At 42.8% G+C, this 72,089-nt stretch overlaps 1 long non-coding RNA gene across 1 annotated transcript; it reads left to right on the forward strand.

Annotated features, from left to right (window-relative positions):
• Positions 1-16,694: 16,694 nt before the first annotated feature.
• Positions 16,695-36,372, forward strand: LOC149865622 (uncharacterized). The gene is made up of 3 exons (XR_016441741.1): positions 16,695-16,833; positions 24,620-24,710; positions 30,088-36,372. It is a non-coding gene; the product is annotated as an uncharacterized LOC149865622 (long non-coding RNA).
• Positions 36,373-72,089: the final 35,717 nt, after the last annotated feature.

Genomic DNA, 72,089 nt, shown 5'->3' on the forward strand with positions numbered 1-72,089 from the left:
ATTTAAGTGCCTAAAGGAGGTCCTAGGCAAAATTGAAGCACTGAAATCCAAAACTGTGATCCAAAAATACTTCTTCAGCTGCTTTCAAGTACCTTAAAGATCTCTAGATGTCCAGTATTCTGCTTCTCCACATAGCCAAAGCTGCCTCAGTTTGAGCAATTCAGTTTCTATCTCTATCCTAAAACTGGTTAGAGTGTAAGAAATCAATTCCTTCTGGTAAATCCTGTGAGGAAACCAATCTTACAGTTGAGGGAGCTGCCACCTTCCAGTCCTGTCTCAACTGCAGAAGCCCTGAATGGTGGAGGGATCTTAGATACCCCTAAGTGCTCACCTTTTTCCTAGTGGCTAATTGAAGATGCCTTCCTCCCGGGCATGCAGGATATTTAGCTCTCCTTGCCAAATACCTAACTGTGCCTGTTTTCTGCATGTAGGGAGCCGCGGCACTTAACACAGAGCTCTGGATGCCAGTCCAAGTGTCAGAACATTTAGGTACCTAAGTCTTTTCTCAAAGATGGTTCTAAATCTCTAAAATTTTGACTAAAGCAATGTTATTACTAAAAAATCCATCTCCAATTTCAGTGGAAAGACTTTAGGATTTGACTCCAAATACCTATAGGAAGAGTTCTGCTATTTCATAATCTAACCAGACAACTTCTGCATGGCACTGGTGTTTTGGGAGAGCGTGTTGGATGTCAAATTTTACAGTAGCAAAATGGGTCATGGAGTTTTTGGTGGCCAAGGGGAGCAGAAGGCCTTGTTTTAAATCAGGGGTGCTTATCATCTGGCCTGCAAGCCAAATGCAGCCTGAAGAGCCTTGGAATCCAGCCCATGGGGCTCCCCATAGGTTGGTAAATTTGGTGACAAGACAGCAGCAGCAGTTAATACTGCCACCCCTCCCTGCTGCCACAGTTCCAAGCCTTGTGGTGTGGGTTAGAGCTGAGCCACAACCCTCCCCCAGTGTGGCCAGATCAGAGCCAGACCATGTCCTCTTCCCTCTGTGGAGCTGGGTGGTAGAAACTGTGCCCCCTTCTGCTTGCAAGGCCAGGCCATGCTCCCTTCAAGCAGACACCTTCCCTCATCCTACACAACTGGTTCAGGGCCAGCCCATGCCTCCTTCCCTCTGACCAGCGAGGTCAGGACCAGGCCATTCTCTTTCCCCCCATGGGGATGGATCATGGTCCCTCCCCACATGGGTCATGTTGGGGCCAGCTCAAGCCCCCTTGCACTGCATTGCTGGATTGATGCTGGGCTGTCCTCCTCACCCTTCTGTGCAGCAGATGCAGCCCTGCTGGATCCACAGAGGGATCAGGAACTACAAATCCATCCCTCCAGGCAAAAAGGTTGAGCACCACTAGTTTAAGGTTTCATCTAAAAGTCCTATCCAGGCCATGTACAGATGTTCTGTTTCTATCAGGAGAACCCCCACTTTCCCAATAGAAATCAAAAGTGTAGCAATGTTCAAACTCTTTTTCCTAGACTAAAATGGTGGTTCAGGGAGAAAAATATGATTATTTGAACCATATAAAAGTTGGCCCAGGAGAGTTTATCTGAGGGGGAATGTATATTTCTACATTTTGCCCTGACTTAACTCTTTCTGGGGACTCAAAAGGTGGAGCTGGGGGAAAGGCTCCATTCCATAATGCTTACCCCAATCCCCCAATCAAAAAACAGCATGATCGCTGCTACAGCCCCTCCTTTAGATGGGGAGAGGAGGAGAAGCTGCCTGTTCCTCATACCCTGTGGTTCCCAATGAAAGAAGAGGGGAAAGGGCTCTGTCCACCATTTCTTCTGTTTGGGCACTGGGAGCTGAACAGAGGCAGCAGCACTGCAACCCCTTGCTCATTTCTTATGCTGAGTCTTACACTACAGGACCAGCTGTTGTTGCACCCAGGCCCTTCCCCAAACTGAGCAGTTCCTAGCTTGGGGAAGGTGCTGGGGGCTTTGCCCCCATGCTCTCTCAGTTTCACTCCCAGACCCCTGGAGCAGAGCCCCAGGCTCCAGTCGGGTGAAGGTGCAAATAGTCTTCCCCCACTGCTCCCCATGCCTTCCCCATACCAAGATCACCCCAGTCTTAGGATGGCACAGAGAACAGAGGAAAAGGGGAAGCCTGTCTACTGGAAAGATTTCTACCAGGGGAAATTTCTCAGAAATGAATGTCTGTACAAATTCTTATTGTGCCAGTCACAAAAAGAAACATTATATTCCATAACTGATGTGTGTAGAAAACACACTGTAAATAAGCAGTAAGTATAGCTGAAGAGAAGGAACCACAGGATGAATCTGGCCTTACTGAAACCAACGGCAAACCCAACTGTCTTCATTGCAGTCATAATTTGACTTGTAATAATCAAGTGCCGTGGGTTGGAAGTTTTACATATGCATAAGTAAATGGAAAGCTTTTTACACTGAGAGCAACGGGAGAGCTCAACTAATGGCTGCACCATTTGAAATTGTTGTACAGACTCCTTATGTGCTTCTTGACAAGTGGTAATAGACATTAAGAGGAGATGCTGGACATGTTGCCAGTCCAATCTCCAGCCAGCCCCTGGGGCTGACAGCCAGCAGCTGGGCCCAGCACCCTCCCTCCTTCCTGAGCCAGCAGAGGCCTGCCCCACCAAGCCAGTAGCTTTCCACTGGCCTTACCCCCCGACCCCCATCCTCACCCCTCTGGCCCTGTGTTTGATAAGTCAGATCCTGAGCTGGTATTGTCAGCATAACTCCATCAACTTCACGGATTAGTTTCTGCTGAAAATCTGGCCAAAGTAGCACTCTGCTTGGCCTTGGCTCAATCATGTTAGCTGTGTGTACTTAGATAATGGAGACATTGTCTTTCTTTCTCCCTGTTCACGTGCAGTGGCAAAACCAATCCGATTTTGCATGTTTTGAAATTGTAGAACTGTTCAATTCATATCTGCTGAAACATCCCAAATAAACTGTAAGTGGCTTGTATGCTCTCTTTTCCTGTCACAGTTCAAGAAATGGGGCAAAAAAAGGACTAGCTTTTATTCACCCATATGATCACTCAGAGCAAAATGACATACAACTATAGCAGGTAAGTGACAAGGAGATCGTTACATCAAGGGAACAGATTTTTGATAAGTGCAATAGGAAGCATTGTTGTTGGATTTTACAATTGCACTTTCAATGGGATTGAGCATTAATCACAGACCTTTTACTGGATCTTGTCAGATTTCCTGTGAGATTTCACCTGAATTGTGTTGCATTTAAGCTTTTGCTTTCAGAATGATCCCTGCAATCTTTTTTTCACTTGCAGCTACACGGAGGGAATTAACAATATTACCTCTAAATATATGAAGGGTTCAAAGTCATTATGAAGATAGAAAAGAGGATACATCCCCTGTCATGAACGGAATAATCACCTCATACTTATTATTCAGAGTTCCTAGTTGAAATGTAAGTGCAAGTTTTATTAGGCCTGATCAAAGCAACAGGATTTCCCAAAGTTGGTTTATAAACTGGGGATATATACACAAGCAGGGATTTGTGAATGGAAGATTTATTTTATTTCTTTTTTTTTTTTAAAGTCAGATTGATTTGTAAAAGCACCTCTTGGCAATGGTATACTACAGTTTAAATCCAATTATGCCTTTACATGGTAAGTAGCATTTACATGGCTAAAGTTAGCTGCATAAAAGGAATTTCAGATCACTAACATATTTTAGAAGATACTGCCTCTGGAAAGGCATGTAACTCTAGGTCAGTTACATTAAAACAGAGGAAAGGAGTAGCATGCTCCTACTCACTAATCTGGAAGTCTGGGCCCTTTGGCAGTGGAAGATTCAGGTTCTATGCCTGCTACACCTAGCCAAGTGCCCTAACTACAGCCATGGCTGGCACTGAAAAGAGTACACCCCTTCCTTTCTGCTAAAGATGGTGCACTGGACAGCCATGAGAGAAAGGTATGAGGACACAGAAAGAGAACTGCCGACTATGCATGGCCCTGTACTTCCCATTGGACATAGTGGATAGACAGGAGTGGCATAGCTTATCATAGTATCATAGTACTTAGGGTTGGAAGGGACCTAAACAAATCATCAGGTCCGATCCCCTGCCATGGGCAGGAATGGGTGCCAGGATCATATCACCTCAGCCAAATATGTGTCCAGCCTCCTCGTGAAGACCCCCAAGGTAGGAGAGAGTACCACCTCACTTGGGAGCCCATTCCAGAGCCTGTGAGCCCTGACTGTGAAGTAATGTGTCCTGATGTCCAGCCTGAACCTTCTCTCTAACAATCTGTGGCCGATATTCCTAGTAACCCTGGGTGGTGCCCAGGGGAACAGAGCCTCCCCCAATTCCTGCCAGTCCCCCCGGGTGAGTTTGTAAATGGCCACCAGATATCGTCTCAGCTTTCTCTTGTGGAGGCTGAATAGGTTGAGGCCTTTTAGCTTCTCTTCGTAGGGCATGCCCTACTGCCCCTTGACCATGTGAGTGGCCATCCTCTGGACCCTTTCAAGGTTGTCCACAACCCTCTTGAAGTGAAGCACCCAGAACTGGACGCAGTACACCAACTGCAGCCTGACCAATGCTGCATAGAGGGATAGAAAGATCACCTCCATGGACCTGCTTGTGATGCATCTATAGATGCACGACATGATGTGGTTAGCCTTACTGACTGCTTCCTCACATTGGCAGACCATGTTCATCCTGCAGTCAACAATGACCCCAAGATCCCTTTCTGCCACTGTGTTGACAAGAAGGGAGTTCCCCAGCCTATAGGTGTGTTGCTGGTTCCTTCTCCCTAGATGCAGTACCTTGCACTTGTCTGTGTTGAATTCCATCCTATTCTCATCCGCTCACCTCTGTAACCTGTCTAGATCTAGCTGGATTCTGTTCCTCCCCTCCAATGTGCCCACCTCACCCCACAACTTGGTGTCATCAGTGAATTTGGACAGCGTGCATTCCACTCCCACATCCAGTTCACTGATAAAGATGTTGAACAGTACAGGCCCCAGAACTGAGCCCTGGAGGACTCCACTGCCCTTATATTTCATTAGGTGTAACTGGGTCCTTGAGTATGCCAGGAGGCAGTGTCACTGGCTATGCTGGTAGAATAAGGGTGGTATCTGGGTCTCTTTTTTTGCTCCCAACATCTGCAGGTCAGTGCCCAAGCTTGGTGCTCTGTTCTCCGCACCAACCTCCTTTGTTATGTTACTGGGCACAGGGACAGGAACTAGCATCCAATTCTTTCCGGTGCATTAGCCCAGTGAGAGGAAGACCAAAGGTCAAAGCCAAAATATCTGAGCTCTGTGATGTAGTTGTGATTAGAACCCCAGAATCCTGCCTCTACCATCACTTTTAGTACTATAAGAGCTTCAGCTGAAGAGATAGTAAGAAAAATACTTCTTCTGAATGACTACATTTAATTATATAGCTGTAAGTGGGACTCTTTCTATGATCAAAGTTACACATGTGTTTAGGTGATTGATCACTTCTTACTCAATTTTTCATTCTGTGTGTCAGTATAAAAGTAGGCAGACTGAGTGATGGACTCAGGCCCAGTCATGATATTCAAACAATGAAATGGGACTTAGTACAAAATAAACTTTTCTGTCTCTCTCAGGCTACAGATGCTACTTTTGTCCCAGGATAAACCATTTTCCCCTGGGACACAATGCAATTGTCCATATCTGTTCTGGGACAAGCCCTAAAAATATTCAGGGGATAGGAAATATTAACAGTTTGTCCCAGGACATTGCAATTAGTCTAAACAGTTGTCCTGACACTGACACTTTTGTGCCAGTCACTCACTAAAGCCCAGTTGGAAGCTAAGTGTGTGTATTCACCAATGAGACTTTTCTGTTCCAAACAAAGACATAATTGGTCCCAGGACAAATGCGATGTCTGTTTCTAACTCAAATGTGCTGATTTACTTTTGTCTGCAACTTTACCATGCATCTTCTGCCTGGCTTCCAGTTACAGGTTTAAAGAAAGAGTTCAATAGCACAGCCACCCTCTAAAATAGCAAGCAAGATTAGCAAACCATGGCATTAAGTGCTATACAGAAGATCTTATGAATATTTAGGATGCTTACAAAATATCTTACACAAACATGTACACACTCACGTTAATGCTGGTTGTAGTCATCACAGCAGGTCTAATTCTGATTATATTCTTAAATCGTGAGCAACACCATTGAAGCCAGTAGAGTCATCCCCATTTTAAATTTGTTTAAATGAAATCAGCATCAGGACCATTAAGTTAATTTTCATTTTAAGCTATCATAATAATTATAATTGAGTTATAATGAGATCGCTTTGCAAGAGAAATCTCTTTCCAACCCTTCCTTCGCTTGCAGACAGCACAAGAGTTATCTTTATTATTCTAAGTCAAAGAAGTATGGTTTTCCACTTTAATAAGCAGAAGTAAGTTTTAATAGGTTGCTTTATTGTCATTCTAAAAGAAATAATGAATATGTCTACTACAGGGACAGGTTTATAATAACTCTTGAGACAGACTGTCAGTATATAAACAGGTTTCCCACATAACGTACATTGTGTTGGAAAAAGCAGCAGTATAAATTACGGACATTTGACAGGTAAAAGCATGCAAGGCTCAGGTTTGGGTTGGGTTTTTTTGGGGGGGGGGCAGGGGGTTAACCTTAGATTGCATTAAGCATCTTTTACTTCAAGATTAAATGAGGTTTATATCATGGTTCTGTTAGAGTGAGGTTGTAGCCAGGAATTATGCAACAGGCAAGGCTTGTTGTGGGTGATCTCTTTTATTGGACCAACTATATGGTTGGGATAAAGTTAGAAAGCTTTTGAAGGTAAGAACTTTGGACCTAAAACTGTATGACATCTATCATCTGAATATCAATGATTTAATGTACAGCACATATTAATTAGAGTTTTTCTATGATTTGTAAAATAAATAAGTAAAGCACTAGACACAATTTGTTACTAGAATCTTCGAAGACGAAGGGGAAAAGAATTGACATAGTGGGGCCTCAGACTCAGAGCCTCTAGAGTCTAATGTTAGTACAAATGTTAGCATGAACAGATAACTGAACAGGTATAGAATTCACAATATGGCCAAAGGGCCCATGCTCCACAGATGGAATTACCATTTCTTTCAGTGGGGATTTTGCTATTGAGAGCTGCAAGATGACTTGAAACTGCAGAGGAATTTCTTCTTTAGGACTGAAGAGGGAGAAAAAGTCAGAATCATCATAACTTTAAGACATTTGGTCTTTGTGTGTGCACATCAAAACCTTCTTTTCTCTTCTGCAATTGAGAGTAAATCTGGGGTTGACCTAAGGCCTTTCTGAAAATTGAGCTGACCTAGAATCATAGATAGGTAAAGCACAATAATAATAGAAGTTGAAAATCAATACACTCTGCTTTACAGGGTTATGCCAAAGTCTTTTTGTTTTCAATGACAAAATGATATTTGGATTTCGTAGGATTTTTCTTTAATTAACAATTAACTTTGTGGCTTCTTTGTGCCATAGTGGAAAGTGAATTTGTTTTATTCAAGACTTTAATATATATAGCAACCTAATGTGTATCAAATAATGTTTTATACCAAGATGTAGTTTATATAATATATTAGTTCCTTAGTTTTCTTGTCATGGGAACTACAGCATGTGAATGAGGGTAAAGAATAAAGGTTTAGTAAAACATTCACAGTGTTATATAGTGCAATGTATATAGTAGTATATAGTGCAAAGTTTGCATGGATTTAGTTTCCTTGCTGTTTGTCAACTGGGGGAAAAAATAGCTTCCTGAAGGAGAAATTAAGAAAAAAATCATATGAATTTACATAATGTTTACAACTGTATTGCTTTAAAAATTCCACTATTTGAAAATGCCCCCTGAAATGAAGGGTAAAATTCTTATGGTTTATGGAAAGCTAGAGTAGGCTTTGCCCAATTATCTTTGAAGAATGAGGTGATAGCATTTTTCTCGCAAACCGGGCATTGTTACAGTCACTCTGTGGCCCCCACTTCTGTACCCTGATGTACCCTTTTTGTCTAGTATTCTTTGTCACTGGATCTGTTTAGTTTCTGCATACCACAGGCATTTTCCCTTTCTTACTGCCACAGAAAGGTACCACCCCATGGCCCATAAAAGTGTGGCCCTCAAGGACCCATGGTAGTCTTGCAGCATTTCAGGTACTACTGGGGAGCAAGAAGGAGATAGTGAGCTTCCACTACATTGCATAATTAGAGCTCTCTTTTTTATAATATGCAAAGTTCATTTACAGTGAGATGTTGAAAAGTCTTCAGTACTGAAGCAAATCCCCTCCCACTGACATGGAACAGAGTTTTACTAAAGATTTATGTGGGAACAGAATTAAGCATGTTTGGCACTAGTCTTTTTAGCAAGTACAGTGAGTAAGCTTATTCATCCTGAAGGTATCCCGTATTATATGACTAAAAGACTTCATATTCTTTTGTCAGCTTACAGCAAAGACTTGGCATTGTATTAAAAGCACCATTGTATTAAAAGCATCATTCTCTAACTGTAAACCATTTCACTTTTACACACAAATTAGAAGAGGTTTATTCTCCAGTCAGATTCATCATGCAGTTTCCTTATTTTCCCTTCCCTACACTATAAGGTGAGAGGTATTGTGAAACTTTTTGGTATACACAGTGCTGCAGTTTTGAGAGAGAGCAACAGCATGAAACAATTAAAAGTATAAAGAGGTTGTAGCAAAAAGGCATGAACCTGGATTTTATACTGGGATCTACTGCTCATACACTGTGGGCCCGTGCATCTCAAAAAAGCTCTAAAAGGCTCAAAACATGAATAGTAAGTCAGATTGGAAAGTCCAGATCCAAAAAAACAATTTTGCATTTCCATACAACATAGATGCAGTTCAGATCCGTGATTTCAAATGAACAATCCACAGAAACCCTTCCTAACTGCTAAGGTACCTGGCAATCTGCCTGCATCTGAGTTTTAATAAAGTCAAATATTTTTATTTATTGATTGATTTTTACTTAGCTGTAACTGAGTGTCTTGTCACCTATCTCATATCTGGGTCCATCTGGGATTCACAGCCTTGTTGTCCATGCAACTAAGTCCCCTGAGGAGTCCAATCCAGTAGCTGTGCTAAGAGCATGCCTAATGTACATAGACATCACCACTGAATTCAGCACAAAACTTAGTCACCATGTCTCCTATTATTCAAAACCAAATTGGAGAAGGGATGGGTAACAATATCCAGCTTTTATTTAATAGCCTAGTGGTTAGAGTATTTGCACAGAAATTGAGAGCTCCTGGCTCAATGTCCTCTTAAACCCGGTGTAGTTCAAACATATATCTCTGACCTCTCAATAAAGTGCTCTAACTGCCATATTATGGAATAAGCTACCCCACTCTTGCTGAAGTTGCATTATTATGCAATAGGTATACAAGACTGATGTGCTCAGAAGGTGAAAACATGACTGTAACCCATGCTTCTCAACAGTTTAAGCCAAACAGCACCCTCCATAATGTTTTGGAATTTAGCGGCACTCCATTAAGAAATACTGAGCTAATATCAAGCTTGTGCCTGGACAGGATACTGCGGGTAGGACTTTACTCCAAAGTGTGCTGCTTTTTTCACAGCCTGTCCTTGGTGTATACCCAAAGGGGCAAGTGTGGCCCTTGCCAGTGCAGCTGTTCTTCTGGTGAGTTATATGCTAGCAACCAGAATGACATTCATCAGTGACCCATCCCACTGTCCCCAGGAGCCTGAGAGTAATAAGAAGGGCCAGAGAGCGAGGCTGAAAAGTAAAACCCCATGTCTGCCAGTCCATGCATTCATGCACAGCAAAGCACACTGCTGGAAGTGTAGGGGTGGCCAGGGAAGGGGCTGCTGGGGGATGAGAAGCAGCCATGGGCTGTGCTTGACAGCAATATCCTATGACAGCCAGAACTAGACAGGAGGAGTAATCACCGTCCTCCTGGCAGAAGGGATGGGTACTACAGCACCCTTGACATGGTGTTATGGCACTGTTCTAACATAATGATGAGGAGTCCATGCTTAGGAGGGGGAGCTCCTGCTTCCAGTTATGTTTATATAGTTTATCAAATGCATCTTCAACCCAGAACCTGGGTTTCCGCATCCCAGGGGAATGCTGTCATTACAGGGTTACAGAGTCATGGCATTTCTCTCTCTCTCTGCGCTGCTCTTCATTCATGTCTGCAACATACTGTAAGTTTAATAGCAGGTGTGGAGAATGCCCCTAAGGCTCAGTCCAGCTTGGTTTGTAGTGATCAGAATACTCTCTTGCAAGGTAAGAGATGTGGTTTGGAACCCCTTTGTCCTGTGCAAGTCTTCTAACCACTAGGTATTATATCAAAGGTGGGCTCCTCTTCCAACTGTTCTTCCAAAAAGAAGAATAAGCCAGTTATTTTTATTCAAAGAGGCAATGTAGGGACTTAAATCCAGTAGAGATTATGGTCTACAAGTCCTAAAATCACATAGACATTTAACTCAGAGCATCCAGGAAGTACCTGACCCCAGGAGAAAGGTAGCATTTTTAGATACATTCTTCTCTTCAGCATTTTCTATTCACTGGCATAGTCATTCCTCCTCCCCCACCCAACACACACTTATTTTGCTGGAGTATGTGAATCCTACTTTTAGGCACCTACGTGGAAAAAGCCCCATTAGATTAGGAATTTAGGAGCCTAACTCCTCATGTTCCTTAATTCCAACCTGGAATCAATATGTCCTTTTGTGTAACTGAGCCTAAGTGATCTCAGGTAAGTCACTTAGAGTTAAAATGTTCTCATTTTAGTGTCCAAAGTCAGCACATAAATCCATATTCAGACAATGTTCACCATCTAAAATGTGGTTTTAAATTCCTAAACATAGCTACCTTTGCTTCAAAAGATTGGCCTTTATTTCTTTGTACTTTACTCTTCTCTGTTGTAAAATATGAATAACATCTCAGATGTCTGATATCAATACTGAGACCTGTGACTGAAAAGTGTAATATGCCAAAGGTGTGTCATCGTTATTATCTTCAGCAAAGTAGTAGATTGCTTTCTGGAACATTTAGCTCCAAAATCTGCCCTTCCATCTATCATTTCAATCCTATTGTAATAGGTTTGCACATGTATAACTGGTAGCAGAAGTTGGCCTTGCCATAAAAGAAGAAATCCCAGAATTTTCTGTACTTTTCACATCTTATTACCTGATAATGTGTCCCAGGACAAAAGTCAACTTTCTTTTAGCTCCTTTTTAGAAGGAAGACATTACTATTTTCATATTTATTTTACATAAGACATAAATAATAGCTTTTAGCAGTGTACTCTGGCTCATGGGCAAAATACAACTCCCAAAACCTGTTTTTAATTTTAACGGCATATTCCACACTAGTAGGGGAAGAGGTTTTAAATGAGTTAAAAAACATTTATAATCTAAGGCTAGAATTGAGTAGAAACTGGAATGTCCTCTAAATGGACTCCATCCCATAGGAGCTCAATAGGTCTAGGGGGGAGTGCTTTTTGTAGGAATGGCAGCAGCTGGTTTCTGCCTCATGCTCTCCTCTGGACCTAGCTTATTGCTAAGAAGTCCCTGCTGGTTGAGACAGCAGTAACAATCTTCCACACAATCCTCTCCTTTCAATACCACCAACGAAAGACAGGGATCAGGTACACAGGGCAACAATGGAACCAAGCAGAAAACAGGAAAGAAAGTGCAGAAAGTAGCATTAAAAAAAAACCCTTCAAAAGTGTGTTCTGTGTAGAATGCTAAATACATTTCCATGATTTGCTGGTTTGCAGGCCAGAGGCTTCCTTTGTTTTTGATTGCCCAAGCAAAAAAACCATCCTCCTTGAGGATGGTTGCAATCATGGCATACATTCTACAAAGCCAAATCTTAGCTACTTGCTTGCCCTGTCCCAGATAACTTAGCAAAAGTGCATGTGGCCATTGCAACTTATGCTTGTGAAGCAGAAAGAAATCAAATTTAATAGTATGCCGTATAACAGTATTTAAGCCGCTTTTGAAAGATTCAACATGTTTTAAGTGGGCTTCTCTTATTACAGGCATAAACAATCATACCTGTAAAAATATTCATTATTAATACATAGTAATAAATAACCATAACTGTAAAATACCTGTAATCATGCCTGTAAAAATCATAAATAATTATGTCTGTAAAATAATAAATGAAAAATAATGAAAAAATAAGTAATAAATAGTAATATTTAGACTTATACATTGTGGGTGCAGAAACGGAGTCTATGCTATTTGAAAAATGTGTTTCAATATTCCCTTTGTTTATTTTGTTTCCAGGGACTCCATTTATTGAGTTGCACATTCATAAGACATTTTAATAAGTATCATATGATATAAAGACAAAATACAGATTTCCATAACTATCAATTATACATTCAGATATTATACAAATATTGAGCTACTGCTGAATTCTAGACAGTTATAAGTTGCAAATCCTTTGTTCTCAGACTGTAGCCCTTTAACTAGAAAATACCTGCAAAATGTCTCTCACTCTTGAATTATATGCAATCCACGAGTCTGATCAACACAGAGTCCTTATTTTCTTCCCTGCCTCCAGAACATTTTATAGTGCACTTTTTAAAGTGTGGTTTGGGTCTGAAAAGTAATTTTTATTAATAATATTGTTTTTTACTTTATAGATCTGCCCCTTTCGAGCACTCAGTGTCATATCCATTCACTTTAATGAAATAAATGTGTCCAAAATATTTATAACCTGTGTGTCAAATGTGGCACCCCAATCCATATTTCATAAAATATGAGTGGCTTCATTTTTATAAGTGCTTAGTAGCTACATCATTCCTGACATTTATACTCCTGTTAATGCTTTACAGCCAACAACAAAGAGAGTGAAACAGATTCTATTTCTTCATCTGTGTCAACAGTAGATCTGTTGCTAAGTACAGGTGGCAAGGTATTGCAAAAATGTTTCTGAGGCTATAATATGGGTCATCAAGGCCTAATTCAGCCATTGTTGCCATTGTTTCAGACAGAGGCAAAATTTCATTGCAACTAACAGACTCCAGGCCAAATTTACAGGGATATTAGAGAAAAAATATCCTTTTGTTTGTAAATTGACGACTTTTGGTACGGCCATCCTTAAGATATAGTAAATATAGAGTAATTGTTTCCATTTTCACAGAGTAACTGTTCAAAGTAAACTCACAATTTTTAGGTCACACGATCATTTTTGCTGAGTCTTTTATAGGAGACGAGGCAGGAGCTGAAAAAAGTATTTCAGGAGCTAAACTCAAAACAGTGCTGTTGGCAAAAAAGGGGAGCCTGAATGTTCTGGCATTGGTAAACAATTCTAAATAATTACGTGGATGCCTATGAATCCAATACAGTGGAAGCTGAAAGTCAAAAGCAGATTCATTGTTCATCTGACTCTTCCATGTACATTATTTTTAAACTGTTCTAAGTACTAGTAGTTACAATATCCATTCAATTGCAAAAGAGAATATAAAAACAAACCACATGGAAACAATATAATTTATTTTTCACCTCTGCTATTTTCACTTTATTGGTTCCAGCTGATCCAGATGCTTTTGAGGAATAGTAGGGAAGCAGTTGAATAATATATAGTTCATCAAAACATAACAGCAATTCAGCTGCAATGTTAGCTCTACTATTGGCATAGACTGACCACTTTATCTAATCCCTGAGGACTACAAGCCATTACACTAACTGCATAACACTGTCTCTTGCTGCCCTTGCCACATGAAAAAAGAAAAATCAATAACCTGTGCCAACTGTAGCTATAGATTTATCTATGAAAATACAAGGTTTCTCCGGGCAAAGTTTAACCCAACACATCCAACAAGTGAAATTATGACAAGCTGCCATCAGTAATGAATTGTTCTTTATATTTTCTAGCAGGACCAGCCCACAATTTTTTGGGCCCCCTGCAAAATACAGTTTTAGGCCCACCTGATCCATCAAAAAATCAAATTTGTGGTTAATTAAGATATAAACTCACTGAAATAAAAGTCAGGGCCAGGCTGCATGCATGTAGGCTGTGCTGCAAGAGGCACAGTGTGGGGGCAGCACATGCTGGGGACACCTGGGTTCCCTCCCTGGGCCCAGGGCTAGAGCCGGGGTGGGAGCGGAGCTGGGAACTCCTCCCCTGCTGGGCCAGGAAGGGGCTCCCTGCCTGCATTGAGACCTTTAAACATGGTGCAGGGGGCAAGCGGGGCATGACCCCTTGGCTGCAGGGCCCTCTGTGGCTGCAGGCTCCACAGCATAAGACAGGCTGGCCCAGTTCTCTAGAAGATAAAAAAAAAGTCATGGACATCTGGTCTGTAGGGGCAAAACCATGACCAATTTTCACTGTTACTGATAGCCTATTACCGCATACCTAAAACATACTAAAATAATAAAAATAACCCTGTTCCTTCTGTTTTGCTTCACTTGGACCATAAATATGTGTCCAATTTCATATAACATGTTAACCCAGAAATTGTTATACCATATTTACTTGCATGATATCTATTCCTTTATTTCTCAACTTTTGTCACCAATAACTAGGGTGCAGCCATTACACTTATCCTAGGCCAAGACTGAGGTAGTATCAGTGCTCATTACACTTAATTTCAGGGCTAAAACATCTGTCCATATTTCTCTATCTTGCAAGATGTTACAGATGAAACTAAATGGTGAGCGGAGCTAAAGTACCCTATGCAAGGGTTTCCCACATAGGTGTGTTCTAGTCTTCAACACATCACCTTTTTTAAGAGAAATATATTTCAAAACTTTTTGTTTTGAGAAATTTGGATACAGCCATCACCATCCAAAAATGAATGTCATCTTTCAAGATATAGTCAAAATATGAGCAAACTTATTATCCAAGTACAGCATTTGCACTAAAATAATTTGCAAAAACAAAGACCATTTTAATGTTTTTATTTATTTATTTATTATTTTTGTGGCAATTTTGCAGGGCTTGCCTATTGTGAATTAATTTTAATTTAAAGATGGGAAATATCCTCTGTGGTTTTGTTGAAGGAATTGGCAGTAGTCTAAGGATGTAAATATATTGTTACCATCTGTCACCATAATTCTCAGTGTCTCATTGTAGAGAATATTGAATCCTTAACTAGGGAAAAACAGAATGACTTGAAACAATTTCTCCTCTTTGTGTGTTTGAATTGGAAAATATAAATAAATTAACTTTGGGTCAGTCAGAAACATTTATTTGACCTAAAAATATATTGATTTAGTTTCGGTATTATTTATCCTTCTCTTCTCTTCATAGTTTCATAATTAGTAGGGTCGGAAGGTACCTAAGCAGATCATCTAGTCCGACCCCCTACCATGGGCAGGAAAGAGTACTGGGGTCAAATGACCCCAGCTAGGTGATTATCTAGCCTCCTTTTGGAGACCCCCAGGGAAGGAGAGAGCAGCACTTCCCTTGGAAATTGGTTCCAGATCCTAGCTGCCCTGACTGTGAAGTAGTGCCTCCTGATGTCTAGCCTGAGTCTACTCTCAGTCAACTTATGGCTGTTATTCCTTGTTACTGCCGGTAGTGCTTGGGGGAACAGGGAATCTCCCATAGCCTGCTGGCCCCCTTGGCCAGTTTGTAGACAGCCACCAGATCCCCTCTCAGCCTTCTCTTGTGGAGGCTGAACAGGTTCAGGTCCTGTAGCCTCTCCTCATAGGGCCTGCCCTGCTGCCCCCTGATCATATGAGTGGCTGTCCTCTGGACCCTCTCCATGTTGTCCACATCCCTCCTGAAGCGCGATGCCCAGAACTGGATGCAGTACTCCAGCTGCGGCCTGACCAGTGCCACATAGAGGGGGAGGATCACCTCCTTGGACCTGCTCGTGATGAATCTGTGGATGCATGACAAGGTGTGATTAGCCTTCCTGACCGTGTCCCCACATTGGTGGCCCATGTTCATCTTGGAATCTCTTCTCTTCTTGCAACTGGAAAACAAAATGCCATTTTGAAAGGGTGAAAGGATGTATGAAAAATATGATGCTGTCCACGGGTCCACCTGTAAGGGTGCAAATCAAGCACCCATGGGTAATCGTGAGGTCCTGCCCCCCCACCCTTACATACTCTGGAGTGACTTCTGCTCCCAGTCTGCTCCCGCCAAGTCCACCTGCCACGACTTTGATGATATTGGTTCAGTGATTTTCCTTGGCAGGTGCATGTCCAAAAACGGGTCTCCTGTCCAGTCCGGTCTGGGGTCTTCGAGGGCTCCTGCCTCCCCTACACCCTCGCCTGAGCCTCCGCACGGTGAGTCCCAATGGTGCTCCCCTTTACCTCGGCAGGGGTCAGGGTCTCTTTTCTCCCAAAAAGAAAGTCCTTGTAGCAACCCCCGGGTCATTTGGTAAGTCCCAGCAGGGTCCCCTATGGATAGCCGGGGCCCGCCGTTCCTGCCAGGAGTCCATCTCCCAACAGTCCTCCCTGGGTCAGCCTGCCACCGCCGCCTCTGGCCACGGGCCGCTCCGGCCGGGGCTGTGGTGGGGGAGCTTCCCCACTCCCAGCCCCCACCACCCGATCAGTGGCCCTGAGGGCCCTCCGTCCCTCGTAGCTCGCCCCGCAGGGCCCTACCCGGCTCCAGAAGGTCCTTGCCGGGTTTTCTCCTGCTGTCCACCATGCTGCTGCTCCCCCACCGGGAAGCTCCTCCTCCTCTGACTCCTTCCGGCCCCCACTGCTCCGCACCGGCGCCACTTTTGAGTCCGCGGGCTCCTCGCGGCACCTGGGAGAGTTAATTAAAGCGCGTGCCACCGGTCTCCATGCGGAGATTCCCTCCCAGGCTTTCGCGCCGGCTCCGACAGTGCCGCGCCTCTCACGTCCTGCGTTCCCGCGCTGCTGGCTCCGGCCGGGCGTGCTCCGCCCTGCCCGGTGAGTCCCGGGGCTGCCTGGGGTTGGGGCTCTTCCACAGATGCTTTCAGAGAGAAGTGCCATGGGAAAGGAAATGTATAACAAAGGGAAGTGAACTTCTCTTCTGTGCTGAATGAAGCATTTCTCAGAAGGTGACGGAGGTAGGCATCTCCCCAGCCAGAAGATAGGCTTCTTCTGAGAAGAAGAGTTTATTTTTTCCCATCAGGGAGTTAGATTATTTTGAGTGAAAATGAGCAGGGGGAGAGAACTCCCTTTTTCTCCCTTTCCCTTTGCTTGAGGAAGTACCTTGTCAGGGGTCATCTTTTATCCTCTTTCATTTCCCAAACTGGACTTAATGTAACATGGTAGTATAGAGCCCTCAGTATGGTGAAACATGGTTGTAGTGGATGTCTGTCTATAACTTGTTTCTGGCATCACTGAAAATATATATCATATACCTGTAGAAGACTTGTCACTATATTTGAAAACTGATCCTAACATGATTGGCTGGCCAGTTAGACTCAGGACAACAGCAGGCAAATGTGGCAGAGCAAATGCCACTTCAGTAACCTATAATAGAGGATGCAAAGCTGAAATACTGACGTGAAAGGGAACATTGCAGATTGTTCTTGAACACATAGTTCATGCACTTTCAGAAGTGTAGGGAGCACCCTTGGAAGCAGAATGCACAACAGGAAACCCATGACATTTGAAAAAAAGACATATTTCCTCCAGGTTCATGGCTTGATTTTTGTAACCTGAAAGTTAGATGGACAAATTACTTACAATCAAATATTGACAGTAGCTGGAAAAACAAGGAAGTTACAGGATAACCAGACAGTGTATACTTGAGACTAGGAGTTGTCAAAGGAGCATAGATACGTTTCATTCCAAAGCAAGTCTCCAGCATCCAAGAGAAAAAATAAACTGGTCTGTTAAAACACTCTTATTAGTGACCTTTTTACTGTCCTCTCCTTTTTCACTGTCATAAAAATGAGACTACATATGCATGCTTGAAATTATATATGTCAAATAAAGTATACCTCATCTGCATGTTTCCTTAATGGCACATGTACAGTAATGTAACTATATGTGCTTTCTAAGTATGAGTTAGTATGCACTGTGACAAAATAATGGATATTTAATTTTCTTCAAACAGCTATCTATAGAAGCTCAGTGAATGCTTATTTGAGATCCTTAAAGTTATTAGCTACCTTTGTGAATTAATATTTGAAGTTAGGGCAATAGGTCCCTACGTGTAATTGTGTATTATCTACTTTTCTATTAAAATAGAAACGTTATAAGAAGGCCCAGAAGAAAGACTGGTTAATTGCACTGTACTTGAGCATTATTCTTCTGATAAAAGGACACACAAATGAGGGTATAATCAGTACTTATTCAGCTCTAACAAAATATATCAAGTCCTATCCCTTGCCCTTCCCCAATGACTTTAAAATTACTCTTTCAAAATATTAATGAAACGAGGGGGGTATATAGTAAAGGCTGAAAAGGAGCAATGCCAATAGTTAGCCTCATGAATTCACATTTAGACATTTATGTATGGGGCCTAGGGTGAGGTCTACAAAAGAAATTTAAGCGCAGCCTGGTGCCACCTCATGGAGTCTACACCCTGATTTAACCTTACCTCAAATATCGTTTTGCCTTCTATTGACGCCCTAGGGAAATTTGTGCTGGGCTAGCCTATGATGTCCCAGGCCCATCAGTGGCATATACAGAGAACAGAGACACTGTACCACAACCATGCTGATATCTCCCCAGGGCTCACTCCTTGCAACCTAAGGATGATAACTTTCCAACAGTCCACAGGACTCACCTGACTCAAAGGAATCTCTCCTCTTGTTTCCAGAATCAGAGTCAGACTGATAATCCTCAGATCTCTCCAGTGGTTTTGTCAGAAAGGCAGCAGTATGAAGCCAGTCTCAACTACCTCTTAGCGTGTGGCTGAGCCAGATTCATCAGAGCTTTCCTGGTGCTGTATGTGAAAAGTGCCTTCATATTGTCATTTTATAGGGAGACTTCTACAGATTTTGCACCAGGATTCCTTCATTTCCACATCTGAATTTGGACTTCTAACAAAAACACAGGGACTAATGTGACAAATACCTTCATATGGTTGGAAAGAACCCCAAGGGCCACCTGTTCCCACCCCCAGTGTGAATACAGGAATGGTAGCCCTAAAATCATCCCAGTCCAGTGCTTATCTAACCTGCTTTTGAGAACCTCTAATGAAAGAGATTCTGCAGGTTCCTTGGGCAGCGTTGCTCTCTTGGCCTGTGCTGGCACCTGCATCTCTGAGGTATCCAGTTCTGAAATCCTCATCATCTCTGTCTCAGTAGCAGTACTGGAAGCCACTCTCAGATGTGTGATCATCCACTCCCAGAATTCTTAGTGGTCAAACTGGTCATAACTCACTTCAGTAGCTGCTAAAGACAGTTTTGGGGGGGACCTTGAAGGTGACGTTCCTCATTTTTAAGGTATTCATGTGCCGTTTCTTCTCCTACAGAATTTACAGACCCTTATAGGGTCTGTAATTACTAATCTCAATGATTTTTATCCTACATGTGATCCCTCATAAAATGATTTATGGCTTGAATATCATGGCCTGAAATTCAGCTGCTGATATTTCCCTCCCTCACTCTATACCCCTACATGGCACTAGATATGGTGATGTGGCTGTTGGTTGACCTGTGCCATTTTTATAGTACCTTAGGTAACTGTTTTGGACTTTTAATAATGTGGCATATGAATAGACTACTTCTTAAGCATTCCTTGAATTAATCATTCCTTGATTAAACCGAGATGACATCACTGGATTAGATGGCTACAGTGCATGGTCATCAGGGCTTGTGCATGAACTAGATCCCTAACAGATGCATAGTTTGATGGAGCCAGAGTGGCATAGGATGTACCTTGGTACAGGCACAAAGTACAAATTGATGGTATCAAAGGGCTCTGGTTTGTGGGTGAGGGGTACCCAACAAGCCATACTTGGCTTGATGCCTGGGATAGATTGCAGGACACTATTTCTTTAGGCTGGACTTGTGAGAGCACTGCAAGGTGTGCTGCTGATCAGCTAGTGTTTTCCATGTCTCAGTTTAAAAAGCTCCCTCTGCTAGTCTCCTCTGTCTGTCTGTCCTCCCCAACTCCATAAAAAGTTCTGGAAAAGTGCTAGAATGCCTAATCATGGCTCTGCCATCCCAAAGGTACAAGTCTTCTCCACTGCATACCCACTTGTAGAAGATAATGTCCCCCACAATCTGTGGTTGAGAGTGCTAATATTATCTGTGGCAAGGAGTTTCCTAGTAAGTGCCAGCTGAGGTGGTATTTGTGCCAGGATGTTGGTCTGCTTGCTGAGAGTCCCAGGGAGCCCAGCATTGGGTTTCAGCTCCCAGGAGCCATGGAGGATAATACACAGGGGACACATCTACACATGGCCCTATGGCACCTTTGTTACTTTGCCATCATGTAGTATTTCCAAAAGGAAGTACTACATAACAGTGCAGTAACAGCTTGTACTGCACATGGTGCACAGTTATTTTTAGTTGCTATGTCACCGTAGCAATGCATTATTATGAGGGAGCACATTGCTACAGCAATATAGCTGTGGTATCACAGTTTATGACCACTGATGCTACATTGCAATGGCACTGTAGCATCACATGTATATGCACCCAGGATGAAAGAGGCAAGAAGGATGTGGGCTTCAAGAGCCTTGATCTCAGAATCATTATGTTTGGCAGTAATTGTCGGTCACCCGCCATGAAATACGGAGCATCTTTGATGTGATCTAGGAAGTGATTGAGGGGCACCTTTTGGAAAATATATCCTAGCTGAAATCTAAATTTGTGGTGAGTCTGAGAGAGAAAGAAAGCCATGTTTGACTGCAGCTACTGAAGCCCCAGCCCTTTATTTAACAGGGGATATCTTCTCCTTAAGAGAGGTGCTCTTCCCTAGCTGCTATTGTCAGAGAAGTCATACCTGCCTTCTCTGAGTGTGGAGGAGATGTTCAACTTGCCATCCTTGTTATGTCATTGCTGAGTGGTGAGATATGAGTTGCCTTACTCATCATTTTAATAACTTGATCAGATGGCTTTGTACCTTCTACAAAGGAACTCCCTTTGTGTTCACAAAGATCCTTGTGAAGCTTCCTAAGCTAGCCAGTAAAAAATACAAACTTTGGAGAGGAAGAGGAACTAAGCCCTAACCCTTGTCCATGCAATAATCCTGGGCTGAAAAGAGGCAACTCCCTTTATGCAGGATTCACCTCTAGAAATGCTCTTCTGGAGCTATGTTTAAGGCAACATAGTCCTCTTTTATAAAAATAAATAAATAGATGAGGAGATGGTAAGAGCATTCATCTTGGAGGCCAGAAGTCAGGATTCAAATTTATTTTCTGCCTATTTTAAAGCAGGGGTCTCCCACCTGCTAGGTAAGTGCTGTAGCCACTAACCTCATGATGCTATTCCAAGTCAGTTCTCTTTAATCTCTTCTTTGAAACTGTGTACTTTGTAGTGAATCTATTGGTTGAGAATAAGAATTATTCTGTCACCTGATGGTCAGGGAACTGAACTGATCCAAAGATAATCTTTTTTTGGATTTATCCCCTCTGAATATAGTCCTGATAGCCTGACTTTAAATATTAAGCTAGCTGTTTTCCAAATGTCTTTCAATGGGAGTTTACAGGCATAGAAAGAGACTGAAAATGTATCTGCAAAGCACCAGAAATTCAGAACCCAGTATAATGGCTTGAGTTATCTGTGATCAGATGCCAATGTATAACTAATCTCTGCCAGCATTTGGAAGGTCGTCCCGCATTAAATTTCATAATGCCAAATAAAAACCATGATCAATCTAGCTCTTAAAAGACTTTGCACATGGTCATTGAAACCTTTCATAGGATGTCCCATCTCAAGTCTCTTTACAGTAGGATATTCTCTGATTCTTCAGATTCCTTCCACCACTCCTATGTCTAAATTAAATATAACAAGTCAAAAAGTGGTCATTAAAACACTTAGGATATTGGTGGCTGATACATCTGAATATAATATTTTCAATTAGTTCTAGACTTTAGAAAGCCTTTTTTAACAAAGGTCTTTTTAAAAGGCTTCAGAAAGATTATGTTCTTTTAAATAACTATAGAGAATTTTTAGAGGAGAAACTGATTATACCATAATGTGTTAAACACAAGTACAACTCAATGTATAATGGAACTAATTATCCCTTTATAGCATAGGAAAGTAATTACCCAATAGTTGCTTCAAGATTCATATTCACTCCTGCAGGAAGGCAGTCTTTTCAAACTTCAAAGATAGTTACAGTTTTTGAACCTGCTAAGTTTTCTTTTTTAAGCAGTAAATTGTATAACCTATGTCAGTGACCTAGTGGTTGCTAAAGCCCTGGATCCATTTTCACCTTCCTCATTGGGAATAGCATGCAATCCCCAGGCCTTGCAAAAATTGTCCTCATGTATGGCAAAAATTGAGACTTGGGAACTGGCCTTATCAGACTTGTAATTTAGATCCCCCATTATAGATGGTGCTAGGATTCAAAGTGAAAATCCTTTGATACAGAAGGTAAATACTCTAGTGTCAGCATGTCAGCTCCAAAGTCATTTTTCATTATAGAAATGACCTTAAAATCCCAACAAAATGTTTCACAGAAACCATTGTTGCTCCATTTTTCATCTATACTGATTTTGTCTTCAGTGCCTGTAGTCATTTTAATACAGAAATGATCTTAAGATCACAGCATAGGTTGTCCTCTGTTCAGTCTTTCCTTCTTTGTCTTTACTGTAAAATAATCCATTAATTCTTAAAACATACTGCAATACATTATTTGAAGCTGAGAATGTGAAAGGCTTATGAAGCTGTCATATATAGTTTAACTTCATTTTGCTGTGTGTTAATAACTTTTGAAATCAGAACTCAAACAACATTACAATGTTCATCAGATTAAAGGACTTAGTTTCAGAAGATCAAGCATTCGTGGACTGAGTTACATAACTGAAATATATTTGAACTTGAAGAAATAAAGATTCTGTGTTTCAGAGCCAAAAAACACAGGTGCTTTGAAATTTGTGATAGAATGTAAAAGATATATATATTAAAAATAAAACCTGCTAATATGATGCTGCAAAGTCTATTTAACTACAAGTGGATGTACCAGGGAAATACAGATAAGCAGCCTCCACGGATATAAAGAATAAAAAATGTATTGTTTTTGGAGAAGACAGCTGAAACTTTGATAAAAAATAAAGTTTAGAGAAGCTAGATTTTTTTTATTATTATTAGAGTAGTAGACCAGTTTTTTGAGTTGGTGACTTTAGTTATGTTGATTCAGGCACAGGAATGTGGAAACAAGCACTTCCAGTCATTGTTTAAAATGCTGCATGAACTAGTTAGTAATCTAGCTTCAGATCTGGAGTCATCCAGCTTCAGAACTGGAGTGGAAATGCCTACAGCATTCTGGAAAAAATTTCCTAATCCAGGAAGGTGCTCAATAATTTGCTTCACTTTAAGCACATCTACATAATCCAATGCAAGCCAACTGAACAACTTGTAGTGAGGATATCAGAACTATATTGAAGTGGCCATTTTTAGCTCTGTAGTTCAAACCCCTGTCAATACTAAGCACTCCCCATTTGCATATCCTAATCTACTAAGGTCTTCTGCTTTATATTGGAGAGAAAACAACAGTAGATCCAGGTACCCCCATGTAGTTCTGGTGGATTTAGGTTTCCTTTTCAATGATGGTCACTTTCCCACTGTTTACTGCTCACTTTGCTCGCTGCTGGTTTACAATGCTTTATTCTATCATCAGTAAACACATGGGATTTCTAGGAAATTATTAGCTGGAAATTATTAGCTTGGTTATCTTTATTATAAGAAACAGCATTCTCTGAAACCATCTTATGTTTTTACATAAAAATTAAAATCTGCAATGGCATTCCACAATGAATTATCCTTGAGAGGATCTTGCCAAAATATCACCTTTTCAAAACATTAGAAATTAGAAAGGCTGTCCAATGAATAGCAGAAATGTATTGTAGATAAAGGTCTAGGTTCAAGAAAATGCTTGAATTTAACGAGACTTAAATAACACTTAAGTCTCACGGACCCAGGTAGTTTACAGATTTTTGCCCAATTCATGTGACAATTCCATGGATAGACCCTTGTGCATAATTCATAGAAGTTAGCAGAGCCATTGATGGCTGCAGACCAATTTTCAAACTTTTAGGACTCAAGGCACCCCCTCAATGGACTTGAGCAAACCCTCCACAACTTTTGTTAATTGAGTAGCACATAATTTCAAAAATTAAATTTAATGTGGTAAAAATGCTGGGCACTAGGGGGTAGTCCAGGCAGGGACAAGCCTCAGTCTGGATTATTTATTTAGCTTATCTATTTATTTCTTCACATCTCATCTGTCTCCTCATACCTTGCAGCAACTTTCAAAAGGATCTGATGACACTCCAAAGTGCCCTGGAACCCTGGTCAAGATCTGGTTGTGTGTAGTTGCTTGTATATAAATCCTGAGAGATGAGTCCCAATAGCCTAATTTAGCAAACTTTTGTTACTGAATGTCAAGTTTATACCATGGATTTCCTTTTGCTAGATGATGGTTTGAATCAGTTGCATTGTTAAAATAGGCAAACAAGAGGCAGGAAGAAAGACAGATATGAATAATGGGAAAAAGTTAACTCTGAATCTCGAAAATGCTGTGATTTAAATTTGGATTTATTTTTTCTTAAGGCCTCATTTATAATTTACTCACTAACAACTTTCAGTGGTCGACTGATGATCAAGATGATCGTAGGAAATTCAGACGAGACCTTTAGGAAGGAGGTATATTCCTCTTCTCCAGAAGAATGTATGGAGGTAAGCCAACTAACGCATGGGTTCTGTTCCAGGCATAACCCTCCCCCCCCCAAGAAAACACCACCACACAAACCCTGAATGCTACAAGCCAAGACTGGGATGGATGAAAATACATTTGGGGGAGATAGCCATGCAAATAGCTTAACACAAATAGGGAAGAAAGCATCTGGAAACAGGCATGAAAGATCCAGCAAAGTGGCAGTGCAGAATCTGGAAGGCAAGGATAAAAGACCAAACAGAAAGGTAAAGTCAACATCATAAGTGTTCAAGCTACAAGTACCGACTACTGTGAAGAGCTGCTTTCCCCCCATTGTCTAATATAAAAAGATAAGATAATGACACAGTAATATAGGGGAGGGAGGGCAGAAATTAGGGTTACTCAATTTCAAAATTTTAAAAATCTATCTACTAGTCTTATGATTAAGGTCTCAGAATATTTTGACCACAAATTTGACTATTATCATGAAATGGGAACAAACACTTACTCAGAGTAGATAAGATCAAAGAGGCATATGTTGAATAGAGTTTTGTTTGTGCTTAATAAATACTGCTGCGCTTGTAAAATGTTCATCTTCAAAACAGATTACAAGGAAGTACTGTCACTTGTTATAAGCTACTCTCTCTCAAATACTACTAGCTTTTAGACATTGAACATGCACTCTTGTTCTTGGCTCTATGTGTACCTGTCATCTCTTTTTAAGCATTTCAGGTTACATTTTTATCAAACAGCAGCAGTCACCGTCCATTACTGTGAGTCACACCATATCAGTGCAGCTAGAATGAAGTCAATTCAGGATGAGCTAGAATGGAGTGGTATGGAAATTGTTGGATTTAAAACAGACTCACAAATGCTACTTGAATATAGCTTTAGTTTCCTAAATTCTCACCTCCATCATTTATCATTAACAAGTTTGTTTCCTTTTGGTACAATCTAAAGAGTGAAGTAATGTAAATGTAAGGAGGTACAACTAAAGTGTGTGGGTATAAGCAAGTATTATACCCCAGTGATATATAGCCTGTGGTGACATAAATAGTTCTTTTAATTTGAGGTATTTGTGTGAGGTCTCCTCTATACATTAGATTACTTGTATTATGCAATCACCTAGTTAACTGCAATTAATATAGACTAGTTACATGTTCAAATTAACTATGGAGCCTTAAAAAAGTCCAACCACCCATTAAGTTATTGATGGAAAGTAGGCAATAACTTTACAGCTGGTTTCTATCCAGCTTTAATTTGCATGTGTAGCCTATAACCCTATCGCTGGTAGCCCTTTCAACTGACTGGAGCCCCAGCTGTGGGGGCCAATGTCCACCACCAAGCCTAGGAGCTCCCAGCTGAAGCTAGCTCCCAGCCATGGGAGCACAGGCCCCCACAGCTGGGAGCCCCATCCGCTCCCAGCTGTAGGAACTTGCTTCTTGCTGGGGCAAACAGAGCCCAGTATTGGGCTCTCTTTATACCAGCCATAAGGCAATGGTGAGATCTTATTTGCAATTCTACAATAATGCCTTCTGCCACACACATGTGGCGTGGTAGGAGGTGCAACTGTGTGGATTATGCATTTGATCCCATTACGCCTTTTCCTGCCCATGCAGAGAGGCCCCGAGAGTTAGGCAGAATGAGTAAAACTAGCATCATTGCCTTTCCTCCTGCACATCCTCACATACAAGGCTGCATGGAAAGCCAGGAATAATGTACCAAGAGGAAGTGAGCTGAAGAGTAGGCAGAGATGAGGACAAGGTGGAAGAAGATTTAAAACTGGAATCTCTTTCTCTAGACAGTAAGAAGACATATGCTATTGCATGCAGAAGCCATGAGGGGATAGAAAGAGAAACATGAAAAGAGCTAGTTGCTAAAGGGTGGTATTACTGAGGCGGTCTTTGGCTGTGGCCCTCCTCAGCCATTAACCCCTCTTCCTGGGGCCTGGGCAAGTTGAGACCTCCAGGGTCCATAGCCCTGCTTGTTCTTCTGGCCCCTGTCCAGTTCTCTCCTTGCCCCTGCTGGGATACAGGCTCCCTGGTTCTGCTTGTTCTTCCTGGCCCAATCTGGTTTATGTGGGTCCTTGACCCTGGTTCTCACTCCTTACAGGCTGTGGGTTCCTGACTCTGCTTGCATGCATCATCCTTTAGTTGTGGCCCTGCTTCTCAGCCCTGGCCCCTAATCTTTGGGCCCTAGCTCCACTCCCAGGCCAGCTGAGACCTCCACTGCCCCTATAATCTCAATCTCTAAACCACCAGTCTTGCTTACCCTGGCTCAGGTGTTAGTCAAGAGCCTTGCTGCAGCCCTTCTGCTCATGACCTCCTCCCTTCATGGCCCCCAGGCCAAACTGCCAGCTCAGCTGAGGCCCTGGGTTTAAGTCCTGCAAGCCCAGCCCCCTTCTGGGTTTTGTGGCTCATGATTGGCTGCTTCACCTTCAGCCTGCCTACTCTTAATGTAGGAGAAGCACCAAGCTTCCTGCTACAGAAGGGTAGAGGGAATGATGTTGTTACCCTGTCATGGATTTTGAATCAAGGAGTTGAAATGTTCAAGTCCAAAAATGACAACGATATTATGCAAATATGCAATAGCTGAATGTACTAAATGCTCCTTTTTAAGTTGTGTGAAGCTGAGACTTGATTGTGGGTCCCCAACATACCCTAATCATGGAGATGCGCAAGTGGCTTTTTCCAGATTACTAGAAATTTCATCCCAGACCTGAATACTCTTTCTGACTAATTTCACTGAAACGGGAACATTACATCAAAAAGATTTGGTTCCAAAAAACATATTTTCCAAAATAAGGTGCTTCACTGAAAAAATCCCAAGCAGATCTATCAAGCAGACTTAATTTGTTCAGTAGAATATCCACAATCATACATTTTTAAGTTAGCAATTTATATAAATATGCCATTCATGTAAATGGTTAATATGGTATTAGCGCACATTCATTCATCTTAAATAGAAATTAATTGGAGTGGCTTGGAAGACTTGGAGAGGGGAGAGAGACAAAATGCTCTGCTCAGTTTTAAAAGGTTTCATATACTTATATTGTTTAGCACTTTTACACTTAGTAATTCCACCTCACCACCCTTGTCCTGTCATCTCTTAGCTACTTGATAATGTTTTCCTTTGTTGGTATATAGGCTATCACATGTTTAAAGATTTTTTTCATTTAAAAAAAATCCCCTAAATATATAGAAAATAGAGAAATGTCTCCTAATATTAAACTTACCACTGCACCAATCAGTTTGACATCAAAGTTGTGAGCGTAGCATGAGGTGTATTGATAGGGCTTTCATGGGTTGAAAATCTTTTAAAGCATTCATATTTTAAAAGAAGGATATGTGTCCTCTTTTCTTTGCTTTTTCTTTCCTTTTTTCCCCAGTAATCTTGATCCACCACCTACTCAAGCAAAAACCTTCCCATTGCCTCCAGTGGACTTTGGGGTCAAGTCCTGTGTTCTAATTCATACTGAAGCCAGCATACAGTTGCACCTTACAGATGCAAATATATCTTGGCTTCCATTTGATTTCAGGCTAAAATAGCTAACTAGGTTCTCTCTTCTTTTCCATATTTCAACAGGAATTCTGTTATAATCTGATAGGATAAAACTGAATTGAAGAAAAGGTAACCAAATCCAGGCCAGTCTCTGAACACCCTCCTTTTAGAGCTAATAGTGTCCATCAAAATAAGTTTGGCATCACTTTACTTATGATCTCATATGCATGACTTACAAACCAAAAATAAATGACCATTAGCTTATAATATCATAGAATACAGCTGTTGTAAATTGATAAGGATGAGCCAGGCTAAAGTATGGTTTCAGTAGGCACCAGATAAGTTAATTACTACCATGAATGTAAATTGTACAGGTAACTGCTTTGGCACCGTCCTTATACATCTAGACATATTTGCAAAGAGAAATATAGGTGACAGAGAACAAAGGAAAACATTTGGGAATGGTATCTCTGTCATCCATGAAGACAAACAGAATGATACCTAACTGGATTATTTAAATATATCTAGTTCCATAGTTTATATTGTCTGCGCTAATGGATTTTAGAGTAAGAAATAAAAACCTTACAAGTGAGCCATACTTGAATACACATATCAAATAACTGACTGTACCAGAATATAGCATCTTTCCCAGGTGCATCTACTGCCTTTGGCAATGAAGCTCAGCCTCTAGATGCACTGTCAAAAGTATTATTTCAGTGAATAACTCCAAATCATCCATATTCTGAGTCACATGACCTTTCAGGATAGCACTCTTGACAGATTTATCCATTTGTTCCTACAGCTTATAAAACTGAAATCATGTCTCTTTTGACTTTTATAGTACAATTGCTATGTTAAATGTTTTCATCCACAAGTCTGACATCTGTGTGTTAGCACTGCAACTGATTTTTTAAGTACAGTCATAGGGCGTGTATAGATGAGACAGGGGTCCTAAATTGAAGTGGTTGGTTTTTAAAAACACCACTTAAATTCAGGGTGAAGTAGACCCCTGTGTCATGTACACCTGTGTCTTACCTGCCTCTCTGGTGGCAGCGAAGGGAGAGTGAGCTGGCGTTTCCCTCTGCAGCAGTGGTGGCACTCCCTGGCTGCACCAGCCTGCACCAACCCACCAAAATGTTACTATGGAGCAGCCTGAATTTTGCCTAAAACTTAGGAAAGTTAATCAGCTTGATGTCCTCAGAGTACATCTACCTCATACTCATACAGTTTTTCTGAAAGGCGCAATTGGTGATATACTATCCACCTGTCTCATAATAACTTAATAGTTAAAACACTGCACCTGGGTTGTAGGTCCTCCCTAGTTTAATTGGTTAAATCACTTACTGTTTATGCATTTTCCATTAAAGAGTTATTAGATATGAAAAAAGTCAGAAATAATGTCAGGAGCAGGGAGCATGTTTTATATGTGGATTTACTTTGTATTAAATTTATTGCACAGTGACTGACTGCGCAGTACACGGGCTTAGAGCCAGCATCTACATGTGCAGGTGTTAAAGCATAGCAATCTGTGTGTGGACTGATTGGGGACTAAAGTTAATCTCAAGTCAGTCCACACACAGAGTGTTACTGCAGAGTAAGGTGTCTGCATACTCTGTGCCTTACTGTGCATACCTAATCAGGCGTCAATTTAATATCTGCATCATGCACAAGTTGACATAAGTCGCCATAGTTACTAGGTAGTACTGGTGTGCACATGTACACACTGCCCATATTGTGCAGTAAAGTTTTAGGTGTAAATGTACACATGTAGATGCACCCAGGAATCATTTGCCAAGGTGCCCCCTGCCACCAGAGTGGCCTAGCCACAAGGATAAGATTTATGGTCCCTCTATCTTGCTTTTCTTCTGTTCCCATGATTTTTTGCATTCTTTTCTGCAGAGTGGTCCAGCTTCAACAGGAAGATGGGAAAATTCTCTCACCCTGACTAGCTGGTGTTTAGGATACATCCATGAAAATTATTCGCTGAAAAAAGCCTGGTCTCACACTTCCGAGGAGGGTGCTCTAACCAGCAGGATATCATGTAAAAAGGACCCACTATATTTTTCATTCATGTTATTCCTATAGGAGTGTTTGAGGCATGCTCAAAGCATTCCTACTGGGTTCGGCCTTTCAAGAGATGTGGTCTCCTCCTAGTTCAGAATTCCATTGATATTTAGGGTGCTTGTACACATGACAGGGTTTTAGTTCTCAGGGCTTTATTCTATGCCCCCTAAATTGAAATAGTAGGTTTTTCATTAAAACCCACCATCTTGATTTTTCCAACACATTACAGCAAGGGGTCAGGTCTTTTTTCTTGTGTCAGAGCCAGAGCCTGCTGACAGCTGGGAGGTGAGCTGCCGGTGGGCCAAGAGGCCCCTGGGCTGTGGGTGGCCCTACTCATTCCCCCTGTGGCAACAGAACACCCTGTGGCTGCCCAGGCAGGTTGCTAGTGTACTGGCTGCTGCCCCAGCTCAGAGGCAGCACCCACCCAAATCCAGCTGTTCCAGGTGCAAGCAGCACCTGGCAGGCTTCCAGTGGGCAGACTTGGGGAAAGGTTGGATTGGACCAGGTGCTGCCTCCAAGTTGGGGCGCAACCCAGTCCACTAGCAGCCTGCACAGGTGGCCCCAGGGGGTGCTGCACACACAAGGAAAGGACTGGGATGCCCGTGTAGTGCAGGAGTTGCTTGGACCACCAGCTGCTTGCCCCTTGGCTGTGGAAGAAGTGGCCAGGCTCAGCTGAAAAAAAATAAAGGATTGAGCCCCTTACCGCTTCTGCCTTCAGTAGGCTCCTGCAGCCAGCTGGACAGCTGGGGCTGCCCAGGAATGGGTTGGCTTGCCCCTGGGGCAGCACAAGAGGGTGGCAGGAGGGTGGCTAGTTCTGCTGGCAGCCAGAGAAGGTGGCAGGGATGGTGCACAAGGTGCTGGAAGCCCAGGCGGGATTGTGGAAGCACTGGATCAGGTGCCTCTGAGCTGAGGCAGTACCTGGCAAGCTAGCAACCCACCTGAGCTTCCAGCAACCTATATGCTATCCCCACCACCTTCTCTGGCTACCAGCATCCTCCTGCCATGTGCCTGTGCTGCCCCAGGGGCAAGCCAGCCTGTTCCCGGGCCACCCCAGGCATCCTGCTGGACATGGGAGCCTGCTGAAGGCAGAAGCAGTGAGGGGCCAGATTCTTTTTTTCTACAGAGCTTGCCCACCTCTCCTGTGGCCTAGGGGCAAGCTGACAGTTGCATTATTGTAATTTGCAACTCATTTAAACCCCACCCCCCCAAAAAGAAGTACAGGTTGGATGAATGGATTGTAAGATAGAAAGAAAACTGTCTGGGCATCAGACTCAGAGAGTAGTAATCAATGACTTGATGTCAAGTTGTCAGCTGGTATCAAACGGAGTGCTGGAGGTGTTGGTCCTGGACCTGGTTTTGCTCAGTGTCTTCATCAACAACCTGGAAGATGGCATAGAGTACGCCCTCAGCAAGTTTGCAGATGACACCAAGCTGGGGGGAGTAGTAGATGTGGTGGAAGGTAGGGCTAGGATTCAGAGTGACCTAGACAACTTGGAGGATTGGGCCAATAGGAATCTCATGAGGTTCAACAAGGATAAGTAGAAAGTCCTGCACTTAGGACAGAACAATCCCATGCAATAGTACAGGCTGGGGGCTGACTGACTGTGCAGCAGCTCTACAGAAAAAAGACATGGGGGTTACAGTAGACAATATGCTAAATATGAGCCAGCAGGGTGCCCTTGTTGCCAAGAAGGTTAAATGCAACAGGATTAGGTTGCCAGGAAGGTTAAAGGCATACTGGGCTGCACTGATAGGTATGTTGTGAGTAGGTCTAAGGAAGTGCTTATTCCCCTCTATTCAGCACTGCTGAAGCCACAGCTGGAGTACTGTGTTCAGCTGTGTGGCCCCACTACAGAAAGGATGTGAACAAATAGAAGAGAGTCCAGTGAAGGGCAACAAAAATGGTAAGGACGCTGGGGCACATGACTTATGAGAAGAGGCGGAGGGAACTGGGCTTATTTAGTCTAGAGAAGAGGAGACTGAGAGGGGATTTAATAGCATCCTACAACTACTGTCAAAACACTATGGAACTAAACCATTCTCAGTGGTGGTAGATGACAGAACAAGTAGCAATGGCCTTAGGTTGAAGCAAGGGAAGTTTAGGTTAGATATTAGGAAGAATTTTATCACTAGGTGGGTAGTAAAATACTGGAACAGGTTATTCTACCACCTTGCTGGGTCTCTGTCCTTGGACATTTTTAAGACCCAGCTAGACAAAGCTTTGGATGGGGTGATCTAGGTGGGGTTGGTCCTGTTTTGAGCAGGGGGTTGGCCTAGATGACCTTCTGAGGACCCCTCCAACCCTAATTTTCTAAGATTCTACGAAAACTCTTGCACATGTAAGTGTGATGCCATTAAGCCACACAAAGTGACATTTTTGTCATGTGTACATGGTAATGGCATTACATGTACAAGCACCCTCAGGCAGGAACTAAGTGCCAAGCTGCTCATACCATCACTACTGTGTAGTTGTACAGCAGGCCTGGTGAATTTTAAGGTAAGAAGGGGCTTTTTTTCAGTCAGTTGTAGACTTAAGTACCAAAAGTCATTCGAAGTCTCATCTTTGGAGTCCAACTTCTGTTTTTGCATCTGATCCATCTCATAGCTGACAAAATAATGTAATTCTGCAAAAGACTGATATATATTAAAGCTACAGAAAAATATGACATCAGTTCAAATGTATTAAAACATTTCCACGGTATATTTTTTAAAGGTTGGTAATATCATAATAAATAGCACCAAAAGGTAAGATGCTTCTGTAGAGTTTTACTTAGTACTAATAAAAAAATCAGTGCAGACCCCATAGGCAGTTGCCAACTATAATTAGTTTAAAAGAACATTGCATCAGGTAACATGGGATTATGTGATCTACCATGTTGTGTTTTTCAAATATGTAAGAAAATGTATGGCACTTACATGACACAAACAGATTGCTTATTTTGCCATCCTAACCTAAAAGTTTGTTAGCACAGTGAAAAATAACAAATCCTGAGATTAGTGGATAGATCTGTTTTTGAATTTTTTTTCCTGTTTCATTTATCATTTTTGTTATTTTCTGACTCTAAGCAGGAGAGATACTGTACCTGCAATAAACTCCTGAGGCAATGTATCGCTGAGGTATCTTTTGCTCGCAAGTGTTCACATCTTAACGCTTCAGATTTCATTTATAATAAAAGTATCATTGTCTAGGTATCCTGTAGAAAAAAGTCCCCATACAATTTGTGTGTATGTTTTTAATAGATCTGACTATCACCAAGTAGTTATTTGATTTTTTTTTCCATTATGGAATCTTTCTTAACATAATAAACTCCCCAACATTTAGCTTCCCTGGGAATAAGGTTGGTAAGATCAGATGCCACAATTTTGTGAGCTGTCAAAAAAAATGTTGCTTGGCAAAAAGTGTCTTGTAAACAGACCTTCAAGATAAAGCTATTCTTGGGTTGTTATTTCTTTGTGCCTTTCATTATTAAACAGCAATGTAGAAAAGCAGAAAATGGAAAGAAGTCTAGCTAAAGAAATCTTAATGTGACGGAGCACTGGGAAATTTTTACTGAAGAGCTGTAAAATGCTCCAACAGTAGATGTAACTGGTACTTCCCCGTGTACTGAGTCCAAAAGCTATCTGTAAGAAGACCTCAAATGCAAGGAGTTAAGTGGAAGATATAAACTACTTGGGGAAATCTGACAAAGAGAGTTTCCTGTTAAATTAGCTTTGAAAAGCAACATTAAAAATAAGTTTCTTAGACTACTTTGCTGTCTAAAGGACTTAAAAAGACAGTAAACTATAAATCCAAAGCTATTTGGGATATACGGTGAATGTACTGAATCTTACAAGCATGCAACAGTGAGTCCTATTAAAAATTATACACAATACAGAATCCAGTTTCAATTTTCAGGTAGTAATAAGCATGTAATGGATCTCATTCCCATAAAATGTTGCATACAAATAAGTCCTGCATAATAGTCCAGACTTGTGATGGTATAATTCCAATTTTATGAGGGTGTCACTCAGCTGAAATTAATGAACCCAATCCAACATAAAACTGGAATAACATAATGTTAAATCAACTGGTTGTATTCCTAATCCCCAATCTGAAAGTATCTTCTACATAGGTTTCCCATTGAATTTAATCAAAGTCATCACTTTAGAGACAGAAAGAACTAATCTGTGGAAAAGTAAATGTAAAGTTTTAATAGAATTCCTACTAATCATTGTGAACACATTTAAAACCTGATCTTCACAGGAGATGGAAAACTGCAGCTCCTCTAGAGCTATGGGTGCTTAGCACTACCAAATTTAAGACTATTAAAATGCTAGATTTATGAGGTCATTAGCTAATCTACCCTTCATTATTCCAGATCCCTTTCCCTGCCTGCAAGCTGTCTAATGAATCTGCTAATATTCTGTAAGCAAATAATGCCTAGAGCTGTAGAAAATAAAAGAAAAAAAAAGATTATCTCAGATAATTCTATGTTTTGGAGTACTTGCCTCAAATAGCTTTTAATAAACATCACTTACTAATTTTGAGATTTTGTCTTGTATTACATCTGGACTCGGCCAATATTCTTATTGAATTTGATGAAAATTTTGACTAAGAAGAAATTGGATAAGGTCCACACATGGGAAATTACAAGTTAGCAAGTCCAGTAGCATCATATTTATTATGGAAATATATACTATAGTACAAACTTCAATATAACATTAACTATGGAGTTACCTCTGAAGCCATCCTTTATGTATATTAAATATAATTTGTGTTTTATGTGTTTGAGGTTTTCTCATTTTTCTTTCCAGTGTTTGGATTTGCTTATCAACCTGCCACATTGTTAGCACTAGCTTCAGAGCCCATTATTTTCCATGAGGAAAAGGAGGATGTAAGTCTGACTATCAGCACAAGGTTCTCCATGTGTACTGCATTCACTATCACCATTAAAAAGCAAATGAATCACCTCTCTAATCAGCTCAACTTCTTCCACCTGAGCTCTGAAATACTGAGCTTACTCCCAGGCTCATCCCTTTTTGAGAGAGTTAAAATGTGTTGCATGCAATACACTACTCAGGCAACAAAGAACCCCTGCAGGTTTAAGATATACAACTTTAAAAAGGCCTTTCTCCAGGATGGTAAACTTGGATCAAACTTGGAGCCTGGTGACAGTAAAAATCAGTCTTGCCACAGTTCTTATTTAGTAGGCTGCAGGTGAAATAGAGAAACTTTTCTGGCTTCTTTTTCAATTCATTTATTTTATCCAGTTACATGTTTGTATCCTGTAGTTAGTAAAATGCTTCTGCTTATGATGGAGAATGTTTCTGAAAGCAAATGTTTATAATTTGAAAATGAATCCATCAATGTCTTCTCCGTGTTTAGCAGCTGTGTAGACACAGATTTCATGTCTTCTTTTAAACCCCCAAATTTACTCTGACCCAAGAGAATAAATGTATACAGGAATGTAATATGACCAGGCAGCATATAATTTGAAATATGTTACTGATTTTAAGCAAGCTGACAATTTTGTAAATCTCTTGAAGAAAATTCTTTTACTTTGAAATGTTTACTGGAGCTGTAGCCCTCCACTTCTGTTTGAAATAAAACTCCTGTTTATCTTAATGGGAGGCTTACATGAGGAAAGACTGCAGATCTGGCCCCTAAATGTATTCCATATTTTCTGAATGGGATGTGAATGTCAATTTTAGAAGCTATAACCATTAAATGTAATTGAGTAAATGAAGGCACAAATGGTCAATCAAAATACAAATCTTACTTTGCCACTAAAATGTCTAAGTGACACTAGCACAGTTCTGAGTTCTCTGAGTTGCTAAAGGCAATTCTGAATTCTAGTAAGATGTCGATCCTCTTAACACGTATCCAGATTTGCCTTACAAAGCTAGCAGGCTTCCCTGAGTGAGGACCACCCTGGCCGTCCCTGCCTCAGTTACTGCCACAGGGTGCTTAAGGTAGCTTTTGGCATTGCCCTTTGGCAGTAACTGAGGCAGGGATGGAGGGTCTGTCTTTTACTTTTTTCTTAGGGTTGTTGTGAATTTAGTGTTGTGCTTGCTGGGGAGTTGTGTGGTAATATTTGGTGGAGGTGAGGTGGTGAAGGCAGCCACAGAGAGGGAGTGCAGGCTTATAGGGGACATTGGAGAAGGCTGAGGGGATCTCCCCTGCGGCTGGGGAAGAGCAGAGGGGAGGTGGAGTGGGGAAGGGAGTGGGTAGAGAGTGGGAAGAAATTTCCCATATTTGGATGTGAATGGTGGTTGGGATTGGCTAGAGGGTTTGCTTGTGTAAGGGATTGGGCAGGGAGGCAGCGGTTGCAGAGAGGAGGGTAGTTGGATTTCTTGGATTTTGGGGTACTGCTTGAAGAATCCTGTCTATGGGCTGTTTATTGTAAGCTGCTCTGAGCTCTTTGGCTAGGGCAGGATATAAATCTAAAAATAAATAAATAAATACATGTCTAAACTTGGCCTATTTGTCATCCTCAGAAGTGATCCAAGACAATCATCAAGGTTTGCAACTACATTCATGCTCAGTTTGGTCCAGTTTAATCTGTAAAGGGCATAAATTCTATAAAGACCCCTGGAAACTTACTCTATGAAAAATCAGGACAGATAACTGTTGAATGTTGAATTCAGTATGGGGATACTGGCCACCATTTGCTCAGAATATGGGACGGCTGCTACTAAGCCCACCCCTCCATGAAAGGATCAGAATATAGGTTTTCTGCTTTCTCCCTCAGAGGAAAATCCCTCACAGCTCCCTCAGAGGCTATAAAAAGCCAAAGGCACTTGCCCATTTAAGGTAGATTCCTGGGTAGCTAGGAAGGAAGGATCCTTGGATCCAAAAGGAGGAAAACAAAAAGGAAGCCCACTTGTGGTACATGGGGGTACATGTTGCTGAGGGACCTGGAAAGCCATCTGTTGCTTCTGATGTTGTTTGTTCATTTTACATTCAATTTTGGAAAAAAAATATATAAACGGCACTAGGAATAGAAAGCAGGCTTCTCAACATAGCATTCCATTGGCATGAAACTCCCTCCCCGTGGGACTTCAATATATGGCCATATTTGAAAGCCTTCTCTTGGTATTCTGATTACAGAATTATTTCATGCACAAAAGACTTATTTGAAGGAATTACATAGAATTTATAACAGGAAAGAAAGTATGGCTGTGTTTGAAGAGAGAATAATAAAGCTTGATAGATTAATTGAAGCAATCTGTCGAGAAGGGTCCGGGCAGCTGGCTGAGCCAAGCTCACGGTCTCCTCGGTCACAATGGCCGGGTGGGGACAAATTGGATGCGAATGGGTTGGGATTAGCGGCGGTTGAGTCGGGGTGGCACAAAAGCTTGATGGTTGTAAACGAGATGAATTTATTTGACTTACACTTTAGGCGTAGGCAGCGATGTCTTCAGTTACAGTATTACAACAGAGAACAACGAAGGGGTCTGTTGGCCCACGAGGTTCAGTCCAAAGACCTAGTCCCAGGGCTGGTCAACAGCTCATTAATGGGGAACACAAACAACGAAACGAAACTGTAACACGATGTATACGGTAAGTCGCGTGACGCCAGTCCCGTAGGACAACGATGAAAAGCGGTGATGTCGGAAGCCGAAGTCAAAACCAGGTGAGTCAAGCCGAGGTTGCAAACAAAGTCCAATGGATGATCCAGAATCACAGTCGGTAGTCAGTGCCAAGGTAAGTCAGAAGCCAGGTGAGTGGAGTCAAAGCTGTAACAGAGCAAGTAATACGAAATACCAAACGATGGAGGCAAAGGAGGAGATCGATAGGCCCTAAAGCCTGACTGAGAGACAGTCCCTGCAGCAGCAGCCTGTGTCCTCAGCTAACGTGATCTCCCCCCGAGAGAGGGGCTCACTGAACTTTTAAAGCAGTCCTGTGGCCAATCAGCCTGCTTGACTGAGTGAATTTTCCAGAAAGGTGACCTCATTCCAGTTAGTTTCTGAGCATGCCCAGCTGCAAGCTCTGTGAGGCAACTGAGTCTGCGCCAGAGAAAAACTATGTCAGGCCTGAGTGACAGGCCGACAGGTCATGAAAAGGGCACCTGCAAGGCCAGTCGTCATGGTGCATGCCTGGTAGCTTCTGTCTTGGCAGCACACACAGAGCAAATTTCTCTGACACAATCCTCAAGACTTCTGAACTTATTTTCAGAAATGAATGTGTACAATATTCTGAAACCATCAACTTTCCATTGCTAGTCTACCAAGACTCTTGGCTCTTCCTTGAAAACATACTTCCCCCATGACTTCTCTCACCAGTTGCTTCCAATTCCATTGGACAAGGTCCTACCTTCTGTTACTAGTATGCAATCCAATGTCACACCTTGCAGTGGCATTTCTCCAGATTTACATCAGCTTCAGTGATACATTTGACACTGAAAAATCTTTGAATTAAATACTTGAACAACTGTTGGAATAGGGACCAGAATCTAGGGATCCTTCCCTCCAAATCAATGGAGTTAGGCTTCTTTTTGCTGGTGCTATTTCTTGACCCATAACTTTTTCAGCTGTCCAATGGGCCATATTCAAAAGCTGATGATAGCACATGTTTTTAGCTCTTCCTAGTCTAGAGATTGGTGGTTAGGGAGACAGAAGACATAGACATAAAAGACTGAGGAAGACCAATTGTAGGAAAAAAAACCCAGAATATGACAATTCATTTAAAACCAACTGCTCCTCTCCTGAGGATTCTCTTCCCTGAAAAGGATTAATTTCCTTTGGACGTTGATCTTCCACCCAATTCCACCCAAAGGTGCAATAAACCCAGATTGCTGGGTTTTTGGTTGTAGCCATGTTGGTCTAAGGACATAGGTAGACAAGTTTCTTTGAGTACATGTGATATTTTTATTAGACCAACTGAGCAGTTGAAAAAAAAGTTCTTGGTTCTTGGCAAGCTTTCAGGCCCAGCCACCCTTCTAAACCAAGATTAACTCAATCATTAGTTAGGTTAAACAACTAGTATCAAGACAGATATTAAAGAACAGCTTGTAACAGAGAACTATTAAGAACAGTGTTAAACAAACAGAAACAGTAAAGAAGAAACATGCACAAAGGTGGCAACCTCTTCTGTCACAGCTCCCTCCCCCTCGGGAATGATACGGAACTGGTAAGGATTTCTAAGCCTTTCCCCTTGCCTTTGGGTAATCAGCACCTCACTTGTTCAGGGTAAAGTGATATGTTATCAAATCCTTGATAGTGGAATGAGTGGATAGTCATTCAGGATCACCTCCACTAAGGTAAGTCTTCTTGATGGCCACATTCACACACCACTTAATCCACAGTAACAACAGTTCACGTACTCCCTCAGACCCATGACAAACTCCAGTCAATATAGGACAGACAACTCCGCGTGACACAACCAAAAAATTCAACCCACACGACGCACACACACTGCACTACACCTGTCTCTCAGGTACCTTTTTAGCACACTCTTGTCAATCACTGCCACTCAGCTCTTACACCAATCACAATGTTGTGCACTCACTTCATAAACCTCTGCACACAGCACTATCACTCTGCACACAACACTTAATCCATCAGGTAACACTTTACCTCATGTAATTTTCTGCTATGAATTATGTCCACTGCACATGATCTGTAGGTATAAATAGGTCATTGGCATCATCAAGGTGGAAAGTTCAGATGTTCTGGAGCCCTCACACCTCTAGTTGAAGTGCACATGCTCAGGAGGAAGTTAAGGCCAGAACCCATCTCCAACTTGGCACATGGTTTACCACTAAACATCTGGCAAAGAGGAATGTTACTTTACACTGAAGTTAATGCTACTGCTGGGTAGAGATAATGTCCATGTTGACCTCTGTCTTACACTATCAATCAGTAGAAAGCATCTTAGTTTGGGTTTAAACTCCCCTTTGAGAAAATGGAGAGCTATATGTAACAGGCAGTTTGAGGGGCACTCACATTCTGAGTGCCCTACATCGGGCTCTGCCTGCACGGCAGATTGGGGAATTACATTAAGCTCCTCACTGAAAGAGTGAAAGTTATAAGAGACCACAGGTGAAGCAGGATTCCACCACCCACTAGTCCATGCCTAGTTATATGGTCTTGGCACATACAGAAGCAAAATTGAAAACATCTTAGCAGCACGGTAGGATTTGAGCCTAAATGTGAGATTGGTCTTATGGTTATGCATTTCTTCTGATCATAGTGGGCTCCTATACATGTGTGCAGAGCCTGCTCTGATGCACTGGATAGTCTCACATAGGAACAGACTAGATTAATTGAGTCTGCTGAAGCATAGAAATTGAATGGATGCACTCTGGCGGCCTAATGTGTCACATATATCAGCACTGCTGCATGTTTCTGCACTGAAAAAATGGTGGTGGTGCACATACATGTGATGCACAGTCACTTTCAATTAGCATGGCTCACTAATTTAAGCACCCAGCGCCACATCTCTCAGCACGTGTAAAAATTTCCTTTTAAATGAGTCCATAAATTATGTATATACAAAACTCCTAATATCTGACCCTAAATCTGGAAATTAAATCTGAAATCTGTTTATTTCTTTGTCAAGTATGCACAGGGAGGAGAACTAGTATTTTCCTTCAACTATTGCACAGCCCTTTTAAGGAGCAGGATATCTTTTCCTTCATTTCTTCCTAAAGCGTTATTATGGCATTATAAATGGGTCGGGAAGAAATATGAGAAAGTTCAAAAGCAAGCGACTGGAAGGGATGGAACATTTGCCAGGTTGCACACACGTGGACAAGTGATGTGTAGAACAATAACCTGGAGCTTAATAGTAGTTCCTCATAGCATGTGTCTATACAGCACAATCTAACTCCTAAGCTAAATACAGAATTTGGGGGCATTTGAGGGAGGTTAGATCAATTCAAAATGGCTGCCCAAAAGCAGGTAAGTCAAGATGGGGGGTTTGAGGGTCCAGCTGTCTGGAGGGGAGCAGGGGTCTGCCATGGGATGGGGGGCAGGCACAACCTGTGGGTAGGGTAGGGTCCCCACTCCAGCAAACCTACACCCCCATTTCTTTCACTCCTCCCCCCACCGAGACTTATTTGCTTTACTCTGGTAGTGTGAATACTGATAAAAGTGGCTGCAACCAGAGTGGCTTGTGGGATGGGAGTTGAGAGGGCTGGCTGGTAGGTGGCCAGGGTGGAGGGGGAAAAAAAATCCAGTGGGGGATGGGGGGACAGTGCCTGAACAGAGAAAGTGGACAGAGATTCCGTGCATTGGTTTGAACTAATCAAATAAGTTTTTAATGCTGCATAGACCCAAGTTTATCTTAAACTATGTTCTGCGATTTTTATACCAATTTGTATACATGGAACTTCTGTACAGTTATTGGTTTAGACTGGATGCCAGTCATTGAGACTGGGTCCATAAGTATAAGGTCGGCACTGGGACAAGCTAAGTATAAATCAGGAGGCCATTTGGAACCCAATTTAAACTCCCCAAATGTTCATACTTAGCCTTAGTTAACTAGCTAAATCTCTCATTGCAATGCAGTTTGCTTCTACGATGGCTTCCAGACATTTAATTCTAGCTTTACTAAATGACAAATTGGTTGATATTTGCACCTACCTTTATTAGTATGGTTTTATTCATACCTTAGGAAAGGAACAATAGTCTTTGAATTTCCTGCAATAAAATGTCTAATGCAGATAGGGTATAAAATGCTGAAAGTCAACTCCTCATTTTGCAAAATAAAATAAATTCAAAACTCCTCTTCCACAGTCAGTCTTTTAGCAACCAATTAGGTTTCAAAAGGGATTCAAGCACTAGTGAACTATTTCCGCTTCAAAACTCAGAGGTGCTTAAAAGCTCAGGGCAGTGTGTGCTGTTTCCAGTACTGTCCTATTTGCCTCAGGTATTGCTGTGCTTTTCTCATTCCTGCCTCCAGAAAATAAGGCTTCGGAGTATAATGTTGCACAAGCAAAAGCTTCCACTAAAAAACTGAAGCATACAACCAAAAAGCAATAACTCAATGAGGAGCAGATGTCCATTGCCCACTACAGACTTAAACCTGCAGTTATCCTCTAATGTCTAAAAATGCCAATTGGCTGAGGTTCTGATATTCTTTGAAGTGCTACTTTTGGGTGACAGTTTTCACAGGTAAGAGGTGCAGACTGCTGGTTAGAATTTAGATTAAGCTAGCTATTTTGGGAGTGTTCACAGGTAACTAGCCTTTATTCATTGTCTTTTTTCCAGTTACATTTGTTTTATACATGAAATAAATAGCACATTTTGTTCTCATAAAGAAGGTAATGCTGGAAGTTAACGGAAGTTAATGGATAAGAGAATTTCTTCTGGCAAAGATATCTGTGAGTTTCCCTGCCCCCATGATTCATTATAAACAAGTCGTTCAGAGACCAGTTCTGCCAACATTTAGAAGCATGTGTGATTTTATACAGAAAAATAGTCCTACTGAAATCCTATCAGAACTTTGTGTAGTTAGACATGGGTTTTTGCTGGATAAAGCCCTTTAAATTATTTTAAAAGGCTTAGACAAAATACACCAATGCCAATGTTTTGGCAATAAAAAAATGGTGGAACTCCTAATAGTGGCCTAGCTATTTTATACTGAATAAAAGCACTTCAAAAACATTAAAGTGTCACACGAGGACTGGAGTATTGTAAAAAAATCTTTCCAGTACAAGAAGTGTGGAAAATGGCTCTCCTCCCCAAACCCCACACCCTGCCCCTTAAGTTCCAGTGCAGAACCAAGCAGAAGGTGGGTCTGGAGATGGAAGGGGCATACACAAGGCAGATACAGTAGTACACATTAGGGCCAAAGCACTTGGATATGCCGCCACCCTCAAAGCAGTCCAGAAAGGATCATGTGCCATAAAGAATGAGTAATGAACGTCCGAGAAACATAATGGAAATAAACCTTTCGTTAATCATAACTGGCAAGCAGAATAAATGTCTACATTTGTTGAATCAACTATTCACTATTAATTTTTCATTTTGCTGTGAACCCAGGTGCTAGATGCCAGATACGTAGATATTGTTCTTGACGTATCTAATCTCATGCCATATATCTTTACAATTTTTTTTCTCTCTTCATCCTTTTCAGATTTTTTTTTTCCCCTGAAAGAGAGGTTCTAGGAGCAGTGGAATTTAGAGGAAATAAAATACAAAGTAATAGACAAAGTTGCATAAAATGTGTTTGTCATTACAACGGAAGTTTTTTCTGCATACTGAAGGATCATTCTTTTTCGTAATTAAGAGAAGGTTCCTCCAGAATAGAATCATCACCCATTGTTTTCACTACTTAGAATTCTGTTACAAGAGAATTGGCTTTCCATTCATCACAGATATTCTGCTTATTTTCCCATAATGTGAACCCAAACTATTTTTTTACTTGGTTTCTAATTACCCTTTTTCCTCATGTAAATTACATTTTTTAAGTGAGGTTTCTCCAATTACTACTGAGAATTACCCACACAAGATCTGTTGTTTCCATGGGGGTTTGCACCACTTAATGAAAATCTGTTTTTAATCTAACTTTTCATTCTCACGCCACAGGATACCAACACTTATCATGCATGTTTCTTTTAGTTCAGAAGGAAAACTACTTCTTAGGCCTAACACCTTTCTTACTTTTGTTATAACTTTGTTTCATATAAAGAGAGCACATCTACATAAGATATTTTACTCAAGATTAGAGCTAATTACTGTGCAGTAACTGTCATTGTCTACACATGCAGATGCTTACTGTGCAGTAATTTGCTCTAATCAAGAGTAAATTTGGTACCTGTAAATACAAGTGACAAATTTACTCTCAATTACTTACTGTGCAGTAAGGCACATGTAAATGACCAACAGGGAGCAAATATACTCATGGTCAGCTGGGCAGCAGGGGGTAGGAGATTGCTCCCTGCTCCCAGGAGCCTCCTGCTGCTGGAGTAGGCTCTACCACCAGAGCTTGGGTGAGGACAATGTCCCCCTTCCCTAGCAGCAGGAAGTTCCCAGGCCATGCTCCCTATTGTGATTGGTGTGGGGAGGAAAGTGGCAGTTAGGAGATTCTTATCTTATGGGAGATTAGAATTTCCTAGCCCAGGTGCCATGACCACAGAGCTCAAGCTGTGAGATAAGTGAGGGCTGGGAAGTGAGGGCTGGGAGTTCCCTGCTGCTGGGACAGGGGAACATTGTCCCTGACTGGGCTCCAGTGGTGGAGCCCATACCAGCAGCAGGCAACTCCCAGAGGCAGGGAGCAATGTCCCAGTCCCTGCCAGGAGACAGCTGTCTTCTGGCCTCATGCTCCCTGCCAGACCCTGGGCTAGTATGCAGTGCAACCATAGAGCTCCCCCTGGCTGTTGCAGAGGTCCAGTACATGGCTGCAGGGACTGAGACCAGTCTGCTTCTTGGAGCAGCAAATCTGTTCCCATATCCATAGATGTCTTAGACATTAGGTCTGGAAGGGACCTTGGAAGATCTTCAAATCCAGCCCCCTACCCCAGGGGCAGGAAGTCAGCAGGAGTCATAGGATCCCAGCAAGGTAAACATCCAAATGTCTCTTGAAAGTGTTCAAAGTAGGTGCTTGAACCACCTCCGGTGGCAGGATATTCCAGACCTTGGGGGCTCGGACAGTAAAAAAGTTCTTCTTTATGTCTAGCCTGAAACGGTCATGGAGGAGTTTGTGACCGTTCGACCTTGTCATCCCCTGGGACACTCTGGTGAACAGACATTCCCCCAGGTCCTGGAGAGCAGCCCTTATAAACTTATAGGCAGCCACCAGATCACCCCTGAGCCTGCGCTTTTCCAGGCTGAAGGGTCCCATAGCTCTCAGCCTCTCATCATAAGGTCTGTTTTCCTGACCTCTGAACATGCATGTGGCTCTTCTCTGGACTCTCTCAAGCTTCTTCACATCTTTTTTGAATTGTAGAGCCCAAAACTGAATGCAGTACTCCAGCTGAAGCCTCACTAGGGCTGAGTACAATTGGAGAAAAATGTCCTGGGATTTGCTTGAAAAGCATCTATGGATGCAAGCCAACATTTTTCTCACTTTACTGGATGCGATATCACATTGATAGCTCATGTTCATCTTGTGGTCAGTCATGACCCCCAAGTCCCTTTTGTCAGTAGCGCTAGCCAGCATAGCACTGCCAAGCCAATAAGCATGCTGCAGGTTTTTCCTCCCATTGTTTGACACTCTGTTGACTCTGCTGGATCCCAGCCCAGTGAACTATATGGTAAGTCATGAGCCTCTCAGCTTTGGATTAATATCATGCATTGTTTTTCCTATATATAAGTAGGTATAAAAGTGCTGCTTAAAAGTATGTTTAGGTGTATCTGTGCTAAAACTTGCAGCGGTTCAAAAAAGGCAATTGTCTATGAACTAAGTCTATGGGTATCTGTAGTTATGCAAATTACTACAGGTATGTCTATTGCAAGATCAGTGTTTTCAAATTTGCCCCTCACTTCCATGTGCTCAGAAAAAGCAGGGTCTGACAGTCAGGAGGGTAAGATGAGGTTTCAGGGGGAAAAAGTTGGAGGTGGGGCAGAGGGCCAGGGGAGACTGCCTGACCCCTTCCTCCCAAAATTTATTTTTCCTGCTGTAGCACTGGGAAGGGGACAAGTTGAAGGCAAACATTCATTAATTAGTTTCTGTACCTGGAAAATTAAAACACATTTATACATTTTTCATATATAGAATCTAATTATTGGGGGTTGTCTTTTATTTGGGGTCATCTTATATTCAGGGGTCATCTTCTATTCCAGTAAATACAGTAACTATCTGCATAGGTGCTCTGATTTCACAAGAGATATCTGATTTGAATATCACAAAATGGTTGTTCAAACTCACTAGAATATCATGGCATGTCATATAAATTCTATAAATTTAAGTTTTCTAATAAAATTTAAACTCATTTCTCATATAATAGGGGACAAGAAACAAAAGCATGTTGAATGTAAATTAGTGAAAGATTTTCTAGGCCTTCAGACTGTATTTCAGTGTTCTCTGAGCACGTAATGGTCACCCATTAAAATCTGCAAACACTAATATAATGGTGGGCATAACTGGGCACTTGAAGTCCTTCAGAGACAGCAGCACATCAGTGGTTGCATGCTGGTAATGTGGGACAGCTGGCAGTGAAGCTGGCAGCAAGGTGGAGAACCCTGCATTTTTTGGTGTTAAACACCATCAGGTTCTCATCCGCCCATGTCCTGAGCCTGTCAAGGTCAGCCTGGATCGCCTTCCTCTCCTCAGGTGTGGATGCTTTACCCCAAAGTTTGGTGCCATCGGCGAACTTGGCCAGTCCACTTCTGATACCAATGTCCACATCATTAATGAAGATGTTGAATAGCATAAGCCCCAGCTAGTGGATCGTGGTGAAGCCGAGGCTGCAGTTGGCCAGTTTTGCTAAGAGGTGATCGTGGGATACCAGATCAAAGGCTTTTTTGAAGTCAAGATATATGTGGTCAATCTCTTCTCCCTTGTCCAGGTGATAGGTCACCTGGTCATAAAAGGAAAAAAGTTTGATCAAGCAAGACCTACCCACAACAACCCCATGCTGGCTATCCCTCAGGATAGGGCCTTCTTCCAATCTTTGGGCACTTTACCAGAGTACCAGGAGTTCTTGAAGATCCGTGCCAGGTGCTGAGCTATGATGCTTGCCAGCTCCTTGTGTACCCTAGGGTGTAAACTGTCAGGGCCAGCTGATTTGAAGGTATCCTTGCATGTGTAGACACATGCCTGGGACACTTTACTCTAGAGTAGTTTAGAGTAAACTGATCCTACATTATTTGCATGTGTAGATGCACACAGAGAGAGGAAGAAATAATATGATCTAGTGTCCAGAATAGGATTTTGTAATTGTGACTCCAGAGATTGAATTTTGCACTCATAGAAAGCATTCTGTACATCCAAAGAATTATTACAAAATATTAATATAAATGTCCATTAAGCTTCACACATTCCTTGATGGAAAGCTATCCAAGTTCCTTGAAAACTGGAGGAGGACAAGTGATTAATATTTTTTTTTTAATAGAAAGTTGCAGCAATTAAAGAATGTGTTCTAAGGACACCAAAGACAAAAAGAAAGCCCTGTTATACCTTGCTATCTATAGACCTCTTTGATTATTTTGCTGCTGTGTCAAAAAATCTGTGGAACACTCTAGATTTCAAAATACAAAATTATTTTTAAAAAATTCAGATCTGAAAATGAACAAAATTCTTCACACTAATTTAAAATAGCAAAAGTTTACCACAGATATTTGGCAGAACAAAATACTGTTACTGCTTCCTCCTAAGGTGGCTTGAAAAGAAATGGAAGGCACAGTGGTAAGACGGAGTTGATTCTGATTCTGTTCTCTATGTTCAGAAAAATATAGCTAAAATATTAAAAAGGAGGTATGAGGGGCAGTTAGGAAACAAAGCTATTAATTAAGGTTCCTAGAAGTGTTATGGTATAAAAGAGGAGAAAATATGATAAGCAAACCTAAACAATGGACCGTAAATCATATTCTTCTACAATCATCTTTTCAGACCCACATGTAATGGTAAAGGTTCCTGCTTTGTCAGGAAGTCCTTTTACCTATGTTTTGTCCTCACTGGAAAAAAAAAACAAAATTGTCAAAGTGGTCAATCCAAAAATATTTCTAAGTCATAGCCCCATTGACAACCTAACAAATTGCACCAGCAGCAAAAGGGGTATAAACTGAAGAGTTCAAATACAACTACTGAAATGAATAACATAACACTTCTAACCTATGAGATGCAAAATAAATAGATTCTTTCAAGCACAGAACTTACAAAACTGGAAAACCATAGAAGGCAAAATACCAGACAAATTCCTTGCCTGTTGCATAATTCCTGGACTATTGTGGGTATACTATAACACCACCTTTACATTTTTTAATCATGATTCCTTTGCATTTTAAACTGAAGCATATTAACCATGAATAAAGATAACACAGAATATCTATTGGTCTGTAGAAAGACCAGCACCCAGTTAATTTTATGGTCATTGCCTCTTTTTAGGTATTATTTGTATTCATTTAGGTCATTTTTATAATGACTAGAAATACTACTTTCACAATACTTAAAATAGAAAAGCACCCAAACTTAAATCTGGATAAACAAAAATTTCCATAGGATAACATCCACACTAAGTAATATTCATTCAAAATAATACAAGTTGACAGCTCCCAGCACATATATCTAAGAATTCACTTGCCTGAACCCAACAGAATCCCAACACCAATTCAATAAAAGTATGACACTGAATAATCATAGATGAGAAACTCAAAATGCGCCTACCATTGAAACAGGATCACCCCACCTTTCCATTACCTTAACTTCATCACCAAATATGTGTCTGTCTCTTACCATAATTCACTCCTATCCACATACCCATATGTTTATGGAATGCTTTTCACCTCTATCACTGTACCATCAGATTCCACTACCTGCTGATATTGTTTAAGTTCAATTAGGCAATTGGGAGAAGGCTAACTGCTATTCTATGTCATCCACTAAGGATGGAATTCTGTTTCCCTTTCTGCATCTAAATGGCAGTTTTCTACCACCTACTTGGCAGTTCTTGGCCCTGCCTTTAAGCTGTGAATGCTTAATTTTGTGTGACTAGACCAAGCATGTGCAGTATAGCTACACACCACCCAGTTATGTGAGCAGCTGTGTGCTTGGTTCCAGAAAAATAGCAGGGGAGCCTCCCCATGATTTAGCCCCAATAGCCACATCAGAGCACATACCTGTTGAAGTGCCTAAGAGCACTTTGAGACATTGCAAAAGGCATGCTGAGAATGAAAAAAATGTTCACCAGGCTGCATATTTGCAGCATGGACTCTAAATTGAATACTGGGAAATCCCGGTATCAAAAAATAACCCACTGGGGAAAAGTGGTGCACTGAGGCAACCAGAGGCTGGGTCCTCCAGAGAGATGCTGTAACATGTGGCCAGAACATCTCTATGGCTGACACATGTCTCTGCTGCTCCAGCATGCTGCCTCACCAGGGCAACTACTCAACAGGGCAACTTTTTATATTGTAAGCCTCTAGCTCCTGGCTGACGATCTGGGAGGAGCTGGACAGAGTCAGTTTGCCCCAAGTGCACAATTTGCCCCACACCAAAGTGCATGTTCAGGCATGTGTGCTGAGGCACAAATCTCTGGCACAAATGTGTGCCACTGCTATTTGAGCTGTTGCAAACACATGTCCCTACATGTGCAGACACCTCTGAGGTGTGACCAGTTGGTATCTGAGGACACTAGCCCCTTGTGCCAGCTGGATTGCTGAAGCAGCCCTAACCTAGAGCGGTCCCTGGTAAGTAGGGATGTGAGGATGGGAGGGTTGTGGGGGGGGGGGGGACTGCTTAGGAAGGGTGGGTTCCCCAGCCTGCCTGCCCCCACTTATAGTGTGCAGCCCCCTGCAGCAGCAGCAGCCAGCAGCAGTGCACCATTGGGGTGTTCATGGCCTGCTGCAAGCAGAGCACCCCAGCAGCACATGGCACCACCTAAGACCCAGAAAATGGCACACAGTGTCAGCTTGGCCCACTCATGCATCTTAGGACACGATCAAGCCAGCTTTTGCTGCCCCCTGGGGCTCCCAACATCTCATGCGCCAGTGGACTGGACCAGCTTGTGCCCCGTGCACCATGGAGGCAGAAGCCTACCTGGCCCACTGATGTGTGGCCCCTGCATGTAGTGCTGAGAGCCCCGGGTGAAAGCAACAGCTGTTCTGGTCCTGCCTGAGGATGCATGCCAGCAGGACAGGCTAGCACCATGAGCCACATGTAGCCCTTAGGTCTCAAGCAGCGCTGCACACTGTCAGGGCAGCTCTGCCTGCAGTGAGCCATGAGCACCCTGATTGCCCGCTGCTGCTGGCAGGCATGGCTGGTGAACTCAGACTGGTGGGGTGGTGGAGCATCCCATGGGAACAGGGCGGGGTGGGGTTTGCAGTTAGCCAGGAGCAAGGTGGGGTTACGCAGCCAGCTGGTGGGGGCAGAGTTTGCAGGTGTCCAGGCACTCTTGCCAGTAGCAGGGAAGCATCAACCCCACCCCCACTCTTGGCCGGCTGCAAACCCGCCCTTCCCTCCCGCTCCCATGACACTCCACCGCCTCACCAGTCTGAGTTCACCAGCCATGCTTGGCTGCTGCTGCTATGAGGGTTCTGTGCACCATGTGGGGAGGCACACAGGGAACCCACCCCCCCAAGAAGTTCCCCCCACCCTCACAGCCCATCCACACCCACATCCCTACTTACTCCCTCCAGTTGCTTCAGGGCATGCTCCAAGAGCATGTCCTGGAACACTTTTTCCCAGTGTTTTTTGTTGTTGTTTTTTTAATACCAGGATTTCCTGGTATCAAAATTAGAGTTTACACTGCTAATATAGAGCATGGGGAACATTTTTTTCATTCCTAGAGTGTCTCTTGCAGCATCTCAAAGTGCTTTGACACGCTGCAACAGGCACGTGCTCACTCATCTGGACATGGCCTACTGGTCCCATTTTCCCGTGCTCCTTTGAGGCTGAGCCATGTTGGGTGAGTGCAGTTCAATGAAGAAGTTTCTGCTCCATGACCAAGGGCCAAGATTACAACTGCAGGCATATTGTCTTGTAAAATAGCAGCCATCCCACTGAGCCAGGCACCCCTGAGCTTGTTTGCTTCTTCCTGGCCCAACATGTCTTTGTCCCTCTGGATTGCCACGGAAGACAGCTTCAAAATGAGGGCTGGAGTGGTTCTGAAAGATGATTAAGCCGGAACATAATTATGCTGTGAAGTCAGTGATGCAGATTTAAATGCCCTCTTGGTGAGGAAGCCTAGAACCTGAATCTCTAACTTAATGGATGAATGCCCTAGCCATTCAGTTAGTAGGGTTGAACCCTCCTCTTTCTCCAGCTAACACCTGCTAAACCCGTTGGATTTGTAACTATCTTCTTTTCCATGACTTACATGCTAGTATACATCCAAAAGGAGGATGAACACATAGTAATGTAGAAGGCTAGCCAATGCACACTGAACATGTTCAAGTTGTTTGTACCCTCTTACACTTCTACACTGCAGGGAAAGTTGAATCACCACCTGCACATAAGTGCCAAGACTGCCACTTACATAGCTAGAAAACTGCCATTTAGACACAGAAAGAGAAATACAATCCTGTTCTAATCATCTCTGCCCAATGTCTTCTGAATTTTCATCTCTATAAGAAAGTAAAAATCACAAATTCAAAACTCTGCCAGTAAATTAAAATTGAAAAGATAAACAAATATTTTTCTAGAAAAAATAATTTTAATTTTATATATAAAATACAGAAATTGTCACAAAAGCCTTCACAAGGTTCCCTATTTTAAACAAACAGTAACCCAAAATATGCATCATAGTCTCTATGCTACCAACCAGGAGCCTTTGCTGTGGTGTGTGAGACGCTTCCTTATTTTCCTTAGATAACTTGCAATGCTCAAGCTGTTGTCAGTTAGTGCAGTGACAAAAAAAAATCTGTTTCTGCTTTTCTCTGATGTTATTTTTTTCCAGTAAACCTTGGTTTTACTTGGCAAGGTGTAAACCCCATTAAAGTTAAGGGAAACACTCTGAATGATTTAAAAGATCTTTCAATCAAATCTTTCAGATTTGATCAGGTCTTTGGATCATAATGGTTGTTAATATAACCAATGGAAAAAAAAATCAAGGTATTTTCAGAGATGAGCAGGATTTTACATTTATGCTCCTGCACTGTGTCATGGGAACTAAATATCTTAAAGTCCTATCTAATATTGGAAATGAAAAGAAACGAGTATTTGCTAAAACCTGTTTCTCTTTCACATATCTAAGTGTTACTTATGTGCCCAAATATAGCCATATAAGTGCCATTTTTGGCCCATATACAAATTTTAACCTTGGGTACACTCTCAAAACATATAACTCTTTGCACAGTAAATAATATGCCAAACTTGTTAAGTGGCCTCAGGGTTCCCAATTGTCCATCAATTTACAAATAATCCCTAAAAAAAAATGGTTAAAATGTTTGTTCATAAAAAATGTTGCCATCCATAAAAAACTAAGAAATCCTGAGCTTGATTGTCAGAATGAGACTGGATATGTGTTGAAGGAGAGATGGAGTGGAAAAGCACAACCTTGTGTTTGAGTGGGAGCACAGCTGAGAATCTTGCCGGGAGCTCTCCCTTAGGGTTTTGTGGCCTACAGAATCCTTCCTAGTACACCCCCACCAAGCCACACGCTGCCAGTGTGTCCGGTTGGCTAATCACCTTGATCAGGGGTGGGCAAAATGAGGGATCCAGCTGGCAGCCATACTCCATGTCCTAGCAGCCCCTGCTCACATGGCTGGGGCATCTCCATGGAGACCTCAGCTGCAGCTGCACTGTGATAGCGCAAGGCTGGGGTTGCCACGGAGACCAGCCCCAGCCATGCTGACAAGGCACACAGCAGGGCAGGGGGCTGCTCCAGAGATGCTGGAATCTTGAGGTGGGGACAGCTTGGGCCAGGGCCAGGGCAGAGTAGCAATCTGCAGCCTGCACACTCCAGGCAGGGGTGTGCAGGTGGTGGATTGCAGATCTGCCCTGGCTTCGGACCAGGCTGTCACTTCTGCAAGGAGCTGGGGCAGAATCATGATCTACTGCCTGCACACCTCTTCCCATAGTATGCAGACTGCATATCATGGCTTTGCCCTGGCCCTGGACCAAGATGCCCCTGCTGCAAGATCCCAGCAGCTCTGGAGCAGCCCCTTGCCCTATCCTGCCAGGGACTATCACAGCACAGCTCTTGCTGGTGTCTCCATGGAGACAAGCCCCAGCCATGCAGGAAGGGGCTGCTGGAAAATGGAATCTACTGCTGGCCAGATCCAGCCTGCAGGCCGGTCTTTGCCCACCCCTCAGCTAGACTGTACGTGGGGCTTCATGGCCCTGGGCAATCTAAGGCAGGGTAGGGTGTAGGGCAGTACAGCTGGGATGGGGCTGTGAGGAGTGAGAGAAAGTGGGTCAGATCCTTGTCAGGTCAGAGGGAGCAGGGACATCAGAGGCCAAGTTGGGTGGTGTGAGTTGTGGCCAGTGATTTCAGGATATGGGGCAAGTAGGGGACCCCTGGAATGGAGGCATGTAGCAGGACACTAAGGTGCCTGCTACTCCCAGAGCAGAGGCACAGCTGTGGGTTGCTAGGGCAACTGCTAGGGAGTCAACTGACAGGAAGGGGCAGGGCCTGGCAGATATAAACCCCAGGGGTGAGGCCAAGAGGGCAGTGCTCCGCTGGCAGCCAATGGAGAAGGAGCTCTGCCACAGCAAGCGGAGCGGAGAAGCCTGACAGCACGAGCAGCTCCTGTCTGCTGGTACGGGTGGAGAATTTATTTTATATTTTATGTTATAGCCCAGAGGCTTCAGTTTTCTGTTTGTGGTTTCATAAGACCAGAGGACCAGGCAAGGCTATTAGGGGTTGGAGGAGATGTGATGTGCCAGGAAGGGCACAGCATTTTAGGATGCCCTGGCCCCAGCCCCAGAGTGAAGGGGCAACGAGAAGCCCCAGAGCGAGGGGGCCGGCGAGACGCCTCAAAGCGAGGGGGGCAGCAGAGTGCCAGGATGGCACGGAATGAGACAGGGCAGTGGAAAGCCCAGGGGAGACGAGGGAAGGGCCAAATCACAATAAGGCCCAGATCAAACCATGTCAGTGTCATCTGTGAGGCTTGGGCTGCGGTGTAGGGGAGAAAAAGGAGCCAAAGATAGCGACCTCTGGCACCAGGGCAAATAAAATGGGCAGCCTCCTGCTAATTAGCTTCCATTAATTAATCAAGATCAAGGCATGGCAGTGAGTAAGCAGGCGGTTGACCCAAAACAGGAGGGCAGAGTCACCGATAGAAAGACTCTAGTAGACGTACTCCTGTCACAAGGCAGTATGGTGCAAAAACACTGCTGCAGCCATATAAGGCTTTAGTTGGTGGTAAACCCATAAAATTGAATGCAACCATTGCTACTGCTGTCCAGATCCTGGCAGAAAGGTCATACTAACATTATGTAAAATGTATCAGTAAAAACAGTTTTATGGAAAGTAAAAGGTTTGCAGGTAGTAAAAATATTGGGGAGGAGTGGGGAACCCTGAGTGAACCTTTTATAGCCACAAAAAAGTAGACATAAAGAATCAATTTTCTGAAGCCATGGATTGGTATGAATTATTGCAACTATTCTAATTTATTGCAGATATTCTAATTTATAGGCATTTATTCAAAAGTTTGGTGTTTTGTTTGCTTGTATGTTTGTTTTTGTTCTTTTAGTATTATTGTTATCCTTTTCGAGTCCGCTATGATACGACCTTGTTATATGTTTCCATCTGTTCATTTCTAGTGCCTCATTCCTTTTTATCTATGAAAGAAAATTTCTGACTTATAGTCCGGCAGATGTGATTCTTAAAAAAGATTAAAATCAAATGTATAATTCAAAGTGGAATTCTATGTGTCATATAACTTCTGTGTGTTTCTCTTGTATTAAAATTCAAAGATTTCCACTGGAAATTATATATATTTAAATTTTCATTTTTACCACGTATTCTGAAGCTGGTAATATACTCTTTTTCTTGTCAATCTAATACCACCCTTTTCCTATAAGAAAAGCTCTTAGCAGCTATGTAAGTATAACAGGAATGGGCAACACTTCATGAAAGCTGTGTTAAAAAGGGTAATAATTCCTTCCCTGTTGTTTTTTCCCCACTGGTAAAAAAACAATTAACATGTCCCTGCTATTATTAACATGTTATTAGTTTTTAAAGCTTTAGTTTTATCACTTTACTGAGCAAGTCCACTCCCACAACGCTTATCCACATGCACCATAGTGCTCACTGGATATGTTTCAAACTAAAACATGTTATTTAACACATTTGAAACTAGAACAAGAAAATTCATCTAGAATATAGTTCAATAATTTCACAGGTCTCCTGCAGCACAGAAGAAATGCCAAAAAAACACAGGGGAGGTGAGCATTAATAAATTGGGAGACTCTCCTGTCTGTCTTGGAGCAACATAATACTTCAGTCACAAGGCAGAGGAAGGTTTTGCATAGTACATACATAGCCTGAGAGGACTCCTGCCCAAACACAACCTTGCAATTCAATCTGGCGGTGCTGGGATCTGAATTCAGATGGGACTATAAAATATTTCCTGATGGAAAATACAATCATGACCATGGAAAGATGGAAGAGGTATGGGGAGGAAAAAAAGAAAGAAGTTAACAGATTAGCTAGAAAAGTAGGGATATTCAAGAAGTGAGAAGTGCAGTGCCAGCCTTGGGGGTAAGCGATCGATGACTGCCCAGGGTGTCCCACCCTTCCCTGGCTAATCCCTGCCCCCTGGCTCCAGCAGCTGCTCAGGAGAGGTTTGAGATGGGCTGCTAGCTGGGAAGGGACCAGCTGTGAAGCCAGAAGCCCTTGCCCTGCTGCATGAGCAGCACCGCCACAGGTGGAGGCAACAATGCTGCTCCTTCACCCCCAGGCAATGGGAGACCCCAGCCCAGAGGATGGGAATGGGCCATGCTCTGTGCCAGCTGTTGTTCTAGTCAGTATAGCCCCTGCTCTCCCCTACTCAGGCTGAGGAGCACAGCCCTGGGCACAGCTGCCCTGTTGCGGCCCCCACTTCCTGTGGGGCAGTGGCTACAGGGCTGCTGCTAATGCTGGTGCTGCTGGGAGTGGCAGGTGAGGGCCAGGACAGGGGCTGGTGCCAGGAACTCCAGCTTTTCTTGCCTCAGGCTGTCTGTGCTGCTGCCCCCAGGAGATGTGGTAGCAGGGACACCAGTAGCATCTGATGAATCTGTGGCTCCCACCCCATGTCATTTCCACTTCAGCCACACGCCTCTGCAAGTCGGCGTCCAGTGGTCCATCCCTGCCTCTGGTTCACGGAGGCAGGAAGCAGCAGAGGGACTATGGTGCCACCTCTGCCCAACAGGGCCCCAAGAAGTAGCAGGGGGAGGAAAGGAAACCTGATGATCCAGGCAGGCCCAGCCAGAGTGACCGCTGGGGCAGGGTGGGGCAGGGGGCACAGGAGTTGCACCAAAATACAAATTTGCCCAGGGCACCATTTTCCTTAAGGCTGGCTCTGGAAAAGTTTTCTTATGGAGAAAATGAAGAAACAAATTTTGAATGGGGATGGTTTTGAAAAGGGAAACTTCATCATATAGGCTTATCTTGTCCCATTTTACATTAGAGAAAAGGAAAAACTGATGATGATTACTCCTGCATATGACAGAAGTGCCCATACAGCAAAATTCAGAAATGATGCATAAGAAAGTGGAAGATAAAAGTTACTATGTAGGTGAAAGTGCATCCAGCTTAAGCTACAAGAACCATATTTTTTGTTTCTCTAATCAAATTAAAGATGACAAAAGGAGTTTAACTGATTCTGAAAAAACTAACAGGATAATATAAGAACCGATCAGTAAACAGATAGATGTTTTAGAGAGCAACAGAGTACCAGAGTTTTTCTATGAATGAACCCCATTAGCATGTTGCATCCTACAAGAACATGCTATTCTATTTTTACTGATTCTGAATCAGTGAGATCATTGTGATTTATTTACTCAGGATATAATTTACTGACTCAGGATGTGAGGAATAGGGTTTTCCTAGTAAAGGAAATGTGGAGTTTAGGGTAAATGAATTACTGTAAGTAAAATCTAGGGACTGCCAAATAAGGCAACAAAGCTTAAGCTGAGGTTTATTTCTCCACTGTTTTTGTTTGAGTTTCTGCAATGTCAAACCCCTGGAAGAAGGTAAGTTAAGACTAAATAGACCTTAGCAACTGCCTTTTGACTTGTGTGGTACTGCATTGCCACTTGTGTTAAATACCCACACCAGCATGAATGAAAAATGTTCATTTACTCACATTTCCATTCCTTCTGCACTGATGTAACTCATGGCTAGAGGCTAATCAATCCCAAAGGACATAGATTCTCAGTGGGGTAGGGTGGGAAATTCACTTGATTAGAGACTTTAGAATCTCACACCCCACTTTGCTCTACACCTTTTTCTTGTCCTTTGAGTGTAAGCTATATCAATTTTGACTTTTTTACACTTAGATATGCTCACTGACAAACTATTTATACAAACTTTCATATGATATATAAATAAAAAACCTAAGAAAACACAGTCCTTGCTATCCCAGAGGTACAAATTAAAAAATAAATAATGTAATGAACAAACAAAAGAACAAAAAAACACATCCACCACTAAAAGAGTGATATACTCGTATATTTTCTGCCACTAGAATTTGATAATTAGCTGAGGGGTAGGCCTAACAGTGGTCTAATCTTTTGTCCCTCTTTTTCCACCAATAAATAAAGGAAAGGCATACAGACGATGCACCCTCCAATCATCTGTAACTCCCACACAATCCAAACAATCCAGAGGAGGCTGTGATAACTTGTTTAGGATTTATGCCTTAATGCTGCCTCCAAACCCAGTTGAAGAGGAAGGATTTGATGATTTGAGGCCCTTCCAGGATTTTGAGAATGAGGAGGAATAATGACAGCTAAAAAGCAACTTTTGAAAAAGAAATGTTATGTTCAATTTAAAAGCACACCATTTATAGCTAAGATCACCATGAGACTGTAGGAAAGAGATTATGAAGTTATAAGGTTATAGCACACTGGATTTATCTGCTGGTGAGTATGGCCGTCTTAGCCGAATGCACTATCACACTCATCATTACTCATTTGTCTCTGCATCACACGTTGCATTTTTCATCCCGTTAACCATGTTCCCTGAACTACTGTAAAATGGACCTGAAGGAATTGTTCAGAATACTGTTGTGACTGGTATATTATGTTGCTCTGTGTGTATTAAACTCTGACAGACAGCTAGAATTTGTTCTAATGTACTCCTATAAAGGGAAGATTTGGTATGTAAAAGTGATTTGGAAGGTCTTTCTGACTTGCACGCTTGCAGGAAACAATAAAATCTCCATTCCAGCTCAGAGCTGAGCCCCTTGGGAATACTGTTTTCCCAAGAGATGCTAAAAGTTGCAGATGATTTTTAGTGCAATGATTTTTTTTTCCATGGGTATTTTGAAAGGCTAGATTGTAAATATAAAGAAATCTGCATGAACCTAGAATAACAAAGATAAAATGAATGAAGCTTTCAGAACATAATTGATTTAGTCTTCAGACAAAGTTTTCAGACATGTGAAAATATGACTGCTTGAATCATGTATAGAAAGTCAGGAATATCTTTCTTTAAATATCATTATCTTACAGATAAGAGTATATTCATAATCATTCTCTTAAATCCAGTAGCTGTCATGGCCTGCATAGAAAGATTTGGAGTATAGGCTGAGATATTTCAATAAAGGTCTCTTGATATGCAGATGGGACAGAAAGCTACAGGGCACAATGGAATTTAATAAAAACAACAGAAAAGTGTTGCTCAATATGTCTGGTGCTGAATTACCAAAATGATGGATGCATAAGAAGTACAAAGTTAAACTGATATCCAGAATTCTGAGATGCTGTTGGGCAAACTAAGCATAGAACTCCATTTAACATCCACTCATGCACAAATCACTTTGCAAATCTAGTGGGTGTCACCTGCTAAAACATACGCCAGGATTTACACTTCAGTATGCACCTTCATCAGACTGTACAACCAGGGATACTCCCATTCTCCACATCATCTGTTCCCACATCTGTGATTCTGTTGCAGAAATGGCCAGCTGGGCAAATGACAGGAGTAGATACATAAGAGATCCCGGGAATTAACACATCCCTAACAGAAAGCCACAAAGAATAATGAATAGTGAGAGAAGTGCAACCTGGTCATTGGTAGAAGTCGCTGTAATAGTAAAGCTGGTGATTTGCCCATAAACCAGTTTTCTTAAATAAAAAAAACCTACTCCTAGTACTTACAAGAGGTATGACTGAACTGAATACACTAGAATGTGAGATGAGGTATAAGTAAGGTACGTAGTTCATTCTTTAAAAGGGAGGCACTGATCTTTGAAAAAGATAATTGGTGTAAAGATAAATCCATATATATGTTCCGACAAGTAAGGACCCTTATCATCCCTAAAGAGTTGTGCTGAAAGGTACAGAGTTTTTGGAATCCAAGTTCCCCATTAATTACAATGGACAAAGAATGAATGAGCCTGGAGATTTGTGTGAGCTAGCCACTTTTTAGTTGGAATATACGTGCCTTTTCTGTAATGTGCAACTCACCAAATTTCCACCTAGATGTTTCCACACACGGAGTCCTTAGTATTTCAGCATAGATCTGTGTGTTCCAGCAGAGCCAATTTTAAGGGTGGGTGACATGGGAGACCGTCCAAGGTGCCATGGTCGGCGGGTGGGGGCAGTGCTACAACCCACTACACATATGTGCAAGCAGTCCACACTTACAGTAGTGCTCTATCCTTACCCTGCCCTGGCTGATCCCTGCCCCAGGCAGAAGAAGCAGTGCCCAGCCTGCCCACCACCTCCAGCCACTGCTCAGGAGGAGTCAGGCCAGGCAGCGTGGGAGGCAGCACCGATGCCTGCCCACCTGCCTGCCTGGTGTACCATGCCACTCTGCCTCCATTCTGGACTGAACCCTGAGCCCCTGCCTGCCTGCCGCTGCCTGCAGCAACAACTCTGATTTGGTGGGGGGGACAGGAACGTGCAGGGGAGATCCTGGGGGTGACACAAAAATACAAGTTCACCCAGGGCACCATTTTCCCTGAGGCTGGCTGTGTGTTCTAGCACTTAGAACAGACCTAAACACTGGAAAACACAGCTTTTGTACATGTTTAAGTCAACCAGTTCAAATAAAACGTGTTCATATCTGATTCCTGCCTATGACCATTTTGAATTCACAAGCTAGTTTTGCCTAAACAGTTGTGCTTAAGTCCCCTGAATGAACTGATCTGTCAGGTGCACTCTAAATATGCCTAACAGAAGAGGAGTATCCACCTACGTGTTGCCCAATAAATTAAAATACTCATCCAGAAAGCAGAAGACACAGAATCATAAAGAAATAGGGGCTGAAAAGACTTAACCAAAAACCTGTCTAAACCATCCTATACAAGTGTTCGTCTACTCTACCCTGTATTCTTAAACCAGCATAGACCACTGTCTTGGAGAAGTACTAGGCACAGTGCCCCCAAACACCAAAGAACATCCTAATTTGCCACAGGCAAAGCAGGGGGGTTATGGCACTATAATTGTCCAGCTGCTGCTAGTTTTAGATTGTATATACACCCAAGGGATCCTAGGTAGAAGACCATGCCACATTCTTAGTGTTCATAGTTTCATAATTTAGAGGGTCAGAAGGGACCTGAACAGATCATCAAGCCTGACTGCCTGCCCTGGGCAGGAACGAGTGGTCAGATCATGATACCTCAGCCAGAAGACCCCCAAGGTAGGGGGGAGCACCACCTCCCTTGGGAGCCCATTCCAGAGCCTGGCAGCCCTAACCATAAAGTAATGCCTCCTGATATCAAGCCTGAACCTACTCTTAATCAATTTGTGGCCGTTCACGAGGTCGGACTAGATGATCTGTCTAGGTCCCTTCCGACTTATTGATTCTATGATTCAATGATTATATGTTATTCCTTGTTATCCCAGGTGGTGCCCAGGGGAACAGAGCCTCACTTATTTTCTGCTGGTCCCCCCTAGTGAGTTTATAGACAGCCACCAGATCGCCTCTCAGTCTTCTCTTGTGGAGGCTAAATAAATTCAGGCCCTTTAGTCTATCTTCAGAGGGCCTGGCCTGCTGCCTCCTGACCATGCAAGTGGCCCTCCTCTGGACCCTCTCAAGGTTAGCCACATCCCTCTTGAAGTGCGGCACCCAGAACTGCACACAGTACTCCAACTGCAGCCTGACCAGTGCCGCATAGAGGGGAAGGGTCACCTCCCTGGACCTGTTTGTGATGCGTCTGTAGATACACGACAAGGTTCAGTTAACCTTACCTCACATTGATGGCTCATGTTCATCCTGGAGTCAACAATGACTCCAAGATCCCTTTCAGACACTGTGTTGTTGAGAAGGGTGTTCCCCAGCCTATAGGTATGTTGCAAGTTCCTTCTCCCTAGATGCAGCACCTTGCACTTGTCTGCATTGAATTCCATTCTATTCTCATCCACCCACTCCTTTAACCTGTCTAGATCTATTTAAATTCTGTCCCTCCCCTCCAGTGTGCCCACTTCTCCCCACATCTTTGTGTCAGTGAATTTGGACAGTGTGCTTTCCATGTCCTCCTCCAAGTTGCAGATAAAGATGTTGAATAACACTGGCCCATGGACCAAGCCCAGGGGAAATCCAGTGCCCACATCCCTCCAGGTCAAAAATGACCCATCCACCACCACTCTACGGGTTTGACCATCGAACCAATTTGCCACCCATCTGACTGTGTAGACATCAATGCTGCAGTCGCCTATGTTTTTTTTTTTATGAGAATGGGGTGAGAAACAGTGTTAAAGACCTTCTTGAAGTCCAGGTAGACAATATCCACCTCAACGCCTGCATCCAAGGGCTTTGTGACCTGGTCGTAAAAGGAAACAAAGTTAGGCAGGATCAGCCCACAGTGAACCCTGTGCATTGGTTGCCCCTGAGCATTACCTCCCATGCTCGGCCCTCACAGATGTGCTCCTTGATAATTTTCTCAAAGGTCTTCCCTAGGACCGAGGTGAGACTAACTGGCCTATAGTTACCCGGGTCCTCCTTTCTCCCCTTCTTGTAAATGGGGACCACATTGGCCCTTTTCCAGTCCTCTGAGACGTGGCCAGAGCACCACGAGCCCTCATACAGCCATGCCAGGGACCCTGCTATGACCTCCACCAATTCCCTAAGATGAAGAGCATCCGGACCTGTTGATTTAAACATGCCCAGGCCCTCCAAAAGTTCCCTAACTAGATCATCCCTGACCCTAGGCATGTTGCACATTTTCAGTTTTTATTTTCACCAAAAAAAATCCAGGAATTATTCAGGGTTTATTTTCCAAACATAAAAACTAGTTTAAAATTGGGATAAAAGGAAGAAAAGAAAAAAATCAGTTTAAATTGGGGAAAATAATAATATGTTCCCATGTCAGTGAGGGAGGGAGGAAGGCTGAGACTAGGGAAGGGACAGAGGGAGAGGCATGGTGCAGCCTGTCTTCTGCTCCTGGGGCTGCAGCAAGGGGCAAAGGGAAGGGAACTGTCAGTGGGTGCGGAGCTACGTGCATGCCCAAAAGGGTTGTGGGCTGGGGGACTGCACTGGGCTATTCCCAGAGGGCATGTGTCCTGGGATCTGCAGGCCAGATGAGAGCAGGCTGCCACAGCTGGCTGGGGTGGGTGCAGCAGCCTGCTCTCATCTGGTGTGCATATCTGAGGGCACATACCCCCTGGAAAGAGCTTGGCTCAGCCCTCCCAGGGTTCCCATAACAGCAAGAGTAACACCCCTGCACCCCATACTCACTCACTTACAGTTCTCTACTCAGCTGGCATTGGTCATTCCCAAGGCCACTGCAGCAGGGGCTGGGGTAAGTGGGAACAAGTGGAGCCTCATGGGCCATGGCACAGCTTGTCCTCACTCATCCCAGCCTCTGTTACAGTGGCCCCAGGAGTGACCAATGCCAGCTGCCTGCAGCTGCTGGGCAGTACTGCACCCCAGCCTCCCCAGGGCTCCACTTGTCCCTACTCACCCCAACCCCTGCTGCAGCAGCTCCAGGAGCAACCAACACCATCTGCCTGTACCATGGCATAGCGGAGCCCAGGGGCTGGGGGAGTGGTGCGTGGCCAAATGTGGAGGCAGGGAATGACCCAGTCCTGACCCTGGTAAAAGCACCAGTACCTCCTGTGGCAGAAGCCACCTTGGTTTCTCCCCAAAATCTCTGCCCTGTGACAACATGATTAAATCTCTGTGCTGTGACCATTTGATTAGGATGGGCCCAGCAGAGGAGACACAACTTTACCCTTTCTCTTTAGGTAACCTGAGCTGGCTACATTCCTGAGGGAGGGGGGAAACCTGCTCCCTCTGCCTATGTGACTGGTATCGGCTACCTGGGTGAGGGGCATCTACCTGGTTGTCTGGAGTCTGCCCGGCAACTAGTGATGTATTCAAATTGGTTGGCCAACAGTCGAACGGAGCTGGCCTCCACTGGACCAGGTGAATGAGGTCACAGGGGCTATATAAGTTAAGACTGCCTGGGGTGGGAGGGCAGCAGCCATGCGGGGGACTCAGAGGAGCTTGACCATCTGAAACTGGCTCTCTCCCCCAAAACTCACAAGCTAGGAATGGCCTGCCTCCAGAGGGAAACTTCACCTGCCTTTGTATGAGTAGCTTGTGAGTAAGCTACTCAAGATCAGATTAGATATCCAGCTGGCAGTAACTCAGATGGGTGATCAAAAGGATACCTCAGCCAGACTGTTTGATCTTTAGGATTTCTAGGATATTGCTCAATCTTGTACCCTATTTTCACCCTACCCCTGTAATCAATAAAGTTCTCCTTTGTGACCGGTGTGGGAGACTTATTGAGGGGTGGGTCTAAATTATGCCTAAGAGACCACTTAGGTCTGTGGACTAAGGGAGATTTTACTTTTTGCCCCTGGACTTGGGGAAGTGCCCCAACTGCCTGTACTGGGTCGAGTACCCATAGGACTTTAGGCCTGTGTTTCCCCGAGGACACAGGGCTGAGAGTGAGTCCCTTCTTGGGGTGGTGGCAGCTACGTTACCCCCAGGCTAGTGAGTGTGCTCCAGGAAGGGGGTCAGCCAGATGTGAGGCACCCCTAGGGAGGCATTCGGAGCCTGGGAGGTGGGCGGGCGCAGGGAGGTGGGCGGCTCAACGCAGGAGTGCCCCCTACTGGCCTGCCACACCTCCCTCCCTGCCCCACCTGGGGCCAGAGCCAGGAGCCCCATACCCCTGAGCAGTGGTTCCAGCCCCATGAGCCCATGAGGAGTGGCCGGATGCAGCACCCACCACAGGGAACATGGCCAGGTTCTCTCACATGCCCTCCCAGTAGGGGTTCCAGCTTCCAGTGCCTGGGGCAGGTCCACAGCCAGAGCTGCCATGGTGCATCTGGGACCTACCTGCTCTGGGACCAATTCCCATGGCCCCTTGCGCCCTGGCTGGGGTCACAGCCCGGAGCCCTGTGCCCCCAGGCAGCAGCTCCAGCCACCCTCCCCTGGCCCCTGTGCAGCCACTGCCCCCACCTCTCCACATGCAGCTTCTGCCACCCCCAACTCCAACAAGGAGTTGGACTCTATGCATAAGCCACCTTGCCTAGATGGAAGAAAGCCTTGGGTTCTGGTGCCTGCCCCTAATGTAACTTTTACATTTGATCCAGTTAACTGTTTAACACAAAATGCATAAGTCATCCCAGGGGTGCACACTCCTCAAAGGATGAAAGAATCAAATTATGGGAGTTGAGGAAGATGGCACTGAGGGCAGCTTCAGAGACTGTAGAACCCAGGAGCTGCTGCGATTTAAGTCTGAAAATGGGATTTGTTAACCAGAACTTCCTGGTGTCTTGTGAGGGTAAAGAATGTCCCTGATGAAGAGTAAATTATGTTTTGAATGGATTGTTAATTCTGTATAATGAAGGGCTCATTTACTAAATTGGAGTGAGGTTATGGCACTTGATATTTCTACAGCCTGGACACAATTGTATTGGTTTGTGTGTAGATGGGATAAAGCATAGCTCCATTTCCCCCACTTCAGAGGAGCTAATATTACTGCTGGTGCCAATTAACATCAGTTGTTAAACTGAGGTGCGTATAAGAACTGCAGATTACTCTGGCACCTACAAAGAACACTTGTGGGAGTAAAGCTCTTTGTATTCACCTCTCTCATTTATCTTCCCACAAGCCTAGATACCATATGGCCCCATGAGGGTTATAGTAATTGGTCAGTGGAACAGTTTGCATAACAGATACTTCCATTAGATGGGTTCAAAGCTATTTTTAATAGAAGTATGTTTATATGACATAAAAACTTTCCTGATTAATTCAGTTGGATAGACCACTGAGTTACTAGCTCAGCCATGGCTACTTATAATGCATTATTATGTATCTCATAGAAATTGCCACAAACTTTATTTTATTGCATCCTGTAGCTTGATAACTCTCCTTTCACACTGATGCTAAGTTAAACTCTGTTTTTATAAGTTTTGATTGTTTTTTACTCAGACCACAAGGACATGAAAAATAGGTCCTTATTATATAACACTGTCTTTGAGATCTTAGAAAACATTTAGGAAGCCAAGAACAGCTGAATACTGGGAAAAGCCCAGAGAACATTTGCAGCATTAATTACATTCTAATCTATATAGCTCCAGACACTATGAGAAGCTTTAGAGTATTAGATGAAGAAAGTTAAAAGGAAAAGAAATGTCCACACTTTATGGATTATTAATATCCATGTCCAGATATAATCACTTTCACAAACTTTCTCATTATTTGTGTATCAGGTTCAGCACAAAACACATTAATGTTCTTAAAGCTGTTAGCAGAAAATAACAAAGAAAAATTTAAAATGATAAATGTAAAATGTTTAAAGTGTGGTGGAGGGAAAATCAAATGCCCTGTATAGATTTTCAAAGTACTGTGTTAGAGAGCACAGCAGGAAAGCCCAACACTCCCGCTCTGTATGATACACCCCGCAATGGATTCAATATAGCGGGTTTACCTCAGTACTGGGATTTGCCCCGCTAAACTCTTTGTCTCTGCCACACTTACTGTTACATACCCAGCACTGTCTGTTGAAACCTTTTCGTGATGTAAAACACATAGAATGGGACAGTGCTGTGCTTCACACGAGTGTCTCTAGTATAGCCCTGTAAGAATGTGCACAGGGCCAAAGATCTTTAGCCCAAAGGATATGACCTAACTACAAAGTTATTTCGCCTGGGAGACAGGCAATATATTAAGAACCCAAATGCTATTCTACCAATTAGGTGTCAGTTTTTAGGCACATCAAGTCTCTAAGAGCAATTCTATTCTGGCCTGCTTGAGCCCTTGAAAAACCATTGACGCGTCCACTTTTGTAGTGCTCTTTCATCCTGCACTTGGGATAGAATAATTGCACGCACAAATACAGACAGGGGAATGGCTGGCTATGCTGCGATGCTACAGAGAAGGACCTGGAAGTTACAGTAGACCAGGGCCTCTGGGCCAGATCCAGTCAGTGGAGCCATGTCAGCCACAGAGCTCCCATGAACACATTCCCACAAGTACACACGTTTGGTTTGCAGCACCTCATAGGAATCTGAGGCACCACAAACCACACATGGCACATGTGCATCCATGTACTATGCTGCTAATTTGCAGGACAGTGGGTGTTTTGACACCAAGAGGTCCCAGTGTAAACAAAAGCCTGCAGCTAAAAAAAAGTGGTGCAGCACACGCAGCAGCAGCGTGGGCCACCCGAAAGGAAGTCTGGCTGGCCAGAGTCACACTCACTTTCAGACCATGCATGATTTCATTGGCTGCAGCTACACAAGATGCTGACTGTGCAGTTGTTACTGTGCAGTCATTTAGAACTTGTATAAATAAGTACTAAATGACTGCACAGTAGCGTCTTTGAATGGTTTTTTTTGTGATGCTACTGTGCAGTAGCATCACACGATCAGTCACATGAATAGTCACAGGCTACTGCGCAGTCAGCATCTCATGTAGACGTGGCCACTGTCAATCATTTCCACACCTAAGTTAATGTTTGACTGGCTCCAATAATACCACACCTAAGTTAAAATTTTTAGCTAGAACTAAAAGCAGTTTTCAGGGCTGTAAAATGGGTGAGAAATATTACAAGGAATGGCTGACAGTAAAATTGCAGAACAAAGGATAATTCAGTTAATGGAATATCAAGACCATTAAAAAGGAAAGAAGGTCAATAACACTGTTGGAGTGAAGAGAAATTAGCAGGAAACAGATATAATAAGCCATGAAGTCAATTGACACCCTCAGCACTGCCTGAATAGAAATGCTGCTGATCCTCCAAGGCAGTTGACTAAAATTGGGGTGGAGAAGGAATCAAGAGTGCAACTGCACTCCCCTGGATCTGTCTCGGGGTGGGGCCCAACCCTGCATGCTAAACCTGTGTGGGATCCCACCATCTGGCCTATGGGGCTGAAAGATTGAGCACCACTGCAGTAGATTATAAAATGAATATGAGCCCAAAGTATATTGGGTTATATTAAGAGGGTCTCTATTCAATATTGGTGAACTGTATCCAGTTTTGAGCCCCATACTTCAAGGAGGATGTGGACAAACTGAAAAGGTTCCAGAACAGAGAAACAAACAAGCATAGGGGTTTTGCAGGCAAGACTTAGGAGAGAATTCTGAACTAGGGTTATTTAGTTTGAAGAAGAGAATACTAAGTGGGGATTTCACTAGAGTCTTCAAATACCTGAAAGGTAATTATAGACAAAATAGGCATGGGGTTTTCTCTTTGGCTTTGGGAAACAAGACTAGGAGCAACAGTCGCAAGATGCAGCAGAAGAAATTTAGGTTGGAGATGAAGAGAAACATTCTGACTATAAGGGTACTTAAGCATTGGAACAGGCTACCTAGAGAAATTCTGGCATCTCTGTCATTGGCAATTTTCAAATGGAGGTTGGACAGCCACTTGGCTGAGATGGTTTAATCAGGACAATCTTGCCTAGAGCAAAAAGGCTGGACTGGATGACCTAATGGGGTCCCTTTCAGCCCTACTGATGAACATGGGCTGGCAGTGTGGGGAGGCAGTCAGGAAGGCCAACTGTACCTTGTCATGCATCCACAGATGCATCTCGAGCAGGTCCAAAGAGGTGATCCTCCCCCTCTATGCGGCACTGGTCAGGCCACAGCTGAAGTACTGCATCCAGTTCTGGGCTCCGCACTTCAAGAGAGATGTGGACAGCATGGAGAGGGTCCAGAGGAGGGCCACTCGTATGATCAGGGGACAGCAGGGCAGGCCCTATGAGGAGAGGCTACGGGACCTGAACCTGTTCAGCCTCCAAAAGAGAAGGCTGAGGCAGGATTTAGTGGCCTGTTATAAATTAGTCAGGGGGGATCAGCAGGCATTGGGGGAGTCACTGTTCCCCCGAGCACCGCCAGGAGTGACCAGGAATAACGGTCACAAGCTGGCAGAGGGTAGATTTAGGCTAGATATCAGGAAGCGCTACTTCACAGTCAGGGCAGCTAGGGTCTGGAACCAACTTCCAAGAGAACTGGTGCTGGCTTCTACCCTGGGGGGTTTTAAGAGGAGGTTGGATGAACATCTTGCTGGGGTCGTTTGACCCCAGTATTATTTCCTGCCATGGCAGGGGGTCAGACTAGATGATCTACTCAGGTCCCTTCTGACCCTACAAACTATGAAACTACTCTCCTATTATCCTATGAACTTAATCTTAAGCACCCATGTTGTAATAAGTAAGAAAGACCTATCTTCCTTTTCTCTAATAATCTAGTTGTTAAATCACCTGCTCGGGAAGTGCAAGGCTTCAAGAATAGACCCCATTTAGCATGCTGGCATTTAAACTTACTTCTCCCACTTACCAAGAACTCCCTTACTGGCAGTTTACAGGCTAGACAGGAGTAAAGATATTTCTGCATTTTCAGTAAAACTAGTTTATTGGGCAGAAAAGAAGCCAGGATTCAGAAAGAGAGCTAGGTTGAGCTTGACTTGGCAATGCAGTAAGATGGGCACTCCCTGAAAGGAAAAGAGTCCTGACATATGCTACTGCTGTTTATATATATATATACACACACATATATATAAATGTAGTGTATGTCTGTATGTTTGTTTGCTTATAACTCGAGAATGGCTGGTCCTCTCTACTTTGAACCTTTCAAAATCACTGAATACCATCTGAGGGAAATTCTAGGAGGGTTATTTTTCAATTGACCCTTTTGGGGGCGTCCGGTGACTATTTAAGGGAACAATGCTTTTCACACGGACAGTTATATATGGCTTGCTCCAGAGTTGGTAGTTCAAGAGAGATGTATATACTGGTTCAAACAGGAAACACCGCCAACATTGTTTACAAAGAAATTCTACAATAAGAAGCATTCATTTGGATGTCATCTGAAATGCCGCTCCACGTTAAATATGAAACATTAAATAAGTTGTACTATGTTCTTTAAAAATAAACTATTTTTACCTAAATATGTTGTGCTAAGTTCTTTGAAAATAAACAAACACTTTAATTACAAAAATAATGACCCGGGCAAAGAATGGATCCTTTGACTAGTTTTAAAATGAATAGTTGTTGGCTAAAATGCTTCTAGAGCATTGGAAGCAGAATAAAGGGCTCTCTCCCTCACAGTGCTAGGAGTGGAGCTAGAGGAGCTGGAAGATAATGTTTCCCATCACCTTCTTATAGGAATTGAGCCCTAATGTCATTCTTTATTTCTAGAACTCAGTGTCTTTTCTTTATATCAGCAAAGCTCATCTTAACCATTTCCACTGGATTATCAGTTTCATTAGTTATATTATCTATGAAGTTTATCACTGAAGAAATAAATCCCTTCAGGAGTGCAAGCTTGATTTCATAAGAATTTATTGAATAGAGGTGCATTTCTAAGCTGAAATGCAAAAAATACATGAGTGAGATCCTATGACATTGGCTTCAAAATAATGATTTTTTCTTAAAATACTGTAGATGGGTATCATGAGGCCAGAGTGGAGCTCCAGAACTAGTCAGGCTCAGACAAGAAAGTAAGGCAATTCATCCCCTACATAAGCACCACCTGCAGCAAGCCCAGAGCAGTGCCCTAGTCTCAGCAGGGCAGAGTGATGTAAGCAGTCCCCTGAAATCACAGGCAAAAGGCCCCATCTGCTCTACCCCTTAAAAGCCAGGCCCAATCCACAGTATCTTTGTCTGGACAAAGGTGAACGTTCTTGCTCCTGACCTTCTGCATTCTTTGTTTCTGGTTCTCTGGTTGTGATTTCTGGCTCTGAATCCATCTTCTGATTCTGGAAAGATCCCAATTCCGGCTTTCTGCTCTTGGTTGTGGGTTTGGTTTCTGATCCGGGTTAACCTTCAGCTTTCCCTGTCTCTGGCTCTGGCTTTTGACCCCAGTCTGTCTTGCCTGTGTTCCCAGTTCCAGTTCCAGCACCAACCTGGAATGCACCTGTGCTTTAGGAGTCTAATGCTAGGCCAGACCACCCATGCCCATGTCCCTAACAGTGGGGTTATTTTTGTTCGTCGTCTTGTGTCTGAGAAACTAGGCTCTACTTGGAGCGTGTTTTCTAGCTTTCTTCTGCAGTCACAAAGTCTATAAACTTACTTGTTTAATGAAAGCTGAGTTTATTATGCATTCACTGATCTTGAATAACTGGAACTTCAAGTAAACACTGGTGAACATCACAAATTCACAATGGAATCTTTATACCTGGCGGCGCAGGTAAAGACATTTGCTCTGGCAAGCAATGTAGAGCACAATATTGACTGTTTAGAAGCCTAATTGACTTGAAAAAAATGATTTAATGGGAACTGAAGCAGAAGGGAAGAACATACATACTAGACCATTGCAATAAGCATACATACTCAATAGCTTGTATGGCACTTGCCCAAGACAAATGAGAAAGGGGTTCTATGTCCCATTCATCCTGGGGGGAATTTGTGTACACATCTCACCTCCCAAAAAAGTTCTTAAAGATGCTTGAGACTGGGGGCAGTGCTTTGTATGTGCCCAATGGAAGCTATGTCACTCTTACAGTATTTGATTCATATGGAATAGGAGTGAGTTAATATGGAAGGTTTTCACAATGGCACTTGCTAACATGGTCAGAAGTGGTGCAGCTCTGTCATCTGGAGACAGCACATCCAACACGCTAGAATGCAGTGTCGACAGATTAACAGTCTACCCACCACAAAATGCTTTTCCACCCAGCCATATGGGGCATCCTAGGAAAAGATGAGTAATGAACTGCTGAGAACCAATCTTCATTTCCTCAGCCTGAAATGAAGCCTGTATAACTAATTTATAACTATAACTAGTCTATAATTGCATCAGTTTGTCTATAACTAGTGTATACTAGTTATAGACAACATGAAATATGGATCAGGAAAACTGACTTCGCTGGAGACAGAAATACTACGTACATTCTCAGATGATGGAAGTGAAAGAGCAAATATGAGAGAAAATGGCTGTGTCTACACAAAACGCTGCCTGCCCAGTAGCCTGATACTAATGTGCAGTAGCGTCACGTGGCAGAAACCATGATGTGACACTATTTCACAGTAGTCTCAGGCTAGTGTGCAGTCAGTGTCACAAAAAACCCATTCATCGGTGCTACTGTAACTCAGGTTACTGCATCATCATTTAGTGTTTATTTACACATAAACGAGTACTAATTGTTTATATATAAACAAGTACTAAATGACTGCACAATAACAATTGTGCAGTCAGCATCTTGTGCAGATGCAGTGACTAAGTCCATTTGTACACAGTCATATTTTAATTGGTTAAGTAACGCTTTAAATACAATAAATTAATAAAAACTCAATTTCTCTCAATACCTCATTTTTGAAACAGGTGTATTCTGTCATTCCTCAATAACAAGTACTTGTTGCTTAATTTTTTAGGAGCGTTTTCAGAAATTAAGCAGAACTTCAATATTCCACTCTTCTCAGTCTGAAAAGTCTGTAGCCTACCTCTCCCACATAATAGAAGTAGCAGTTGCATTTAAATTGGTTAATTACATCCTTATACTGTATGCATAACTGGGGATGTTTAGTGAGTTTGATTGCATTTTGGTCAGTAAATACAATAAATGCTACAAGATTTGTGAGTAAACTCACTTGTAATTACAGAACTTGTGTTTAATTATGAGTAAAGTATCTTGGGATATCAGGAGTGGCCACTGCTTCATTGATCTGCAATACTTCAAACCTTTCTAGACTTCTTTTCCTTACAAAAGACAGTGTAATTTATTGTTGTTTTTTATATCAGCTTTTATTGTTTGCAATT

The sequence above is a fragment of the Crocodylus siamensis genome, chromosome 4, assembly GCF_052110815.1.
Source record: "Crocodylus siamensis isolate JL-2025a chromosome 4, ASM5211081v1, whole genome shotgun sequence".
Classification (NCBI taxonomy): Eukaryota; Metazoa; Chordata; order Crocodylia; family Crocodylidae; genus Crocodylus; species Crocodylus siamensis.